Raw genomic sequence first — 72089 nt, 5'->3', positions numbered from 1 at the left:
GCCGGGGATTTTATGACCCTGGCTATCTTATTTTTAATTACGATGTAGAGCAAGCTTCTCTATGGTGATTTGTAGTTTAACTTTCAAGTGTCTTCTTTAATATTCTGTATTAAGTAAGAGTTCAAATTAATTCATTTTAGTGAGTTATGTGGTACAACTGTGGTTACTAAGTGATTACTTTGCATTATTATGTTAAGGTTGTGTGATATATTCATAAGTGCATTAATTTGTGTATTACCTCATTTGCTGGATATCCACTCTGTGCACCTACTTTTTTTTTGTCTTGTAGGATACAAAGATGAGTTACTTTAAATGGTGTATGTGCTTAGGCTGCGTAGGATGATTGTTGGATGTATATGCTGGTGGCAAATGGTATATTTATTTGTATGATGCATTTATATATTATATGAGTAGGGTGTTTCTGAGTTAAAAGAATGGAGAGTGCAATTCTTATTTCGCTTACCAGTTTCTAGATTCTTGGCTTTGTACTCCAGTAGGTAAATGTTGGCACTCCAGATGTAAATGGACTACATCTCCTCTGATGCTTTGCCAACAATATGGCATCTGGAGTGCCATAGGTACTTACGCCTGCCTTAGTGTGTAGACCCCCAAATGCTGTAGAACTATAACTCCCATGACGCTTTGCATGCCTTTAGAATGAGAAAGCATTATGGTCGCTGTAGTTCTACAGCATCTTGGGAATCTATAACTGTCTACACCAGGGGTGCCCAAAAGGTAAAGTGACATGTCTTTAACGAAAGCCTTTGGTTTTATTTGCATAGATCAAAGCTGCACAGCCACCCATGACAACTAATCACAAAACACTTAATCAATCCAGGAGACCAGGTTTTTTGCTAAAGACATGGAACAAACTTAAGGGACCCTACTGTGTTTCACTGTAAGAAAATAGACCAAAATAATCGACCTACAACCAAGTGAGTCTTTCTTCATACCAAAATGATTTCTGATCATCCACATGAAAGGCATTTAATAAGCACAGCCCAAAGCTTTTCTCTAAGATGAGCTTGCTTAGGTTTAAGCAAACTTCATGGATAGTTTGTCTTCTACAGACTCATTGAACAGAGAGCTAATTAAAATTGTTGTGTTAATTTTGATCAACACACTTTTGTCCAGTATTTGCTTATAAGGATCATTGGTTTGACCATAGCATCAGGCTAGTATATTCATATTTTAGTACAGTTTGAAAATGATTGGTTTCACAAAAGTAATTATTTTCTTAATTGGTTTGGCCACAACATTCAGGGAACGGATGGGTTCCGTTCGATTGCTGCGCATAAAATCACATTGGAGAAAAGAGGGGGGCCTGTTTATCTTTGCGAATGCACAAACAAAACATCCTCTTATAGCAGTAGATGGAAAGAATTGTCAAACAACAATTATGTGTGTAGGATAAATGTCCTCTGAATAATAAATCAGTGCAGAATGCATAGGTAAAATTCAGTAAACGCCACTTTGATGACAAACACCATTATGGCAGATTGGGAAAATTGTAATTTAACTTGTAGTTAGTATGCAGCATGCTGTTTGGATCTTATTGCTCCAGCTTTGTTCACCACAGGCTTTGTTTTAGGAAAGAATCAATATGTGAATACCTGTACTGAACAGTAACATCTGGTAAAGGTGAAAGAGAGTGTCAGGGCTTATCCATACTCTACTGGAGGTGTACCTAGTTACTTGGCACCTGGGACGGATGTATATGTTGATATACCCCTGCAAATTCTACATTTATCTGTGTTGCTCCATACCCCGTAATCCCTTTGCACCTTGTGTGTATGTTAACACTCTTCACATTCCACCCCCCCATGGACATAGTCACACGCAATCATACATGGCATCACATACATAGATACACAATTACACAGATACACAATTACACACATATACTGACATGCATAGACAAATACACAGTCACATGAATACAGACACACACAGTCATTAAATCTCCCTCCTGCTCTGCATCAAACACACTGACTCATATACAGAGACACACACTGACATAAACAGATATAGAGAATCACACAAACACACTGACTCAAATACATAATAGAATAGGTGATCATCTGCTAAATACAGATAAAATGGAAAAACATAGCGTTTAACTGTGTGGGAGTAAATGAAGGTGTGTGATTTACAATTGGCCACTCACAAATTTTCAGATGTTAAACAGCCTTGAATGGAATCTTTTTCTTAAATATCTTCACACTCCCATCAGTCAATCAGAATATTTGCTCAAAGAGAAAATATATGGAGAAAATAAAGTGCAATTCCAGAGTAAAGTAGAAAAAGAATTTAATAACTTACATATAAGTTAAAAACAATGAGCATATCACCACTGGACGCCCAGTGGTGATATGCTCATTGTTTTTAACTTATATGTAAGTTATTAAATTCTTTTTCTACTTTACTCTGGAATTGCACTTTATTTTCTCCATATATTTTCTCTTTGAGCAAATATTCTGATTGACTGATGGGAGTGTGAAGATATTGAAGAAAAAGATTCCATTCAAGGCTGTTTAACATCTGAAAATTTGTGAGTGGCCAATTGTAAATCACACACCTTCATTTACTCCCACACAGTTAAACGCTATGTTTTTCCATTTTATCTGTATTTAGCAGATGATCCCCTATTCTATTATGCATTTGTATTGAAGACAAGAGGAAGTCTTTGGGGACCTTTTACCCTACACAGGGAAGTTCCGTTTTGGTTTACAAATTATCACTATTTCTCACTGGGGTTGTGTTCACATATTTTGTTTGTTTGTATATATTTCTGATATAGTTCCTCATTTGTGACACAACCATAATGACAACTCATTCATTTGCTAACATTCAAAGAGGTAGAAATGTCAGATTTGAAAAAATGTTCCATCACAATACAGAGAATATCCCTTTAAGGGATTCAGATAAATTTTATTTTACCAAATTAGAACGTCTAATGGTAAAAGAAACTAAAAAATAGTGGGAAGTATCATATCTTGAAAGCTATCTAAAAGAGGGTTTAATCCCTAGAGGATTAAGAGTAGAAAAAATTCCAGCATGTGGTATAGATAATGAAGATTTTTTGAAAAAATGGGATTTAATTTTGGACACATGTTCACAAAATTTGATGAAATTGATAATCGAGTTTGAAAATCACAATAGAGACCAAACAGAAATAGATATAAAAACTTTAGAAACAGATGGAACTCAAAATAAAGAGTCTAATGAATACAAAGAAAAGGAGAAAACAGAAATTTTTACTTACCGTAAATTCTTTTTTTCTTAATATGGTGGCAGTAACCTCTGGGTTTTGCTCCTCCCTGTGGACAAGACCTTTAACAAGCTTTTTTAAAAGGATCCTCCCCCTTTAGGTATAAATACTGAACCCGCAAAACCTACCCCAGTACGTAACAAGTAAAGAAAACCAGAACAAGCAAACAATCCAATGCAAAAAATTCTTTAATAAAGAGGGAGGGTAATAATACTGCCACCATATTAAGAAAAAAAGAATTTACGGTAAGTAAAAATTTCTGTTTTTTCTGTCATATGGTGGCAGTAACCTCTGGGATATAGCAAGAATCCCTCTGGGCGGGACCTATGACACGACGGCTTGTAACACCTTACGCCCAAAAGCAGCTTCAGAGGCAGAGAATATGTCTAGCCGGTAGTGCTTGATAAAGGTGTTGAAGGACGACCAGCATGCCGCCTTGCAAATGACTTCTGGAGATGCAAGTGCTCTTTCTGCCCATGAGGTAGCCATTGCTCGAGTAGAATGGGCCTTGATTGTAGCAGGAGACTGCAGACCTGAGGAAGAATATGCCAAATCGATAGCCTGAATAAGCCAACGAGATAAGGTCCCACGGGAAGCCACCTTGCCCTTTTGGTGACCCTGAAAATTAACAAACAGGTGATCCGAAACTCTGAACTCCTTTGTTCTGTTTAAATATATACATAACGCTCTTCTGACGTCCAACTTTTGCCATCTGTGCTCTTGAAGAGATGAGGGCGCACTAAAAAAGGAAGGCAAAACAATAGGCTGATTAACATTTTTTGAAGATAAAACCTTTGGAAGAAAAGATGGTCTTGGGTAAAGAACCACTTTGTCCTCATGAAAAATGGTGAATTCATCTGAGGAGGATAGGGCGTGAAGTTCTCCCACTCTTTTGGCAGACGTGATGGCTACCAAAAACAATACCTTAAGGGACAAAATTTTCAAAGGAACTTCCTCCAAGGGTTCAAACGGGTTAGTACTAAGGGCCTGAAGGACTAGGGACAAGTCCCACGTCGGAAAGACCGATCGTTTAGGAGGTCTCTTGAGGCTGATGGACCTAAAAAATCGCCTGACGAAAACATTGGCTGCCAAATCCTTAATAAGAAAAAAATTCAAAGCTGAGATTTGAACCTTGAGCGTGGAGACTCCCAGGCCTGCGTCAAAACCGTCTTGCAAAAACTGAAGAATGTTATCTATAGACGGTTGTAATATCGAGACCCGGTGATCCCTACCCCAGTGAAGAAATTTGGACCAAATTCTGAAGTATATCCTAGAAGTTGATCTTCTAGTTGCGTGTAGTAAGACTGTTATTCTCTCATCTTGCAAGCCCTTGTTCCGAAGGATCAGCCTTGCAGTAGCCAAGCCGTCAACCTGAACATTTCCAGTACTTTCAAGGGTAGGTTCCTGTTCACAATGAGATGAACTGAAATGGGAAGCTCCCAATAGTCGATAGTCATCTTCTTTAGGGTCGCAAACCAGACTCTGTTTGGCCAATAAGGGATTACCGCCAATATCCTCGCCTTGTCCGTACGTGTCTTGAGGAGGACCTTTGGGATCAGGGGCAGAGGAGGGAAGATGTAAGCCAGCTGAAAATCCCACTTTATCGATAGAGCGTCTATCCAATTGGGTTGATCCGTTCTGAAAAGGGAGGTGAAGTGGGAAACCTTTTTGTTTGATTCTCTTGCCATCAAATCTACTTCTGGGACTCCGAATTTTCCAGTCAAGATTCTGAATACGTCTGGGTGTAGAGACCATTCCTTTTGGTCCCACTTCCCTCTGCTCAAATCGTCGGCTATTACATTTTCGCTGCCTCTTATGTAAACCGCTGCGATGTCTTCTAGATTTCTCTGCGCCCATTCCATAACTTCTGTACAAAGACTGTAAAGCCTTCTTGCTCTGGTTCCTCCCTGTCGATTGATATAAGAGACTACCGTGCGATTGTCTGACTGTATCTTGACCGCTCTTTGCAGTAGCCAAGGTCTGAGGTGATGAAGAGCATACAGAACCGCCAATAATTCTTTGAAATTTGTCGACTCCTTTGCTTCCTTGGAAGACCATTTTCCTTGGAACATGGTGGAGCCTAAGTGGGCTCCCCAACCTGAGTTTGAAGCGTCTGTGGTGACTATTAGCCAGACCTTTGGTAGAAAGGATAAACCTTTTAAAAGGCACTCTGAGGTTTTCCACCAATCTAATTGCGTCTTCACCTGAGGGGACAGCAGGAATATTGTGTCCAGATCTTCCACCTTCTTTGACCAGGAAGTCAGGATGTTCCATTGTAAGGGCCTGACCTTTGATCTTGCCCATTTGACCGCCGGGAAGGTGGCCGTAAGAAGGCCTAACACACTCATGGCCTCTCTGAAGGAACAAGTTTTCATCCTTTGGAGGTTGGAAATCGTTCTTCGGATCTGTTTCCTCTTTCGTTTGGGAAGGAAAATTGACATGGAGTCTGAATTGATCTCGAAACCGAGAAACTCTATAACCCTGGTTGGAATGCAAACTGATTTCTTTAGATTCAAGATCCAGCCATGGTCCTGAAGAAACCTTATAGTGACCTGCAGATCCTTGTGTAGTTGATCCTCGGTATGAGCCACTAGAAGCCAGTCGTCTAAATATGGGATAATTGAAATACCCCTTTCCCTCAAATGAGCAGTTAGAGGAGACAGGATCTTTGTAAAGCTTCTTGGAGCGGACGACAGACCAAAAGGCAGGGCCCTGAATTGGAAATGAAGAATGTGACCTCTTCTTCTTCTTATTGCAAATCTTAAATATTTCCTTGAAGCGGTGGCTATCGGAACATGAAGATATGCATCCTTTAAGTCTATCTTTACCATCACGTCGCCTTTTTGTAATAGAGGAAAAATCGATGCGATTGATTCCATGCGGAATCTGTGATAGGGGATAAACTGATTTATTTTCTTCAAATCCAGAATGGGCCGAAACGAGTTGTCCGGTTTTGGAACTAGAAATAGTCTCGAATAGACTCCCCGAAATTCCTGTTTTTTTGGAACTCTTTCTATAACCTCTTTGTGTAGAAGCAGCCTGGACTGATAATCTAGGGCTCGAGATTTTTTTGCAGACTGGTAAGTCGAAAGTAGGAACCTTGATCTTGGTTTTTCCAGAAAAAAAATCTTGTGTCCCTTTCGGATAATCTTTAGAACCCATGGATCCTCCGTGGTCTGTTCCCACACCGGAAAAAAATATTGGAGCCGTCCTCCCACACCTCTGGCGTCAAAAACGTCTCCCCTTGTCTCTGAAGGATCTTTTGACCTCATTACTTTCAAATTTCCGGTTTTTTTCCTTTCTTTGAAAAAAATGTGGTCTCTCTTGAAAGGATCTCCTACCCCTAGATTGGTAATTTCTGTACCCCGGTCTCCAGGAGGACTTCCTATCTTGAGGAAGTGCCTTCTTGGTTTCAGACATCTGTCTTATGATTTCCTCTAAGGGGGCGCCGAATAATTTAGACTTCTCCAAAGGAAGTTCACAAAGGACTGCTTTTGACGCTGTATCCGCAGACCAAGACCTCAACCATAGGGCACGTCTTGCTACAGAAGACAAACCCATAATCCTGGAGGCCAATTTAAGCACCTCAGTCGACATATCCAAAAGGAATTCATTCGCCAAATGCATGTTCTGAAACATGTGACTTAGATCCTCAATATGACCAGACGATAAATTTTCCTGCCCAAATTTTAGCCACACTTCATTAGCTCTGGCTACTGCAGCTCCTGCCAGTAAGGCTTTGCATTGGAAACCAGCTGTCTGATAAGCCCGCCTACACGAGGTTTCGGCTCTTTTATCCATAGGATTCTTTAACGCTGCAGTTTCTCCTATAGGGATAGTGGTTCTCTTGGCAATCTGTGCCACCTGAACATCAACCTTTGGGAGATCTTCCCACATAACGTCGCTAGCCAGCCTGAAGACATCCTTGAAGTGTCTGGAAATAAAGGCACGTTTTTCCGGGTTTTTCCATTCCCTAAATACAAATTCCACTAGGCTCTGTTGGACAGAAAAGCCCTTCTTTGGATTTTCCGATCCCTGAGGTAGGATTGTCAGATTTACCTCTTTAATAAATTTGCGGATTGCCTCAGGGGGAAACCCCACTGGTTCGCTTGACGAGGAACCTGAATCCACTGATTCGCCAGAAGAAGAACATTCTCCCGAAGATGATTCAGATGAAGAAATTCTCTTTCTTTTATTAATCTTTTGATGAATGGGGGCTTCTACCCTTTTAGATTCTTTAATCGAGTCCAAGGTATGGGACAAGTTCTCCTGGAACCAGGATAGGAAAGATTGCATATCCTTTTGCTTTTCTCTTTCCAAAGAGTTTGCAGTACACTGACTGCATATTTTCTTCCTAGACCCGTCTGGGAGAGGAGTTGCACATTCGCTGCAAACAATATGTTTGGACTTCACCGTAGCCTTTCTAGGCGTGGGGGTTAGCTTTTCCATATCCATCTCAGGTGGACTAGACATATCTGGAAAAAATTAAATGGAGGCACTTAGAATCCAAACTCTTCTTCAGAAAGTATTTCAAAGTAAAGATTACTTTATCAATCTTACCTCAAAATACCTCTGAGCCGTGTGGGGGGGCAGGTGACACGGCGTACCACTTCTGACCTGCATCCATGCTGTCAGTGGGTACCAGCACAGCTTTTACATTCAAATTTCGCGGGTTTTTTTTTTTTTTTGTGTGTGTATATCTTTAAGCTTCCGTTTGCGCATGCGTCATTGCGCACCCGGAAGCTTAGGTGGAACGCAATCACCACCAGGGCGTGCGTTCCACCGCTGTGCGCTTGCTCAGAGCGAGCTCCGCCTCCCGGAAGCATTCTGCCGGCAACCTTCTCGGCATAAATCCAACAGCCTCTTTCACTCCGTAACGGCAAGACAACGGAGCATGGGCCACTCAGCCTACCACCCGGGCAGCTCTCGGACCGGATCCCCCAGACAACAGCCCGTGTGCCTCACCATCAACGAAAGTCCTGTCCATCCCTATCGGGACAAGAAAGAAGACTGGGGTAGGTTTTGCGGGTTCAGTATTTATACCTAAAGGGGGAGGATCCTTTTAAAAAAGCTTGTTAAAGGTCTTGTCCACAGGGAGGAGCAAAACCCAGAGGTTACTGCCACCATATGACAGAAAAAGAAATCTGCAACATAATCAATAATTTAGAGGAAAAAATTGCAGAAACCAAAAACAATAAAATGAAGAGAGATAGAAGGGATAAAACCTTTAACACGTTTTCCACTAGTAATAAAATAAAAAAGACACAAACGTAATTACAATAGAGATATTAGAAATTTTGAAAATACACGAGGGAACACATTTAATAGGAGAGAGAGCCCATTTAAAAGGAATATCTCACCTCTTGGAAATAGAAACACTTTAAGGACTTATGTTTCTAATTCACCTATAAAAGACACATTAAAATATCCCACATATAGTCCACCAACCACTAGACGAAAAACTTTCACTCCAAAAAGATTTCAAAATAGTTCACGTATACAACACGACCAATTTAAACAAAGAGAAAGAAAGGAATTTATTCCCCCAAACTATCATAACCCTTCTCCCAAAAAATCGTATGCACAGGCGGCAAGTACAAGCCCAGAACATCTAAATGAAAGGGAGAACCTTTTTTTAGAAAGGGAATCCCGTCATCAAGACGGAAGGATTACCCATTTTTTTCAAACCTCGCCACAATCGCCAAGAAACATCGCCAGACATGCACTTAACCCCCCCCCCCCCCAAGAGAAAAAGAACAGAGGAGAATCCTCGGAGAGAGGATTTCTTGAGAAAAAAGCATTAGAAAAACAATATGGAGTCTACAATTTAACAGACTTAGAACTTAGTGATACAGATTTAAAGGCCCTAAATAAAGGTCTAAAGTTTGCCCCTAATCGAAAAATGAATTTTTTCAATACATATATTGATGTACAAAAATACATACGAAAAATGACACTTAAAAGATTTTTCCTAAAAAAAGAGAGAGAGGAAAATATGTACTTAAAAAGCCCAAGTGAACCATTAGACACAGAATTTAATAAGTTTAAAAGAAAGTCCCATTTTTATCCAGTGGGAGATAGAGGTCCCTTTTTGGAGACCTTTAATAACATGGTGTGCCATGACTTGGAAAAACTAGAAAAAGAGGAAAAAAACCAAGGGGAAAATAAATATAATATGAGTAAAGAGGAATCGATGAGTATCACTAAGCTCCAAAAAATGGACAACATAATTGTCAAAGAAGCAGATAAAGGGGGGGCCATAGTCATAATGACAAAGGAATATTATATGTATGAGGCCCATAGAATTTTGGGTGACACAGACACTTATATAAAACTCACAGGAGACCCCACCAAAAAATTCAACACCATTTTAGGAATTCTATTGGATCAGGCGTATAGGGAAGGTATAATTTCTAAAAACAACAAAGAATATCTTTTTAACAAATTTCCAATTATTCCCATTTTTTATTTCCTTCCTAAACTACACAAACACCCCACAATACCGCCAGGTAGGCCCATTATTAGCGGCATAAATTCTATCTCTGCCCATTTATCTGAGTTCGTTGACCATCATCTCCAAAAATATGCCCAGGAAGCACCTTCATATTTAAAAGATACAGCTCATATCTTGAGAATTATGGAAAATGTAACCTGGAAACCAGACTTTATCTGGGTAACCACTGATGTTGCTTCATTGTATACTGTAATCAGGCACAATAAAGGCCTGATTGCAGTAGAACAAGTTATGGATAAGGATGAAAATATGGCACCTGATTTCCGTAAGTTTATTCTAAAGAGTATCCATTATATTCTGAAACATAACTTTTTCTTTTTTGATGATTCTTTTTATCTTCAAACAACTGGCACGGCCATGGGGACCAGGTTCGCCCCCAGCTATGCAAACATATATATGCGGGATTGGGAATCCAACCACATATGGAGTGGGCATGGCTGGGCAGCGAACCTGGTCCTATGGAAACGATTCATTGATGACATCATAATGATTTGGCAGGGCCCAGGAGAAGAGTTACTACTCTTCCTGGACTATATTCATCAGAATGAGTATGGTTTAAAATTCACATATGAGATGAACACTATCACAATTAATTTTTTGGACGTATGCTTTTTTGTGGAGAACAATAAGATTGAGTCAAAATGTTTTTTCAAAAAAACTGAGGGTAACAGTTACATACACAGAAAGAGTTGCCACCAGGAGAGATGGCTAGAAACAATCCCAAAGAGCCAATTAATACGAGTGAGGAGAAATTGCACAAAAAAAATCAGACTACAGAGAGCAAACTAGACATTTAAAAAATAAATTTATAGCAAAAAAATATGAACCTACCATGTTGGATAAAGAAATCGAGGAAATAGAAAAAAAGAATAGAAAAGACCTAATGACACCTAAACCTAAGAAAATCCCCCAAAGGGACTATAATTTCTCTTTCATTACGCAATATAATACACGACATTGGAAAATTAAAAAGATCTTTAATAAACATTGGAACATCCTATGTAGAGACCCTATACTAGGTAAAGTGTTACCCAAAAAAACGCCTATGATCTTTAGAAGAACAAGAAATTTGAAAAACATTCTTGCACCCAGTTATGCACTCAAAATCCAACGAAAGGGCAGACCACTTAACATCAATGGTTTTAACCCTTGCAATAACTGTAAAAATCAAAAATTCACACAAAAGAAACAATTCACGAGCTCCACAACCGGAGAGAAATTCAAAATAAAATCCAACATAAATTGCAATACTAAAAATGTAGTCTACATGCTTCAATGCCCATGCGGGAAACAATATGTGGGAAGAACTTGTAGAAAACTTAAAGAAAGAATATTGGAACATCAAAATAATATTAGAAAAAAATCAATTAAACACATAGTACCTCTACATTGCAACTCTTGCAACCAATTTGGTTGGCAAAATAATCTTTCTTTCGTGGGCATTGAACATGTGGATCCTTATTGAAGGGGAGGAGATCTAACCAAAAAACTCTCACAAAGAGAAACATTTTGGATAAATAAACTAAAGACACTCCAACCCTGGGGTTTAAATCTAGATATTGACTTGTGGAGTTTTTTTGAGGATTAATTTTGGTTGTTTATATGAATGTTGCACTTCCTTCTCTTCACTCCATTTTTATGTATACTTTTTAACATCCACATAAGAGCGTTACCAATATGTGTATGTAACTGTTACCCTTTTTTATAAGGGTGTTACTATTCCTTTTAAAAAATCTTAAAAAATCTTGAAGGAATATATACAATTGATGTAGTCCATCAGTGGCATCAGCAATAATGGGCCAAATAATGGGCCATATAAATAATATCCATACTAGTATTAAATGGGGGGCTTTTTGAAAACCCATAGAGGTAAAAAATTGTTTAAAGTACTATGAAATAGGAGATGAAGGGGAGGAGTGCGAAAATATATATATAGAAATGGGTTCCACTTTATGCACTTAATCACCAATATGTTACAAGGAAAAGTAAAGTGATGATATTTGGCTGTGTGTTCATTCATCTGTTTGTTTTGTACACATTCTCCGAATGGGGAATGTAAGAATTAATACATATGGAAGATGTAAATATATGGAGTTGTATTTCAGATGCTGAATGTAACTTAGATGTATATATTTGTTTTTAGTGCATTTTTATTTTTATCCATCTTTACTTTTATTTTTATTTTTATCCATTATTTTTATATTTTTTTATTTTTTTATTTTCATCTGTATTTCATCATATTGTCTATGTATAACTCGGTTTATACAAAGTATATATACATTTTTTATCTTTTACTTTTTACTACATTTTTCTGTAGTTTCTAACATTATGATAATAGGACATGTTTGTCCATATACATTGTGCTATCCAGAGTCTTTTTAACTTGTTTTGCCCCTCATATGCCTCTATTCCGCCCATACATCGCCGGGAGAACTGAAGATTTACGACCGTCATACACTTCCGGGTATTTGGAACGCACGTGTGGAACGCAAAGGGCGTGCGTGCGTGATGACGACATCGCGTCCAAGCAGGAAGTGCCGCCCGAATGGAGAAGAAGCACCGGCCGGGAATAATTGAATAATGAACTCCTATTTATATAAATTATACAAAGACCTCAGACAGTGATAGAGCCGCTTTAATATCGATTATCTGTTATTTTTCTATTGTTTTCTATTGTTTAATATTTGGATATTATTCAATAGCTAACTGGTGTAACTCTACACTTGTATCCATGAGTTTATTATATGTTTGCTCCACTAGTAATGATCAGTGTAATCCCAATATTAACAATCCTGTTTTTTTTTTTATACATTTATTTATTAGTAAACCACTCTTTAGTCTTTGGATTCAATATAATATTTTATATTAATACTTTATTCACCACATCTTCATTTGTTTTAAATTAGCGCGATTACAATCTTAGTATTTAAAAATGTTCCCAAAATTATTCTCTCATAGATAACGTAGGTCACAAGAAATTCACTGTTAAAATTTTTTGCAATTTAGCTTTCTTTTTAAAGCACAAATGGCACATCTTCGTCTGCCCACCAAAAAAAAGGCATTGTAAAGTTTAAGAAGTAAATTACCTCAGAGATCTTGTACTATTGAAAAAAAAACACACACACAGAAGCTCAGGAGACAAACATGTTTTCAAATAAATCTTCATATAATCAATCTCTGCTACTGTTATTGGCAAATATTTTGTATGATCCCTATGCAGGCCAGGAGATGTATTAAAGGAACAGAAATCTACATTTTCACTCTGAGCTTTAGAACCTATTTGGGGACTATTCCACATCAAAGACATGGAAGCCCTACATCAAAATTAAGTTATGGTAGCAGGAGTTCCTGTGATATACAGCTTTGTGAATGCGGAGCTATTTAGCTGCTGAGAGCATTAACCGATTCTCTCAGCGGCACACACTCAGAGACTTCCTCATTGAAGCCTCAGCCCATCACCGGAAATAGAAGGGCAGAGTGGATGGGTGCGATCTTCACTACAAAGGGGTTTTACCGTTAAGGTAAGACAGCACCCAATATCTCCTGTCACCAAAGCAACTTCATTGAGGTAAAGATTATACGTTATCCATAGTGTGCCTTTAAATAGTTTACAGTGCCATGTGACTGTGAATAACATCTAAGAACCAACACAGAGTAACACAAATCAAAATGATATATGAATGTAGGAGCTCTCCCTAAAATGTAACTTGGAATAACTTCCATTACAGAATAGGATCCTTCATTTTCTTATAAATAATACCCTAAGAGTTTTCAGGTATTTGAGATTAAAAAGCTATAAATAAGAAAGAAAATGAACAGTTAACAAACACACAAAAAATGTCAAACTTCATTTTATAATGGACACTAAAAAATTACCTGATGTAGGCTTGTTTTATTTTTAAGGCACATTGTGGATAGTGTCTACACTCCCTGTATCTGCTGTGACTGAGGTACCAATTCTAAATGGATGCCCTGTAGAGAGCAATGAGACAAACAGGGATGTAGGATAGATATCTCACTGCTACACAACAAGGCTTTCACGTTCTCAGATCAGGTCCTAGCCAGCAAAGTAAATTACATCTAAGAGAGAAAAAAAATCATAGATCAGGATAAATCTGAAAAAGCTTCTGTGCCAACCTTGCATAGAATAAGAGGATATTGTGTTTTCAATGGATACATACATATGTATAAGAATTCAAGTTAGGTGAGAACTTAAAGGAACACTCCAGACACCATAGCCATTACAGTCTGCTGCAGTGGCTATGGTGCCAGGAGTGCTGTGACGCCGTACCAGTTTACGTAGTCAAACCGGTTAAGAACGGCTTCACAACCTAATCTGGGTCTGCTGGTCCCGGTCACCTGTGGTGCTGGAAGGTCCAGCAAGGAAGTTCTATTAGCTTCACTTCACCACCTGGCAGAAGACTCGAAGGTAAGTTGTGAAATCATTCTTAAACAGTTTGCTACTTACACTGGCAGAGTACCAGGACACTCCAGGCACCATAACCACTACAGCAGGCTGTAGAGCTTATGATGCTTGGAGTGTTCCTATACAAGCCACCACCTCCAAGAAAGAAAAAAAAAAAAGTATGAACTACAGCCGATTGACATTCAGAGGACAATGGTCACCTCAAAACTATTTTTTTAATATAATAATCCTCTCATCAAGTATATACAGATATAAATTCTTATGAAATCCAAACTGCATGGTGTTCTTACTCTCTAGGGAAATAATATCAGCTATTTCTGCAAAATCCACTTCATTAGACAATTGAATAGGAGTTTTGCTTCAAGTTGTAAGTTATGCAGAAGGTGATAAATGCTGGGGAGTTCTGAAAGTGGAATGTCTGAAAAAGATCAGCTTCAAAGTACAAAAAGATATGTGGGAACATACTTACTATGCCTCTGTCTTTACTAGGAGGGGAAGACTTGCAAATGCCCGAAAAGCATAGACTGCACAGAGCAATGACTGATGATGCCCCTGTTCTGTGCAGGGATTGAAGCTGGGAAGATTACAGAGATGAACGGTCGTATTGTAAAACTGTCCCAACAAAAGTGAATACATATGGCTGAGAAAAAAAACTAAACCAAAACTCCTAACTTTAAAATGACAGTATTTTTTTTTAATTGAAGTATACGTTAAAGAATCCTATTTCCTTTCAACACTTGATGAAAAGATTAATATGTTAAAAATCATTTTGAGGTGACAGTTGTCCTTTAAAAATAAATGATGCAAATCACAGATGACTGGGATTCAGTTTCTTGATGTTTGAAAAGTGACGATTTCAGTGTTCCTACTGTTATCACGAGGCGTGCTCTTCTGTTAATGCTGCCAAAGGCCTGAGCTAGTCATTGGCATGTTAGATCTGTTCACATTGACCGGAATGTCCATACTGAGAGCAAAACATAGCACTCAGTGTCTTGTTTTTAGTTATTGGGCTTCAATCATAAAGTTGTCAAACTGGGCAAATTCAAAGGAGCTCGTTCCTATGGCAGCCCAGCCATGCATGGGTCCAATGGTGATGACGTCTTTCCACAACAAATTTCCATTCAGTAACCCGGAAGCATAGAAACCCTGCAGGGATCCGAGATAAGTATAAAAAGAAAATGTTTCAGCATAGATTTGTAGAAGTGTTAATCTAGAACAGGAAAGCTGATTAAGTGCCATTAGTAACAAATCTTACTATTCACCATAACCACATGTAATAAGTTCTAACCAATTCTAAGAAAACTGCTAAAATTCCTATTTGGAATGTTTTGTGGTATTGTGCATCTGTCAATGCTACAAATGTACATAAACATCTGAACAGTGACGGATGAGAAGCCACGATAACATGCATTGCCATCTCCTGAATCTGATATATGTTTTCTTGAATTGACAGACGATACATTCATTTCTACGGGCGAAGAATGTTAAGGGAAATTATCCCGTTACGGTGGTCTGGAAACAAAGGTAAGCCAATCTCTGCTTTGTTGTGGTGTCATTCTCTTGTTCACTTTTAAACTCATCTGTCAAAGTATCATTGTCTCCCTAATCCCTTCCCACATATCAATGGAGAGGTATTAAAGGGATACTCAACAACAAAACAACTTTTTAGTTTAACCCCTTAAGGACCAAACTTCTGGAATAAAATGGAATCATGACATGTCACACACGTCATGTGTCCTTAAGGGGTTAATGAAGCAGTTTTGGTGTATAGATGATGCCCTGCAGTCTCACTGCTCAAGTCTCTGTCATTTAGGAGTTTAATAAGTTTGGTTTCTGTCCATGCTGCCCTAGCCACACATGCCTTGCCAAAAAGTAAAGGTTGGAATTTTTACAGCGAGGGAGTCTGCTCAAGGTTCTAGCAGGTAATTAATAGAGTAAGAAATAGTTTCCAAATTAAATAGACATTGCAATAAGCACCAACCCAATCCCCACCCCCTAGGAGCTGAAGAGGAACCACCATATTTATTGTTTTTAGAGCTAGTAGCCATAATTAAGCCTTACACCCCTCTTCTGAAAACATCAAACTCAGCATAGTAACGAGATTTTACATTAAAAGAGCTCTGTGTGAACACCATAACCATTATAGTCTGCTGTACTAGTTATGGTGCGGTCATGCCATAGCAATATGTAGGGTGAAAGTCAGGGGCACTTTATGTTTGTGTCAAACTGTGGCTTGGCACACAGCTGTGGAGTCGTGCTTCATTAAGCTGAACTTGTCATGATGCCTAGTGTCTACAATCACCATAAACACTACAGTCCCTAGTTCTGTGTCAAACCAAATCTGTGGCCTGGGTTTTGCTCATTGCTATAGCAGGAGATAGAGTCAGAGGTTTACATTAGCTTGACAGCAGCAGGGGCATGGTAACACCATAACTATTACAGTGGGCTATAATGGATATGGTGTTCCCTGTGCTCTTTTAGTGTAGCAGAGTAGGGGTGTAAGATTGAGTTCTGGCTACTAGCTATACAAATATGATGTGCCTGTTGGGTAGATCATGTACTCTTAAGTCCTATACACCAAAACTACTTTTTCAGCTAAAGTTGCATGCCCTGATTGGAAGTTATTGTAGAAACATTAACAGTCCCAAAGACTTGTTTTAATTATAAATGTACTTGTGTTAAAATAGGCTGGCTGTTTTCAGCAGAATATTTTAACTCATTTTAGGGAGCAGTAAGCGAGACTCGGTTTAGACAGTTGACTATTATTGCGGTATCACATTGTTTTCAGGATTTACAGGTACCCAAACTTGAAACCAATATGATAACAGAATATCAAACATTTTTTTAGTGCAGACATCAACCTTTTTTTTTATGTTACCTGGCACAGGAATTGCTTAAAGAGACACAATATGCACCATAACTACTACAATGGACAGAAGTAATTATTGTGCCTGGAATACATAGGCACCGGGTCCTGTAGAACTGCTGAACTGTTTACTCATTGATTAGCAGAGATGCTCCGTCCATGGCAGCTTGCATCCCAGCCTCAATTAATGAAATCATGATGGCAAAGCCAAATCAGTACCCCAAAAGCGGGTATAAGTTTATATTGTGCGAGGCAGAAGTATAGCAATGCCATTTCGTCACTGCAGGCCAGGCTGCCACGAACCAAGCATCTCTGCTAATCACCGATTCAACAATGTAGGCACCGTAACTACTTCAATGTGTTGATGTGGTTATGGTGCCTGGAGTCCCACATCACTGCTTTTAAACATGCTTTTCACAGACTGATAATATATGTTTTGCAATGGCCCAATGGGAATTTCTTCCCCTAACTGTTGGACAGTCCCAGAACTTGTTTCAAGTTTTCCACACACAGAATATCAGCTCAGAGACTTTAAGTAGTGACCAGGAGGAAGTGAGTGCAGTCTCCCTCTAAAAAAGGACATTCACATTGCTAAACAGCATCATGGTGCCATAACCACTACAGACCAACCCTGTTGTAATAATAAAATGGTTTTGTTTTTTTTAAGCTGTGGGAGTTGTCTGGTTTGCAAGGAGACAATTAAGAATAAAAAAAAAAAGTATTTTAAATGTACAGTTACTGGGGGAAAAATGAGAATTAAATATGTTCAATTATAACTTGGAATAGTGACTAAGTGAACATAACAGGTTTCTAAATCACTGTGTCTGCCCACTTTGCATAGGTGCACGGTGAAAATGATCACAAGTTGTACATTTTTGGGGGCATCCACCAGTTAAAAAAAAAAATGGTTTGGGTGAGGTGAATATTTGACATAGAAACCCTCTCTCCAATGGGTTTGAAATTAATTATATGTAATATTTATAATTATTTAATAATCTATATTAGTCCAAGGGTCTTGTTTAAAATACATAGAGGACAACTATTCATGTTCGGTGTAGTTTTTTTGTTATTCATAGGTACTTGGAGTTGTCTCCCACTGAGGTCTAATTGGGAGCAAGTAGGGGTCCTTGTTCCGTATGGACCTTTTTTTAAGTTGGTGAATATTGCCCTCACTGGACATTAAATACGACGTTACATCTACTCCCTGAGGGATTTGATGGAAGAGAAGATGATGTAAGGACACAGGGACGTTGACACAATGAGACAGAAGTATTAAACAGACGTATACGTGGAGGATAATCGAAGGGACTATAAATATAGGTGAACCTTTACGTTTGGTGTCTGCGAGCACCTATGATAATATGTACATGTATTTTAATGTGAGATATTTTATTCTTTTGAAATAAACTTTATTTAGTGATTCTGTTCATCTCCCTTTCTTTAGTAGACATTGTTCCACATATTCTGGAGTATCCTCTTATCACAACCTTACTATCAAAAAACTGACTTGAGTTATAAACTCACAAACTAGAGCCAATATAATTATTGGGGATTTTTACACTCCATACATAATACTGCACAGCGTTATGGTTTGTGTTTTTCCCCAAAAAAGATCTGTTATGGTAACTTTGACTGGGCCATTCACAAAAGTTAAAGGAAAGGTCCACAAATACAAAGACCTCAGACCAACAGCAGAAGGAGCTAGGCAAAGCCAGGTTACACCATTACGTTAATGCTTAACCCCTTATGGTAAGATGATGCCCAGGATCTCCTGGCATCATAACAACTTCAGTCACCTTAACAACATCTCAATGAAGTGGCCCTTTAAACTTGCGGTTCAGGACTTAGCTTGTTACCCTGCACTGCAGGGCTTAGCTCAGAAGAGTCAATGGAAGCTCTAAAACATGACCTTCCGTTGACTCTTCTGAACTAAACCCTGCAGTGCAGGGCTAGCTTAAAGTTGTAGGAGGAGGTAGTGGCATATGGTAAGAAGTCTGTTTGCCAATAGGGGCACCAGGGCACTCCTGGCACCATGACCACTACAGAGTGCTTATTGTGCTTGCGGTGTTCCTTCAATTATGACATAATTCAGCAATGTAAGAGTACCAATAGTGAAATAATTGCAGAAGAAATGGAATAAGAAGGAAAAGATATAGGGACACTAACACAACTGACTCGTCCTCTTTAAAATCGTAGATGGCCTGAATATATAGGTCTCAAAATTCCTACTAACTGCAATCATTTTCAAAAGAGGACTCTATTCAATGGTGCAAGTGTCCCGTTGTCTACTTCCCCTAATTCCATCCACTTTCTCTGAAATTAGACTTTTATACCTCAAACTAAACTTAATCTTTAACAATAAGCAACGGTTACATATTTAAAATAAAATATATGAATTTAGAATCTCTTACTTACATCAACTTTCAGTGTAAGCGTGTGCCATCTCCTTGCACGAACTCCTGACAGACCCTTACGTAGCACGATTTGCCCACCTGTGGAAGATATTCACCATTATTGTAACTCAATGGGTTAGCAACACCTGCAAGGCAATGTCCAACAGATGGAAGGCAGTGTGTTTCCGGTATAAATATGAAGAAGGTATAGGGGTGAAAACCTAAATTCTACTTACAGTACAAGCAGCAGTCCTCACAAATAGCTAGTTGCACTTTCCTCACTCAACCAGATAGCATTGAAAAGGTTACAAAAACAAAATGATGTCCCCTCCACTACTACTAGAATTATCAAAGTATCATTAAATACTCCGATACATCAAAATAGAAGGCTGTAATTTGCAATGTTAGCAAGTTTGCATTTCATACTAGACATAAATACACAACCTGATATGCATAGGTATATAGCCTAATATATACAGGCTAGGCCAAAGACTTGCTCCCATTTGATCACTTCTCAAACCTAAGAAACAGAGGAAACCTCTCCCCACCCCCAAATGGATAGATATGAACAAATCCTATATTAAAAAACAACAACTATAAATTAATAACAAAGCTTAGACAGATTTTGAAATCTTAAGGGTTCACAGGTTGCTGTTTGAACACTCAGAGGCTTACTTGCTTTCATCTGAGTTTTATCTAAAATATCTATCAGGAATGTTAATATAAGTTTGAGCCCAAAAAAATAGATTTTTCGCATGAAAGAAAAGTAACAAACCTTACAGCGCTTATCTTAAAGCTACATTTCAGCTGTGTGTTATACACTCAAGGTTTAAAACAAGTCTTTACAACCACTTCCTGAACAGACAGCAGGGGGTGTGTCACAACCGAGGTTAGAATAAAATGTTACCAGCAATCCAGTTTGACTGCATACAGAGGTTAACCACACGTGTTTATGGTGAAACTGTATAGGCTTTTCCGCTTTCCCCAGAATATCCTGAACTTTGAAATCACAGAGATTGTTTCCACATACAACCAGTATGTATTTATCTTACACGACTCACTGTTGCTTTAAACTGGAATACTGCACATTCTATCTTAAAAAAAAGAGTCTACAACCGAAAACAAGTGTATCAAACTGCACATTAAATATCTTACTGTGTGCTTAAGGCAAGGAAGAGGAACATACAGAGGCTGCAGTGGTGTGAGCACTGCGGTCACACATGCAGTTGGCTGTACATAGCTGAAGATACTGACTAAATAGGAGAATTAGAATTTTACACAAAAACAGAAATTAAATCCCTTGGCACAAAGAACACATTGCTTTTGAAGGCAAATGAGAAGAACCACAACATGTGTGTACATTGGCTTCCACCGCCTCTTTAGAGAGTCCAGCTTTTCTGCAATGCTCAGAGCAGCATATACAGAGTGCAGCTTATTCCTCAATGCATGGGCTCGGCCTTAGAAATAGCCCAACACTTATTGCAACATTTTGCATTAACAGGCCTCGTCACAGGAGCTGAACTGGAACAGATAGAAGAGCTATACATAAGCTCTAGTGATTGACCAGAACTTTCAGTGACCTTAACATATAGACATGATTATCTATATAAAAATGCTCAAGAACAGTTCAAAGAGGCTGTAATGTGGGAATTGGTGTGCCAACAACCCTGCTTCACTTGCCTAGATTTAATAATTTTAGCATAAACCAATGCTTTTTTTTAATTGAAATGGAAACTAAACAAATCATAACCTGTGTGTATGGGCGCATGTTTTCCATTAGCTATTTGGAAACACACAGCATTGTCACTCGGGCTGGAGTAAAAGCTTTACTGGAGAAGTAGCCCAACATATAAAACGGGGCTTTCCCACACCAGACTACAATCTGATAGTCCACCTAAAACAAAAATAGAAAGGTAATGCCAACTGACCTGTCTGTCCTGAGGACAGACAGAACCTGGAGAGCTCATGGTGGTGGTGACCTTTATAAGGCTACAAGGAGAGGAGACTGAATTTTGGTTTTTAAACTTTGCTACCTGTCTTGTGAGCGAGGACAACTACCCATTTCTGAGGGTTGCTGCTTGGACGTTTGGAAAAATCAAAACCAAAGGAGGGACTTGGCAACCAATGGAGAGAAATTAGAATGTGGAGAGTAAAACAGAGACACAGAGAATTCAGATTGACAAATTTGCCACGTCAAGAAAGATCACAGCAGCTAACCAGACATATGGCAGAAACATCACTTACACAAATCTCCTGTGACTTTATACGTTCCATCTGCAAACACCCAGAAAAAGATCCCCTTGGCAAGACGGGTGGGCGAACCTCCTTGATCGACTCTCGCTGCAACAAACACACCTCCAGTCTCTGGTGTCTCTATGTAGATGTCGCAGGTTACTGTAACATTGGACCTGAACCAGAATCATATAATATAAATAATTAGACATGAGAAAAACTATAAGACTAAAAAATACATTAAAAGTTGCATTACATTTGTAATATAGGACAACACAACTATATATGGAGGTGAATGGAGTAACCTTCTCACAGAGTTACTTAAATAGGTAAATACTAAGCCATAGAATAGGTGATGGGTCACTAAAACAAGGAATCTGCTCCTGCTCATGGTTTTATCTGGAGAGAGATTATAATAAATAATAATAAAAAAAAAGATATAATAAACAAGAAGCCAATCATAAAAAAATTCCTCCAGGTTGATGCAAAAAAATGCTCCACCTGGACGTTTCCACTATTGTCTCATGAAACGATAACACAGAATAGAAAGAAATAGCAATAATACAATTTGATCTACAGCAGCGATTGTTATCTCTGGTGTTGCTGGTGGCCGAATATGCCTGAGCAGCATGGGAAATGTGCAAACCCAGTCAAGTGCCAAGATTAGATATGAATTGTCAGTTGGGATTTTAGATTTCACTATGGAAAAATGTATGAGCAACATCTGTTTTGAGGCCCCTGTCTGAATAGTATGAAACAGTGCTGGCCAAATTATAGCCTGTGGGGGATATTCATTTTTTTTTTTTTATCTCCAGTATTAAATTCTTAAAAAACTAGGTTTCTGATCTAATTTTATGAACAAATTCTTGGGTAAATGCATGAATGTAGCACTCCCTGGTGACACCAGCCCCCATAATGTCATGTCAATTAAGTCATTATGAAGCTGGAGTAACTGGGCCACTTGCCCTTAAGGGGTAAATCTGTTTTCGTACAGTTAAAGACAATACATGGTTCCACCAGAAGCAAGTCATCCCTGCTTCTTTCACCGCACAGAACAGGAAGGTTTGCCTGGGTAGCTTGGACGCTTTTAGCCTATCCTAGATCGCCCATTGCAAGCAATCGTAACTGGCACTCTCAACCTATTACTAGCCGCCAAGGAAAGCATTCTTGTACTGTGCAGCAAAGGGGATTAAGTTACTCACTACATACCAGTGCCGGGAGACCAACTTCAGGGTTAAACTGTTTTAAAATTACTTACTCCAGAAATGTTTTCAAAGGAAAGGTTGTATGACAAACCTAGAAAGGACAAACCTGAGTGGTCTTCAAACTTGCACTCTAAATTTACTTGATTATTCAAAAGTGATAACAGTTAATATCTACTTGTCTTGTCTTGAACGCAACTGTTTCTATGGCAAACCATCAACAAATGTGTTGACAGGGATTCCGGACCAGTAGCTGGTCTGATAATTAGATCACTTACCACATGAAGTCTCCAATCACGCTGATTGATTGGTCAGCGTCTGTTACCCACGTGATTGGACGCTGAGTAAGCACCTGTCGAAAAGTGAACACATGATCTCCGGGGTCTGAAGTGTTTGTGAAATATTCAAAGACACCAGACTGGTCAGCAAAGTAAGGTGCCTCACTGAATGGTGGATTACCTGGGTAAAGACACAGTATGTCAGCTCACAGGTAAACATGTGCAAGAAAGCTAGCTCATTGAAGAATAACAGATTATTCTATCCTCCTACGAGTTCTCATCCTCTTCTTCAATATTAAAGGACACTATAGTCAACAAAACAACTTTAGCTTCATGAAGCAGTTTTAGTGTATAGATCATTCCTCTGTAGTGTCACTGCCATTTAGGAGTTAAATCACTTTGTTTCTGTTTATGCAGCTTTAGTCAAAGCCATGCAGGCTTTGACTGACACAGCCTGCATGAAAAGGAACAACTGATTTCACTTTCAATCACTTACATTACAAAATGTTATCTCCTGCTCAGTAAATTGAGCTTTCATTACATACAAGAAGCTCATGTAAGGTCTAGCAAGCTATTAACAGACTGGGAGTTAAAAAAAAATCTAAATTAAACTGAATTGCAATAAAGGAAGTCTAAACGATAGATGACTGTTTACAGGAAGGCTGTGCAAGTCACATGCAGGAAAGAGTGACTAGGGTCCATAAACAAAGTTATTTAACTCCTAAGTGGCAGAGAATTAAGCAGTGAGGCTGCAGGGGCATGATCTATACACCAAGACTGTTTCATTAAGTTAAGGTTGTTTTAGTAACTATAGTGTCCCTTTAAGGTTTTAGTAAATGCTAGCAGCAGATATCATGAGTCCTCCTTAATAACGCAGAGCTCTAGATGCCAATATATTCTGTCAGAGCATCCTGCTCCATGTATGAGCCAGATTTCATGCGACCCTGTGTGAGCTAGGGACAGTTATGCCAAGGTTGCCCCCCCCGAAAGTTAAAAGAAAGTTGCTGAAATTTACTTACGGACATTGAAGTCATCCTTGTATTTTAGCGGGAAAGGTTGGGACTTAGGGGGCTGTGGGTATGTTCCTTTTTGTCCAGTTAAGAGGGTTGTTACAGTGTAAACTTCATTAATACCAAGTTCCAGAGTGAAGGCACCATTAGAAACCTGAGGTAAAACAAACAGAAAGCAGGCAGGTTCAGGTAAGTAAATAAGACACCACTGAAAAGAACACAGAGTACACGAGCGAAACAACAAAATGACTTTGAACAAACAGTACAGATTAAACACAGGGGCCCAAAGGAAACCTTTAGACCTCAATGGAGGAGTCATCTGTTAACCTAAAATCTTAGTGACTTGCAACCACACCGCTTCCCTTTTTAAGAATCTACGAATAAAATAAATAAAACAAAGAAAAGAAGAAAGACATAAGGGGAAATCAGTAAGAAGGGAAGAGCTAGCAGTATGGAGACATAGCATCTAGCAGAGTTGAGGTAAACCACAGCAACAGGCACATAGGGCTATGCTCTTCTACAGAGTGAAGTATCGTGTTGGCTTGTTTTATTTTTTTCATTACTAATGCAACCTAGGAAGTCGTAGAAAATATTCCTTCAAAAGATAATCGTCAAAGTGTTACATTTATATACTTTTTATTTTAATAGCTTTCAGTCCTATAATAAGATGCTGAGAGTCTATATTATCGTTATACATGACCAAGGTTGTATCCAAAGAGTATTTTGGATCGGATTTCTAAAAGTAAAGCAATCAGTAATAACACTATTTGTTTCCAGTTTGCTACCCTTGTTTTTTTTTTTTTATTGCCTACTTTACTTCCTGTAATGTCTGTGACGCTTCCTCCTCGAGAAGTGGCCAGGAAATCATGGCTGCAACAAGATGTGTACTGGCACAAGCGATTTTAAATACTTGTCTCTCAAAACAGAGAGAGGTTTCCAAATATAGTTGTGCTATTAGGTTATATTATTTGAATTTTTATATTATTTAATTTTTATAATATTTTATAAGGGAAACTAAACACATAGAATCCTTGTTTTCTAAGTCACCAAATGTACAGTGCTATGTAATACCTTGAGACTTTAAAAGTTAGAACAAAAATGTTATTTTGAAACAGATTACCTTTAAAGGAGAAAGCTGTTTAAATAAAACTGGCTTGGTTGCATTCACTTCTAACTTGGAATACCAGACCTGTAGCGTTTTCAGGTTGTGCTGCAATAAAGCGTTTAAAAAAAAAAAGCATTAATGTTAAGTGCTGACAGATAAATACTTTGCAGCCAAGTGTTACCTGGAAGACACCAGAAAAATTATAGAATATAGTAACAATATTTCCCAGCATACCCAGATTTTAAAAACAGCAAGTTTATGGAGTTTAGTTTTTTTTAATTTAGGGTACTGTCCATAATAAGAGACCAAGGTTGGGTTTAACAAATCCAAAATGCTGTCCAATCTGCAGCCAGTTCGAGGGTTGGATTATCGCCCACTTGTTTTCAAAAACATACAATGAAATAGGTGTCAGCATTCATCGATTTTTTTTTTGACAACCAATCGATTCGACTGTCATAAAACACCTTTCAATTTGTTGATAAACTGATTGATCCATTTAAAACAAAATCGAAAAGACATTCTATGCCGGACCAATTGATTTGTTCTCAAACCATTCGACAAATGCACATGCCTACAAAGATGTGTCACTTACAAATGATCCTTCGAGGTAGAATGTTGCATTCTGTGGAGAGACATTAAATGGCGGCAGCGGGGGGCGGATACAGATAGAGTTGTTATGAGCCTGAAAAAAAACAGTGAACATACAATTTTACTGTTGTGTGAACACAGGGTGTGATTGAATGTACAGTCATTTAAAATAAACGTCCCCAGTGCCCATGTAATACCATAAAACATTTAGTAAAGATCCTCGCTGTTGCATTTGGTACCCTACAAGGTACTTACGTTGGAGTGAAAGGTCTTCTGGCTGTTACGGTTTAGAACATTTGGCACCATGTTATTAATAAAAAATAGGTTAGTTAGATACTATTATTATTATATTAGTTAGATATACCGAGTAGCATTAATTAGTCTAACATACCGGAATATCACCCCTGACCTGTGGATTATCAGACTGTCATGTAAGAAGGCACTTAAGCACTCTTAAGTTACTCTCACTAATATCACAATACTAAAATAGTTAGTATGTCCCTCTAGGAGGTATTTCCACATAAAGTTTTTTGGTTTGTTGGTTTTACATTATTTGTGGTTATTTTCTAGCAATCCTGCCAGCACTCAGTAACGGTTATTGCTATGTAAAATTAAATACACATCATGATTAGACTTCATAAGAGTCCGATACCAAGCCAGCATACTTTTATTATAAAAATTGTACGAAATATACACAACCCAAATAAAAAGAGAGAAGGCTCCCCACCTCCCCCCAAAGGAAATTGGGATTGATGTACTTGCATAGTTTATGGTCTCAGAATGAAGTCCTGAAAAGGAGCCCGACGATAACACCTTGCTGTAAGGTATTTGCAGAGTTTGAATGTTTTTTTTATTGTTTAAAGGATCACTATAGGGTCAGGAACACAGACATGCATTCCTGACCCTATAGTGAAAACCCACCACAGTCTCCCTACACACTTCTTGTAAGAGAGATATAATGTCTAAACTTACTTTATTGCAGAGTCTGTTTAATTTACAATGCCTTATCTCTTGCCCTGTTAATAGCTGACTAGAGCATGCAGGAGCCTCATCTAAGTTTTTCAATTTCAAATAACAGAGCTAGAGATAACTTCTAAAGTAAACACACTGTGCTGATTGAAAATGAAACATGAGACATGAGAAACAAATGAAAATGGAAGGTGTGAGTCACAGCTGGGGAGTTGTGTCTAGGGATGCATAAATAGAAACCAAAATGATCTAAATAGCAAATATTCCTAAATAGCAGGGAATTAAGCAGTGAGACTACATGAAACACGATTTATACTCCAAACTGCTTCATTAAGTTAAAGCGGTTTTGGTGCTTAGAGTATCCCTTTAAAGGCTGGGCATGTTACATCAATAACACACTGTGAAAGTGTGCCTTTTGAGACCTATTTAACCATGCAGAATACATTTACCGTATATCAGAATTTTTTGTTTCACTGCCAGGGAGGTGCCTAAGTGGTTTTGGTCTGACAAGTGTAACAGTCAGACAGCAGCAAGTTGCCGCCAAGCCCTGCATTAGTGATGTAGTCGTAAATGCAGAAGCCATAAAGAAATCCAAGTCACAGCTATGATCATACATTAGGAAAATTCTAATTGCTTCCGACAGACCTCCTTTAGGTTTTGAAAAGAGCCGACCCTCAACAAGCTAATGAGCACCGCTGCCCTTTACACCACATGTTGTTTATATGCGTTCTGTCCTCACCATAGTCTCAATGATAAGCGTGAGGTTTCCTCGTCTGTCGGTCAGCGCCACATAGCTTCCACCTTTGCCTAAATGCCCAACTGTCTGCAGGTAGTACCAGCCTGGTTGCGTGAATTGGGTAGTGTGAGCTGGAATGGAATAGACAACATAAAGAGTAAGCAACGATTAATGTTCCTGCACTTCTCTCAGTAGTCAACGTGTGATTTAGGTCTTAAAAATAAAAAAAGCGACTTATAATGCAAACTTTACTAAAATGTATTACACTAGTGTTATTAGTTTAGACAGCAGCCATAGTTGTCTTCTGTGGTTTTGTATTTTTGTAATACTGTATCCTTTTGTAACAATGCAATGTTTTGTGGACCCAGGACATACTTGAAAATGAGAGAAATCTCAATGTATCCATCCCGGTAAAATATTTTATAAATAAATAAATAGTTGTTTTCATTTCCATAACGGAGTCTTAGTCACAAGAATTGTCATTGCAAATTGTTACAGTGCAAAAATGTACACTTATTATCAACACTGCAAAGTCTATGCTTTATCAACACATATTTTATTGCATGGATAAGATATGATCTACAATCCACCGTCAGTACAAGGCTGAGAACCCATACAAATTACCTGCAGTAATGTGGGGGTTCTGTAAAAAAGAGCAGCTTTTTTTTGCTAGGGTTCTTAAAGTGGACAATTGAAACCAACTGATTTCTCCACTTTTTAACTGGCTCATTATTTTTAACAAACTTGCAACAGTAGCTTAAGAGCAAATAACAGGTTCTCTTTTTTTTTTTTTTTTTTTTTTTTTTGTTCTTTTAAGACAAAAGGGGTCACTCACTAAAGTGATAATTGTCAAGAATTCAGTAAATGAAATTATACATTTTAGGCCAAACCTAACTAAAAATAGTTAATTTCTAAAATTGGCTATTTTCGGCCTAAGATTTAAAATTCCCTTTAAGTCCCTGACAATTTACACATTAGAGAAAAACAATGGGGTACTTTGATTAAATATTTCTATGAACATAATATGTGACCAAAATAAATGAAAATGTTCCATGTTAAGAAAAGATTGCATCATTACCAGTGACCCAGATGGGAGGGGACACAATGTAGTTTCCAGTCCAAGGTTCCTTCGCCGTCATTAAACCTTCCAGGCCAAAGGGTAACTGTTCATAGTAACTGGCAATAAGATTCCATGAGATGGTCCTGGGTATGAAAGTGGATATATGAGACTTGCACACTTACAGGACAGAACAGGAATTTAAAGTGAAATTCAATCTTGGGCCAAAAGCAGCCGAACTGGAGGTGTAGCGGATTTAGAGAACTTTCCAGTTTGGCTATTTTGAATTTAAAGGAACACTATAGGGTCAGGAACACAAATATGTATTCCTGACCCTATAGTGTTAAAATCACCCCTCCACCAGGCACCCTCTTGACCCCCTTAAATATAGCAAAATCTTAATTTTATTCCAGTCTGCTGCTGCTGACTGCTCCCGATATGCCTGCTTGGCAAAAATGTTGATCAAAGCCATAGGAAAGCATTGGATCGGCTGAGCTTGTTAAAGAGGCAGATCAGGGGCAGAGTCAGCACAAGCAGAACACAGCCCTGGCCTATCAGCAGCTCCTTAAAGAGATATATTTAATCAATGGATCTCTATGAGGAAAGCTCAGTTTCTCCATGCAGAGGGTGGAGATACTGAATTTCAGTACTACACAGTGTGTAGCACTGCCCCAGAAGGCACCTCTAGTAGCCATCTGAGGAGTGGTCAGGGGAGGAATCCCTAGGCTGTAATGTAAACACTGCATTTTCTCTGATAAGACCGTGTTTACTGCAAAAAGCCTGCAGGGAATGATTCTGCTCACCAGAACAAATAGAGTAAGCTGTAGTTGTTCTATAGTGTCTCTTTAAATTTGAAATTCACTTTGAATTCCCAACAATTCTCCCTTTAGTACCATATTTATACCATATTAGCATACTAATCCTAGTAAAAACAGCTTGCACAATAATGGGTCACACAGGGCTCAATTTTACAGGACATATTTGAAGCAAGGTATCTTCTTTCCTTCTTGTTGATAATAACTGACTGGTGCAAGTCACTAAATACAAATCGGAAAAAGTACTGTATAAAAGTATCCATTATTTCAGTACAATAGAAATGTGAAAAGAATGGATAGAGGAAAAAAAAGGTTAATATATTCCAGGTCACAACAACATAAAGGGTCAGCGAGCAATCACAGATCTTCATTAAAAAAAAAAAAAAAAAAGGTTCTTCTTATGTTTTATTTCACATCATTCTACAAATGGATGTACACTGATATGGAATAAACCGTAAGAAGAAACGTTTTAATTAAGATCGGTGTGTGCTGCCATCTTTACTTGATACAGGGCTCGAAATTTCCACTTGAAACTAGCAAGTAAAAATTCATACTGTGCAGCACTGCCCTAGGAAGCACCTCCAGTGGCCATCTGAGGAGTGGCCAGAGGACGTGTCACTTAGGGGCAATGTAAACACTGCCTTTTCTCTGAAAAGGCAATGTTTGCATGAAAATGCTGTAGTTGTTGTAGTGACTATAGTGTCCCTTTAAGTAAGTGGATTAATCTTATAAGAGCTGTAACCTGCTACAAATGGGGTACATTGGCGATGTGGTAGGATTATGCAAGGTTTTATCATATACTGTAACTAAACCCTCATTATTAAAAAAAAAAAAAAAAAACTATTAAATTGCGAGAGAGAGAGAGAGAGAGAGAGAGAGAGCGCAAACGATTTTTTTTTATTTTATTACTATTCTCCTCACTAAAAGACCTGCACTCTAGGAAACCAAAAGGTATTGCCTAGTGCGGATCAAGCCCATAATATAAAAATACAAAAAAGATAGCATTCTCACACCAAGCTCATTCTTCAGAACAAGAAAATAAAACTTGTATTTACATTGTTGTTTAAAACATCAACCTTGCAGTTTTTGCTCAAACCCTTCATCATATACACTATGTATATATACAGCACAAATCCATTCATATATATTTTTAAAAGTTTTCCTACTTACGATGTCATGTTGCCATTAACGTAATTTTGATTGAGGATCCGAGCCCAGCAGCCTCCTCCAACCTCGTCATTGTAAGTGCTGTAATCTTCAGAAGCCCAGAGTTTCTTCCCTGTGTCAATTGCAGACTTGACTGTAAGGGTTCCAGGATAGTGAGCCCTTTGTTACAGGAATAAAAAGACAGCACGGAACATTATTACATGGACGGCTCTGAGGTTAGATAGCACCCCATGAAAAAAGTTATTCCGTTATAATTTGTGTTCAGTCATTCTAACCTAGGATTAAAAACAGATTTCTAACTCTGTAGTGTTTCCCCTAGAATTATTGGGCCCTCCCTAGGACAAAAAAAAATAAAGATTTACTCACCTTTACACCCCCGATCCTAGTGCACATGCATGGCAAATTGCAGAGTTAGCATTTTCTCATAGAGATTCACAGAGTAACTGCATATCAATGGGAAGTGCTGAGTGTCTCCATGCAGAGGAGGAGTACAAGAACACAGGAAGGCCCTCTAGCAGCAATCCAAGTGACAGTCACTAGAAGTGGCATTATGCAGCAGTGTAGGGACTGCCTTTTCCCAGAAAGGGTAGCGTTTACACTGCCGAGCTGGTGGGACGGTCTCTACTTCCCAGAACCACTGCATTATATTGTAGTTGTTCTGGTGGCTGTAGTGTCCCTTTAAAGTAGTACTAACCTTTCAGACATGGGGAAGACAAACTACTACATCTCTGCTGATGTTTTGCCAGCATTATGTTGCCTATGCCTGCTTTAGGAAGAAGCAAAAGTCATTTATGCAATGTCAATGACTGCAGAGAAACAGATATTTAGAAGGACCTATGCAGTTTTATCTGAAAGTGACAGGACAATATGAATGCATGATAAGACAGCATGGCCGACAACTGTATTTACATGTGATTGCTAGAGTATACTTCAGGTTATATTCTTTTAAATGAGATAAGCTTATCACTAGTAACTGAAAAGTATTTGTCTCAAAGCAGTCAATAAGAGAAAGTTCATATCAGGGCTTGACAAATTTTTTGGAATCTAGGAGCCAGCTAAAAAAGGTTAGGAACCAGTCTTTTTAAACTAACAAAGTTTAATTTTCAACGAGAAAAATGCAATTCATAAAGGGACACTAAAGTCATCAGAACCACTTCAGCTTAATGTAGTTGTTCTGGCTTTATATATCATGTCCCTGTAGGCTTTTCAATGTAAACATTGCCTTTTCAGAGAAAAGGCAATGCTTGAGTGACTGCTACTAGAGGTGTTATTAGGCAGCAATGTAGATGGTCACTAGATGGTCCTGAATCAGGGCTGCACAGGGTGTAGCACTTATGTTCAGCGTCTCCACGCTCTGCATGCAGGCGCTGAATATTCCCCATAGAGAGGCATTCATTTAATTAATCTCAATAAAATGCTGATCGGTGCAGTGCAGTGTTTATCATAAAGATTGATAATCTTAGCTGGCACGGCATGGGAAAAAAGGTAAGTAAACACCTTTCTTGTGCGATCGGAGGGGGAAGGTACCTAAACAGACACACACACACACACACTCTGATGGAACTGCAGGAAGCTTACTGCTATCTCGCACGCCACCTCCTTGCTGTCTCAGCCGGTTCTAATGCTCCCTGGGCGGAAGCCTCCACTCTCCCCCGGGCCGGCTTTGCTAAAGGGCAGAATAATCCCAGTCGCCAGGACAACATTTTTAGTCGCCATATCGACCTGGCGCCTGGGATTTGTCTTTGAATTTGAGTCCTTATGCAGGGTCCCCTCAAACGATTACAATTAAAAACAATACTTTTATTTTTCGAAGATTTAAAGTGTTGGTCACCAAAAATAAACTTTATCTAGACTGCTTCTGTATAGTTTCCTGTGCCTGAGTGTCTTTTTATGTTTTGCTAGGTTTTATAAAGGAAAAGTGTGGTACCTTATGTACAGCAGTCAAGTTCGACAAAACTTGACAAAAGGCGGAGTTTAAGCAAGGTCCTTTTTCAGGTGCCAATCAAATTTACCCACAATCCATCAGTAAAACAAAAGTCTGCCTCCTTGGCTGAAATAATCAGAATTGACAATCTTAGCCAATCCGATGCTTTCCTATGGGAAAGCATTATGATTGGCTGAGATCATCACTTTTGAACACTATAGCGTTAGAAATAAGTTTGTGTTCCTGACTGTTATAGCGTTCCTTTAATTTAAATTGTTGGGGTTGTAAAATCTGTATGTAAAACACTTCACACACATACATTTTTAACACATTGCTGTACATCCATCTCCTGCAGTAGCAATTAAGGATCGTAAGTCAGCTCAGAAGAAAATCTCTGGTCTGGTTGATCTCAATTCTCTGCATTTTGGCCTACTATAATTAGTATACATAGCATGCTGGCAACAGAGCCTCCCCCTCTTCTGCACCACAAAGTCTTCCATTATGCACTTTATACTGCAGCAGTTTTATAGAAACACTTATTTCAGACTAGTACACTTTAAATATAGGTCCAATTCATTAGTAGAATACAAATTATGGGTGTAGGCCACAGGAATTAAAACAAAAGTGCATAACAGAACAGGCCAAAATATTAGGAAGTTGTTAAAAATGATTGATGGAAAATATAAGAAGATGCTGATGTTTTTAATACTGAAATAGTTTTTGTTATACACACAGCTCTAAAACAGAAGAAAGAAGCAAATCAGAAGCCCCTACCCTATGACATCGACCACTCTGAGAAGCTCAGAGTCATGCAGCATCCAATAAGAGATGGGCTCCCAGAGGTTATCACTGGCAATGATCCCCACGCCTTCCAAACCGTATTTGTCCAACGTGTAGCGTAATAGCTTGGAGGGGATTGAGGGTCAAGCAAAGAAGAGAAGAAAGAGTGAAGAATAATAAACGTTTCTAGCTTCCCTTTGGCATTATGTTTTAAAGTAACATTTAAAGTGGAATTTGACACTATTATATATGTATTACACAGAAAGTGCTTAAGAAAAATAATACCATGAACAGGAAAGAAAAATAAAATAACATGATGAACATATTAGTATTTAAAAGAAGACTGTACTACTGTGACTGATGCTCCTTTACTTCATGCTTGCTGCGCTTATTCTATGTGCTTTATGGGCACAGCTAAAATGGCGACAGAAAAACTGAAATCATGTACAGCAACAACTTTGGAGAAAAAAAACCTAAACAGGTTTTAAACTTTAGATGACTGTTTACAGGAAGTGTTTAGGAAGGCTGTGAAAGTCACATGTAGGGTGGTGTAACTAGGGTTCATAAACAAAGTGATTTAACTCCTAAATGGCAGAGAATTGAGCAGTGAGACTGCAGGGGCATGTTCTATACACCAAAACTGCTTCATTAAGCTAAAGTTGTTTTGGTGACAATAGTGTCCCTTTAATCTACACCAGATATATCACACCTGTTTGCTATGCATGGATCGAATTTATGAGAGAAATGTTTTACAAAATTTATTTAGACCTATAGATATATACACTGCATTCATAAAGTATTCAAACCCTTTCAATCCTTATGCTACAAACATAAAAAAAAAAAAAAAATTTAAAAAAATATATAAAATAAACTAAAAACACTACCCAGCATAGTCAGACAGATACAAATTACATCGAACATGTAGTGGGTGCATTCTGTACTTGTATGGCTTAGAGTCTGACAGGCAAAATCACGTCTGTTAGTCACAAAAGGCAGTAATGTTTTAATAAAGCCTTAACCCCTTTCTAGAACAAAACCAGCAACAATAAGTTTTATTATAAAAAGTGAATGTATATATTGTTTTCGCCACTTGCTTTCAGCTGATCAGATAGATTTAAGCGGACATATTTAAAGTTCCTTATTTGGCTTTTCCCTCACCCAGGAGATGCTATCCTGCCATCTTGGCATGGTTACAAGGTAGTTAGCATATGCTAGCAGAAAAAGAAAACATGTTTATTGGATCAGTGGAAAGCAATCAATGGGAGAATGACTATAAATGTTATAAATGTTCACAAATGCACGTAAAAGGTTTCTTAGTCTTGAGCATATTTCAAACTTACTAAATGCACTTCTTGACTACCATCAATTCATACAGCTGCCCTCTGCTAACAAGAAGCAAAAGTAAGCATGTGAATAGGAGAGATCCTTCCCCAGTTAGGTGGAAACAAGTACATTCAGAATATGAATTTCCACAATGGATGAAAACTACTAAGTTGTTTGTTTTTTTTAGCTTAAAAATATATATTGGGTTTCTCCAGCGGCCCCAGAGGCTCAGAGAAAGGTTAAGGAGGCTATGGAGATGGACGAACTGTCCGCACTAGTACATGAGAACACCAGATCTTTTCATAAGATCTGGGACCCCTGGTTGGCATTGTAGGAGAACTCGTGCGGCGGGGGAGGGGAGGTGGGATGAACTACCCCCCTCTCTTCCACATTCCACCCATTTCCCACACCCACCCACACCGCACATCCAAACACCACTACTAACAGAAACCACCCACATAAACTTGCAAACATAACAACTACAAACAACCACTTGACCTGACTCAAGAGAACTCCACGAGCTCAACCAAACACCACAAAATGACATAACGACACAAGAACAATCTCCAAGTTCTAAACCCCCGACCCCAGAGGACCGAGACAACACAACGCAAAAGACAGAGTAAGACCACGACACCTCACAAAGCCCACGAACAAGGCGTTGAACACGATTGAGCCCACCAAAACAATAACATAATCTTACGCCCACGACACATTAACTAAACACAGGGAAAATGGTGGTCACGCCAACCGGAGGAGATACCCCCACCCATCTTACCCACCCGGTTCTTCCAGACCCCGAGCAACAACAGTAACCTGTTAGACAACTGAAATAATGAATGTAAACAGCAAAATGTTAACACCTAAAAATTTAACCACTTTGCTTGTAACATGTTGCAACCCTTTTTCCTTTCTGTACCCCACAAAGTTGAAAAATTCTTGAAATCTCAAAAATAAAGAATTTATTAAAAAAATATATATTTGGGTTTCTAAAGCTGGTTAATGCTCCTTCCTAATGGGAACTGCTGCATTCCCAAAGTATTCTTTGTAGTCAGGCAGTCATTCTGGGGCATAGATAGCGGCCTGATAAACACGGTTTAAAAGGATAGCACAGATCACCTGTGTTTCCTTAGTGATGTCATCGAAAGAGGCTGAAAGAGGCAATTGAAACGCAATACATTTGATGAAAAAGGTATGGGCGAGTACAACTTTGCAGAGTAGCATAGACTAACACAAATACATATTTCTACATGTATCTATAAAGATCTAGATATACATCTATATAAATCAAATCCCACTTTGTATATGAATATATATTTTATGTATATAATATAAAGGAGACTGGGCACAGCATGCATATTAGTTGGAATATAGGTAATTACAGGGCAGAGTGATTTACATGTGCAATATAATCTGCTTTGCCCATCACAGCAGAAGTAAGAGTTGTATTTACATAAAAGGATAAAATATGCAGTTGCAAAAACAGGGAAAATACTAATTATTAATAACAAAAAAACACCACTGACCCAAAGAGCTTACAATTCAGTAGAATAAAGTGCTAGCTTATCAAATTTAAAAAGTCTATGTGTAAAAAAAAAATAATCAAATTAGTATTCTATCTCTGTTTAGAAAACTGGGTAGCTCTTTAAAAAAAAAATATATATATATATATATAAAAACTGGAAGGAGGGAGAAAATATCACAAAAAAGATTAAAAGATCACTCCACAGCTTGCTGAAGTGCTTTATGGTTAAAGAGTATCATTCTTTTTTTAATGGAACTTTATAGAAGAATAAACAAAGAAATGCGTAGGTTCTCTTCCTCTTTAGTCAGCTCCACTGAGCCAACAGACGTGAGCCTATGCGCATGTCCACATGGCACATATGACCTCCAGGCTTTCCTGGCATCCTCCTCTGCTTTCGTGGCTCCTGTGTCATCCTTACATCCCTTCCCCTTGCCTGAGAATCAGAGGCTTTTCAATGAAAAGCCCCAGACTGGTCATTTCAACTGCAGACTGATAGTCTGGGCTGGGGAAGGGTAGGACTTGCAACGGCTGCGTTTGCATGCAAACGACAGGTTTGCATGCAGTTTTTAGATATGCCTCCAATGAAAACATGCATAATGAAATGCATGCATGTTTTGGTCTGGGGTATATTTATTTATATTTTTACATTTGTGTGGAGTGTTCCTTTAAATTGCAGTTGTCATGCAAATGGTGACAATTTATACAGCACAAATTTGACCTTAATGTCACGCAGTCGGTTTTGCTCACAAAGGCATCAATCCCATATTTACCTAAAACCACAGCGGCTTTAACCTCAAAATGCTTTGGTGCAATTATATTAACTACGAAAATGGTGGCTGAAGTCACAACTTATGCCCTATCCTAAGACAGACGGTGACAGCAGTGTGCTTGGCATTGTAAAAGCAAATAAGCAAGCAACGCATTTCACAACAGAAACCCAGACCCAAACATCAAGCAAATGCATGAGTGGAACTTGTCAACCACACATTTGAATTTAAAGTCCATATTAACAAGTCTGTAACATGCTAGGCACATCATGAGCCAGTCTGTAAATAGCGTATAAGGGGGGTCACATGAAACACATGGTCATTAGAGGTTCAGGCTTTACTGAAAGTCCAATAGGTCATACACCAAGAGGAAGTGTTGAAATATTTAGGTGCTTTGACTATGTTGGATTTGAAGCTCAGATTATGCACATATGCAAGAAAACTAAAAGCAAAGCCACAGTGGAGATGGCACCTAAAGGCCCAGGCAGAGAGTCGTGTGCAGGTAGGGTGTAGACATGCTAGGTATAAACAGCCATGCAAAACCACCAGGATTACAACCAACTTGCTACCAGTGCTGCCATAAAGTAGTTTAAATAGATCTTGTGTATGGATTTGAAAAAAAAAGGAGAATTTTAAAGAATAGATGAGTGTGTTTGCACCAGCACCAAGATGATGGAAGGGAATAGACTTTGAAGTTAATATGCATGGATGCCGACTTACCCTATGACCTGCACGGCCTCATTAAGATATGGATCAACTACCATGTATTTGGCAATTTCCCACTGTCCATCTGCTGCGATGATACCAACGTTTTCTAAACCCAGTCTGTCCAAAGTGTGGCGGAGTACCTTGGCGACAGAGGTCAGAGAAAGGCTGTTACTGCGGCATTATTAAAAGCGCAGTTTAGAAAAGCATACTTATCTGAACCGCAGAGACGTTACCAATTACCAAAGCAAACAGGTCCAGCAAAGAAGTGTTTAACAAAGTTACACTGTAGCCAGGACATTCAAAACAAATTGCTACAGATTTTCCTCACATGTATAAGTGCTAAATAATTTCCACCTTAAAAGTTTGTTCTTGTTATGTTTAGGTATAGTCTGGAAAGTTAAAACAATGTAAAGAATATAAACATGTGAGCAAATCTTACAAACCCATAAAAACTGTTCTTAGGGTCTGTTCAGAGGGTAAATACTCCGAGCAATACATTTTAGGAATAAATAAAGTTTACAAAGTAATGTCTTTCCTGATGTGTGCGTTTACAAAGTAGTCCAACTCTAAGCTCTGCCATTTAGGAGTTAAATGACTCTACTCTGATCTCCAAAGTTCTGCAGAGTAAAAATGGTAGTATTTTAGGCAGTTAAGAATGGAGTTGTGAAAAACCAAGTGCATTTTAACATTATAGTTCATATGCATTAAACAGTATGCATCAGGGTAGCTAGATATTCCCTTTAAGGTTTCAGTTGATCCCAAGATCACGCAAGTATATAGGAGTTATACTAATGTTCTAATAAGCCTAACATTAGCTTTTGGTGAGTGATTTTTTTTAAAGTTAAGCAGTCCTTTCACTCCAACCAAAATAAAATATTGCTTACCGACCTGCTTCTCCAGCCCTGGTGGGAACATAGGTTTTTTCCCCCTTGGAAGTGGGGGTAGGGGGTCGCAGGATAACCCCATCACCATCCTTCCCTCTCCTTTCCCCTGGTGGGAACGTAGGTTTTTTTCCCCCTGGAAGTGGGGGTAGGGGGTCGCAGGACAACCCCTTCACCATCCCTCCCTCTCCTTCCCCCCCCCCCGTTTCTTCTTCCTCATTTTCCTTTCTCTCTACCTATCCTCCTTACATGTTCATCAAACAGATTTCTCGATCTTGTATTAGGGACGGAAACACCCGCTCAGCACTAATTTGTACACGGCTTTAGCTGGGCGACAGGTGTAAAAGGCATAAATGGTCTAGTGACTGATATGATTGTAAGAAGGTAATAGATGCCTCACTTGTGTTTAAGTTTGTTTGCCTATTATGTATTGTATCTTGTGCTGTTCGTCACAATATGGGTTGCATGTCTATTATATCTCATACAAGAATATGATTAATGGAATTCCTTTTAGCTGTACTGACTTCTCTCTTTATCTGTCTGTTCGAAATACAAAACTGAAAATAAAGATTGTCTAAAATAATGTATACAATATAAGTGCAAAAGACTGAATTGTAAGCTCTTCAGGACAATGCAGTTTCTAAGATAACAAAAGCAGACACTCCAATAGAAAGAAGGGGAATAAGACAGGACATTAAGCAAAAGAAAAAAACAATGTGACTAATATACTTCAACATATTGTGTATTTACAGTTCCTACCTTTATATATTTGGTGTCAAACGCTCGCTCGTTCCAGATCTGACACAGAAAAAAACAATTTAAATACCCAATTAATTAGGCGCAGTGAATGCGAAAAATACAGAATGAACAGATCGCACTCAGCATTATAAACACTCTGTTACTGGCATATCAGTTGTCAATACAGAGACCTTAATCAATCCTGGATGTATTACATGCAAAGAAATACATTGAATTCTGTAACGCAAGACAAAAAGAGTACTAATGGGGGTACTTGAAAGGCACGCCGCAACTGATGTCCTCTGAGATGGCTATTACAGCAACCATCTCAGAAGTGGAAAAATGTATAATTTAATCTACACCAGATATCACACTTGTTTGCTATGGATGGATAGAATTTAAGAGAGAAATGTTTTATAAAATGTATTTAGACCTGTAGATATATACACTGCATTCATAAAGTATTAAAACCTCTTCAATCCTTATGCTACAATTGTTTTAAGTATTTTTCATATCAATCTAAATTCAATGCCCCATAATAACAACAAAGCAAAAATAAAATTAAATCATTAAATCATTTTGAAATTTAGCTCAGATGCATCCCTTTTCTCTGGACCATAATTTGAAATGTTTCTACACTTTGATTGGAGTCCATCAGTGGCAAATTCAAATGATGGAACATGATTTGTAAAGACACACACCTGGCTATATATAAAACTGTAAATTTATATCTGAGCAAAAACCAAGCCATGAGGTCAAAGGAACTGCCTTCAGAGCTCAGAGACAAGATTGTCTCAGGGCACAGATCTGGGGAAGGCTACATTTCAGCTGATATGAAGGTGCCCAGGAGCACAACTACCACCATAGTTCCTAAATAGTTGGAACAACCAGGACTCTTCCTAGAATTGATCATCTGGCCAAGCTGAGAAATTTAGATAGAAGGATCTCGGTAAGAAAGGTGATCGTGAACCTGATGGTCACTCTGGGTGAGTTCCAAAGATCACATGTGTAGATTGGATAAACATGAGGTGGAACAGGTATCCAAGCAACACTAGACTAAGCTGGCCTTCATGGCAGACTGATTACATGGAAGCCTTTCCTCACTAAAACACATAAAAGACACATGAAAGTCTGCATGTAACTTGCAAAAAAGAAAAAGATTATGTTGCCTGATGAAGAAAAGATTGAACTGTTTGGCCTCAATTCAAAGTGTCATGTCTGGAGAAAGCCAGGTACCATTCACCTGCGTAATACCATACCAATGGTGAAGCATGGTGGTGAAGTATGGTAGCATCATGCTTTGGGGGTGTTTTCCAGAAGCAGGGACTGGGATACTGGCCAAGGTTGAGGGAAAGCTGAACTCAGCAAACTACAGATATATGTTTAATGAAAACCTGGTCCAGAACAAGACACGCTTGTTGCCTCATACCCAAAAAGACTTGTACCTGTAATCATGGACAAAGGAGCTTTAACTAAGTTCTGGTTTAAAGGTCTGAATACTTATGTCGAGGTATGAACTGATCCAAAACATTTTAGCGTATCAAGAGTCGCAGGATTCTACCGCTCAAATGTGGGACGTACGCATTTCACACTTTCCTGCCCATAGATGGGATGACTTAAGTTGACCTTTAACTTAACATTCCAATCAAAAACCCTTCCAGGTTTAAAAAGGAATGCAATTACCAATTTAAAATATCTTTTATGAAGTGCTTTATGTGCCTAGAGCTCCTCACATTTGCGACTGTATATAGTAGAAATCGGCACTTCAATATTTGAGGGCAGAAACACCTCCCTGGCTGCCAGACAGCCTGTTAACGTGGAGCTTATGGAAGAGACATGTCCGCTAAGCTAGTGCGCACCTGCCTCCCCCCCCTTCTAAATAAGCTGCATTACAGATCTTTGAGAAGCATTGGAAAGCCGCACTCGCATGCCCATGCTAATGGGTGCATGTGTGCTTGTGGCTCCAGCAGAGAGAATTTTTTATAAGAAGTCTCTGATTAAAGTGTTTCCTGGCACAGACTGAAAGTATCTGTTGGGGAAGAAGGGGGTTGCTTAAAAAGGCTGCAGACAAGAGATTTGCAGTTTTTGAAAGCTGTTTTTAGATATTTAGATATAACCTCAATACATTAAAAAAAAAATTCATGCATGTTTTTGTTGGGGTATATCTACTAAACAGTTTTTTTTTAAATTACATTTTCAATGTAGTGTTCCTTTAAATAATACCAACAGGGCAGCTCTTGGTCTATCTTCTTTGTTCCAGGACTTCAAGCATTGCTGATAAGGAATATGGCAGCAATGCCTATTCAACAGTGAACCAAGAAGGAACCAACCATTTTCTTAATTACTTTTAAGGACGGCTACAAGAAGGTATGATATAGAAAATACAGTTGGTTGTTTAAAGTAGGACTATTATATAGTGCCACAGATAATATTTTAAGTTAGCGTTTTCATTTTAGCATTTTACATTTTGTTAGCATTCAATTCATTACAAGTGATCTAGTCAGGAGTGTTGGTATGGTCCAGAAAATACAGTGCAGCTGATATTCTCTCAATGAAAGCATAGCCGGAAACATGCACATATTGCCACACAATCTTATAGAGGGATACGCAACGTTCTGTTCCCCAGCCCCTACTCCTAACATTCACAAGGTATGTCCCCTAAATAGCCTGGCGGAGCACTGAGGCTAAAGAGCCCACATGTGGGGCCTCAGCCCCCCAAAGATCCCACCCCCAGAAACTCCTATGGGTTTAGTGAATACATTCCTGTAAGTTTCACAGTTTTGGACTCACCCCAATGTAGTCAATATCCAAGTCGTGATACTGCTTTGCGCCTATGATCCAGGAAACAACGTAATAAGCGGTTACGTCAGGGTTATCATAAGGCCAGTTTTTGCCATTACCAATCCAGCCAGGATATGCCCACGGCAACCCTAAACCACGAAAAAGAGCAAAAACTTTAGAAAATACAAAAAATGCCTTCATAACAATACTACTTAAAAGTCAGATTAACCCTTTCCCCTCAACTGTCCCACAGGGTGGAACATTTTAATTTTCTTATTCCGATCGTTTGTCCCACCTGGTGGGACATATGTGTAGCATACAAGTTTGACGATCATACGGCTCACCCAGAGGGACATATCGTTATCCGATAAAGGCAACTTGAAAACAAAATGTGGCATATTTGGTGAGCAACACTGAAATTTTATACGAGTGGTTAAAGATTTCTTTCCCCATCTTTTTTAATGGTGTGAGTCCATGACAAGGGGTTAGGCAAATTTCTTTAAATAATGACCCTCCAGCTGTTGTTCTACAATGCAATTTCCCAACAGAGAATTGTGGAAATAGTACTCTACAAAGAGATGCAGAACCCAGGAGAGAATTGTAATTGGTAATATTGCTGCATTATGGTAAATCAATTAATGCTTAGAATTCAGAAAATTTAAGTTAGGGACCAGGAAGGGGCATCATCATGAGATACATTTGTTTAAAGTAACACTTTTCACTGCCCTTCCTTTACCTTTAAATGGCTGTGAAAAACTGATATAAGGTCTCTTATTTTACAATTTTCTATATAGTATAGTATATTCAATATGTGGAGATCAAAACAGAATGCAAGAGAACAGACAAAAGCTCTAGTAGCTTGCCTTTCGGTAAGTCAACATATTTAATATATGTTTTATTCTACTTCGTTCATCTATGGTTTGCACAGAGATAATTCCTGTTATAAACTTGGTCAACTCAACACTTTGTGTTATCCATTTATTATGCATTTATCTGGATTCAAACCAGATTACCAGAGTGCCTTTGCAGTTTGTCAATAAATCAGAAACCCCTTTAATTCAAACATGTTTATAATGAGTCACCTATTAGGGTAATATTTGGATTCCTCTTCTTGGCCTCCTTCATTAGCCACCACTCGTACCCTCTGAAGTAATTTTGGTCATCAGGATAGTGCATGTGAGAGGGTTCTGTACCATCTGAGGAAATAAAATAGATACATTTTTAAGGGAGAGATTCTATTAAAATCTGCACTATTATAAGCTGTAAAGACTAAAGTAGAGTCTGTAAAGAAAAAAACATATTGCCTCTTTTAAGACAATAGCACCAAATCAACAATCATATTTAGAAAAAATTGGGCACTAATTGATTCATTCAATATTTACACAAAATGTATTAAAAATTTACAATTGTATAGAATTAAAAAATAAACACAATTAGGGGCGAGGTCTGACGTCCGAGATGATCGGACATGTCTTCTACTAGCTTCAGCAAAATCTGAGCCTAACTTCGGCATATAAGGTTTCAATCCCTGATAAACTAAGGTAAGGACTTGCAGCAAATGAATACTTCACCTTGCAGTATCTCTGTAGCTCGAACCGAATCGAGCTGTCCAGGAATCACTCCATCTAGCACTGCAACCTAGAGCGACTGAAGACCCGAAGGTGAGGGGAGATGGCCAATTACCCACCTGAAAACAAAGCCCTTGGGAAACAAAGCCCCGTTACCCGACCTATGGACCGGTGGGGGAATATCTCAGTCCCCACTGTAAGCTCCTGCTCTACTGCAGTACTGACACTACTTACTTCTGACCCAAAGACCGTGGAATTTCTAAAAATGGCCATCGCACTGAAACATCAGAAGACTAAGTAAGCCAGTCATGGAGAGAAATCTTCAACGCTAAATTCAATATTCTTTGCCAGGCGTTCTGGCAACAGATACACAGCAGAACATCCATTCATTCCTTGTCTGCTGTACTGTCGACCCGTGAAGCCACTAGGGTTCATGAACCTCCATCTGGACTGGGGACCCATGTGGCCTTAGGTCCACCCAATTGGCCACTTACCCAAGTGATCCTTCAGGTGAGGAATTGTGGTAATTTATAAGCCTGCATAAAATCCAGATACATCCCCAGCATGAAGAAGGGGCAAGAAGCGGACCTGTTCCTGGCAAAGAGACTGCCTTTTTGGTTTGTCTGGAAGAACTTGCCTTAGAAGAAGAACTGTCCACAGTGGCCTCTTCTGCTCTCCTGTTACGGTTCTCACCGTGACATCCAGATATGGTCGCCAAGAGGTGTAGGTACAGACCATTTTATTGGAGTACACGTGATTTGTTTTAACCATCCAACTAGGACTTGTCAGTGTAATAATTGGGTTTGAATTCCTGGGATATACTGAAGATACTCAATTGGATCATTTAGTAGTAGCTAGGAAAGTTATTGGCGCTATTACTCATAATCTGTTTCACTGGCTGGGATTCCCTCGACATCGTACTAGCACGCAGACATCACTGGAAGCAATGCATAGCAAGGTTACCTTTCTTCCCTTGCTGAATTTACATTATTGCGGCTACATTATCTCCATTCCAGACACAGGTACAGGCGCCTTCTGGCGTACGTTCTGAATTGCGTCATGTATTTGGAACGTAAGCGGCTTATGGTATTTGTGCTGGACACTTGTCACTGTTAGTATAAGCATTAATATTGCACATTATTGCAGGTCTTTAATACCAAGGTGCATGTTACATCCGCGTTATCTTTGATAAATTGTGTTTATTTTTAATTCTATACAATTGTGAATTTTTTATACATTTTGTGAGAATATTGATTAAATCAGCAACTCTTCTTTGTATTTTAGTACTTTTACAAAATGTCACAAATATGACAGACTGCAGACACAAAAAAAAAATACTTCAGCAAGCTGAACTGCTTTGTGTGTGTAGAGTGTTCCTTTAAGCATTTATCATTTACAGCCATAGTGGGTTTTAACACGTAAGCAGTTTATGCAACTTCATAGACCACAATCATTCGTTGGGACCCATTGAGGAAGTGAAAAATAAAAGCTTTTTATAATTTGTCATTCTACGTTGCCAAAATGTTACAAAGTTCAAAAAGTTGACAAGTTTGTATTGCAATCCTTAGCATCAGTATAATGGCCATGAGTGCTATGAGCTTCCCTTGGCTTTCAACAGCTAAGTCCTTCCAAGGTAAGACGACAAACCATCAGCATACAGTTTGACTACTTACACTTAGCACTCGTGACACCATATCTACTACATAAGCTTGATGTAGTTGTTCTGGTGTCTATAGCCTGTCCCTGCAGGCGTTTCAGTGTAAACACTGCCTTTTCTGCAAAAAGGCAGAGTTTACATTGCTGCTTACTAACACCTCTAAGGACAGTCACTCAGACGGTCACTAGAGAATCCTGGGTCACTGCTGCACCACGTGCAGCACACAGGTTCAGTGTCTCCAAGCTCTGCATGGAGGCGCTGAATGTTCCTCATAGAGATTGTTTAATGTAATGTATCTCCAAGAGGAGATGCGGATTGGTACATTTGCTGCGCATGCACAAAATTCTCCCAATGCTTTCCTAAGGGAAAGCATTGCCTTAGCTGAGATCATAAAAATTGATCATCTCAGCCATGACAAAACTGTCACGGCGTGGGAAAATGGGAAGAAAGGTGAGTAAAAACACCTTCCTCATGCAATCGGAGGGGGCAGGTACCTAAAAGCGCGCACAAACACATTGACAGGCTCACACACACTGACAGGCTCTCTAACAAACAGACACTGACAGGCTCTCTAACAAACACACACAGTCTGACAGGCTCTCTCACAAACACACACACAGTCTGACAGGCTCTCTCACAAACACACACTCTTGACAGACTCACAGAGGTTTACACACACACACACACACACACACATTTTTGTTTGAATTGAAACCCACTCAGCCTCCCTGCCTTTGGGAGAGCTGAGTGAGTCTTTCCTGGGGTCCAGTGGGGCTGCTCTCTGCCTGTGTGCGAGGGAGCAGTACTCTGCCTGTAGCTCCTCTCTGCTCCCTCGCGCTCTGTAATGATGACATCATATTCCTGCTCCCTAGCGTGCTGCCCATAATGCTCCCGCAGGCGGGTGGGCGGCATCCTCCATGTACCTGCAGGCGGGCAGCATCCTTCAAGTACCCACGGGAGGGCAGCCACCTCCATGTACCCACGGGCGGCGTCAAAGCTCCCTCCCACACTAACTAGAGAGCTGGCAAATCCCAGACATCAGGGCAAAGTTTCTAGTCACCGTGGCAATCTGACGCCTGGGATTTGTCAAGCCCTGTTTTAATGGATACAAAGGGAATCTAGTATATAGTGGAAGTGTTAGCGGATAGTGTGTTAGCGAAATTGCAAACAAATGTGCAAAAGGATGAAAAGGGAAAAGGGGAAAAAATGCCCCTGACAATCAAGTCTTGGCTAACTGGATTATGCTAAAAGCTAATAGTTTAGATAGAGACAGCTACATTTTTGAAACTGCTTAAGAGGGTACTCTTAGCACCATAGCCACTACATTATTGTATAGAGGTGATGGTGCTAAATGATCAGTCCACATTATGTTTTGCTTGCGAAGTGATTTTAGAGAGATCTGACAAAAACTGGGACTCTTAACCCCCAACCGCTTTATTGATAATACCGCATTTACACTTCCACTTCACCAGAATCCATTCAATCCTATATGGCAGGGGTGGGAAATCCGCGGTCTTCCAGATGGTTTGGACTACATCTCCCTTGATGCTTTGCTAGCATTATGGCCCTAAGAGCATTATGGGAGATGTAGTCCAAAACATCTGGAGGGCCGCAGATTACCCACCCCTGCTATATGGCAGTGGTTCCCAACCCAGTCATCAAGTACCCCCTACCAGTCCAGGATTTAAGGATTACCCTGTTGTGAGTGTTTTATTTTCCTTTTTCTGAAAACACCTTAGACACAACAGGGTAATCCCTAAATCCTGGACCAGGGCTGCCATCAGGGCATGACAACTGCCCAGCAGCTCTTTGGGGCCAGACTGGCCCATCAGGAGACTGGGAAATGTCCCAGTGGGCTGCTGAAGCTGGGACTGGCTGAAGGTTGCAGCAGCTTTAAAAGTTGTATTTTTTCTTTGAAATTTTTTGGGAGCTGGGAGGCGGCATCGCATAGTTGCTCCTCGCAGTGAATAGACGTGTAGCAGGCTGCCGGGATACTGCGTGACATCATATGCCGGCAATGGAAGCAGGAGAGAGATATGGTGACAGCCCTTAGCCAGCTCCAGACTTGCAGACCTAATGATGGCCATTGGGAAGCAGCAGGTAACGGCACTGTGCAGAGTGAGAATCTTTGAGTATGTATGTGTCAGTGTGCCTGTGTTTGTTTCTGGGTCAGTGTATGTGTGTCAATGTGTCTGTGTTTATGGGTCAGTATATGTGTGTCTGTGTTTGCTTATGCGTCAGTGTGTTTGTTTATAGGTCAGTATATATGTCAGAGTGTCTGTGTTTGTTAATGGGTCAGTGTATGTGTGTCCGTGTGTCTGCTTGTTTATGGGACAGTGTGTGTGTGTCAATGTGTGTAAGGGTCATCGAATGTGTGTTTGTGTTAATGTGTGTATGGGTCTCAATGTGTGTATGGGTCCCTTCACTGTACACACACCACATCCACTTTACACATTCTACATCCACTATACACACACACCACAATCAGTACACTGCATCCCTGTGGGTGGACTTGGGGCAGCCCTGTGGGGGTACTTGAGGACTGTGTTGGAAACCACTGCTATATGGTAATGACTGGTCTAGAGATGTGAGGTGCAAGGGGGCTAGTTAGTCCACAGCCTATCCCTGCTGTCCAAGTGTAAATGCAGCAAAAGAAGGGGTGCACTATGGTTAACATTATTGTAAAAGCATTCCATAAACAGTTTGGCAAACCCAATGGGATTTTGTTTTGTAATACACTGGGCTATAGTGGTTATGGTGCTTAGAGTGCCTCTTTAAGACTTAAAGGACCACTCTAGTGCCAGGAAAACATACTCATTTTCCTGGCACTAGAGTGCCCTGAGGGTGCCCCCACCCTCAGGGACCCACTCCCGCCGGGCTCTGGGGGGAGGAAGGGGTTAAACTTACCTCTTTCTCCAGTGCCGGGCGGGGAGCTTTCCTCCTCCTTCCTCGCGACGTCATCGGCTGAATGCGCATGCGCGGCAGGAGCCGCGCTCGCATTCAGCCGGTCGCATAGGAAAGCATTTACAATGCTTTCCTATGGACGCTTGCGTGCTCTCACTGTGATTTTCACAGTGAGAAGCACGCAAGCGCCTCTAGCGGCTGTCAATGAGACAGCCACTAGAGATTTTGGAGGCTGGATTAACCCTCAGTATAAACATAGCAGTTTCTCTGAAAATACTATGTTTATAATAAAAAGGGTTAATCCTAGAGGGACCTGGCACTCAGACCACTTCATTAAGCTGAAGTGGTCTGGGTGCCTAGAGTGGTCCTTTAACACTTTAAATCCAGGCAGATCAAACCTAGCACCTCAATTGTGTAACCCTACAGGCATGCAGTGCTACTGATGTCTGAAAACATTCCCTGTTTAGCATCTGTGTTTATGCTTAAAATGACCATCACAGGACCAATTCATCACACCACAAGTAATTTTTTTCAAGAAAATAGGGAAATAGCCAAATGAATATTTTGAACACCGATAATCTATCATCTTGTATTGGTGTAACCAGGTCTATATGAAAAGGTTCCAACATAACTTTATCCTATTTAGCTCATTGAGGGATCATGTAGAAAAAATATAACAACTTATGATCTTAGTATCGAAATGTGTCTTAGCTGCAAATCACGTTTATACATTCTATATATTGTGAGCTCCCTTGATGGATAATTGATTGTTGCAGTTTTTGCCCAACATTGTATCCTGGTCATTTGTTTTTCCTTTTATTCATTATGCATTGGTAAATGTCCTTGTTATTTATTATACACTATTCATTGCTCATCGTTCACTATGTGTATTTTATGGTTTGCCTTAGAGACACATTTAGTGGACAAATCTCTTATTTATTTCTAGATAAGTATTCTCAGTCTGTTTTGGATTACATTTCTGGTAGAATACCCACATTTTAATAGAATTTTCCTCATGGGAATTGAGTTTTGAGAACGGGAATTGAGAACGGTTTCAGCCAGTTCTAGGTCAGAGAAGATCTCATCCATTTTAATCCATTTTGAATTAACTCAACCCTTTCTTATAGGCCATGAACTAGTTAATTAATCTCTCTCCCATTAATTGTGATGTGAGATAAGCTACTTACTTTTCTCAAACACCATCACTGAAGCATGTACCCCCAACCCCTCCTGTTTTCCGCTCTAACCCTAATTTGATTGGATCTGCTCGTGAAAACATCCCCAAAAATGGCCATTCTGCCCCCAAGACAGTCACTCTGTTCCAATATGTCAGTGTAAGAGGAGCTAGTCAGGGAGTAATCACAGCACAGGCCTTTTTAAATTAAATCTAAAAAATGTGATAGCAGAACTGCTATCAGTTTTAAAACAGGTCCCTCAGGTTCAAACAAGTCAGTATTCAGAATAAGAGTCTATGCAGAAACTATGAATTAATAGAAAGGTTTGGGGGGAGGGGGAAGCATTTTAAGATAAGATTTTTTTTTAATCTACACATATGCTAGCAATTTTAATTTACTTAAAAAAAATAGGTGCAATGGGATCAGGGTTGCTTGGGATCCAGATCTATTCCCCTACATCGTCAAGCCCTACTCCCCCTCCTACACCACAATTATTCAGGGTAAAGTCCTGCCCTATACCTACTGGGCAGGCAGGCATCACTTCCTCGGACTGCTCCTTTTTTCATGCAGAAATCAATTACTGTGAGTGCTCCGCACATCATCTTTTAAAAGATGGTTTGGGCTTGTATTCACAAATGATGCAGTATCTCAGTATACGCAGATTCTGTCCCCATGACCAACATAACAGCCCCATGACCCCAACATACTAGAGACAATACTAATGTTCAGTGGAAAATTATTCAAGATACGTTACTGAACAAAAGCACTTGCCTCCAACAACCCAAAATTCAATTTATTGTGAAACAATGAAAGCAAGCAAATATATGCAAACTCCCTAAGCTTAACCACTCCCGTACTAAACTCCAGTACAAACACTTTATTTTCATGTATTTTGCATAATGCAATTAAGACCAAATGCATTCCTTACCCTTATTTCTACTCTAGGGATGATTACCAGCCTGAGGAAAATACAGTTTGCTGCCAGAGGTCAATGATTTAATGACTACAAGTGTTCAAATAAATGCCTGCCCACTCCATACTTTCAAACAATACAGGAAGTTTCAATGTGTCAAATCATTCCTACAGGCAAGGAGGGGGAGGGGTGGATTAGCATTATTTTTACATTCTGTTACCATTTTTAGTAAGTTGTAATGCTACCATGCTAATAAAGCTAGTAATTCATCCTTGCACATACCCAAATTAAAGGTGTTTGACCATTTTTAATTTATCTATTTTAGTCACACCTGCTGTATGTGAGAAAAAACATAAATTTTACTTACCGAAAATTTCTTTTTCCTGAAGATTAGAGGCAGTGCTTACACCATAGGGATATCCAATCTGGAGGGAAAAACAGGCAGGCAAATCTCCAAACATTTTAACCTCTCCCCTAATTACCTCCTTTCCAATAAGTAGCAGCTCCTCCTGATCATCCCCAGACAATACATAAGCCAAATAGCTGCAACATTACTTAGTTTATTAGAAAAAGGGGCGGGAATTGTAGCACTGCCTCTAATCTTCAGGAAAAAGAAATTTTCGGTAAGTAAAATTTATGTTTTTCCTTTCAGATTAGAGGCAGTGCTTACACCATAGGGATATAATAAAGCAGATCCTGAGGGCGGGTTTCAGTTCACTACTGCTTGAAGCACCCTGCGCCCAAAAGCTGCATACTCCGAGGCCAGCATGTCCCACTTGTAGTGTCTTGAGAACGTATGGAGAGAGGACCGATTAGCAGCTGAACAATTCGAGACGGAGAAGTAGCTGCACGCAGAGCCCCTGATGGCGAAACAGCTCTAGAAGAATGAGCCTTTATAGGGTCTGCAAATTCCGTGCCACTCTTAGAAAAAGATAACAGAATACAATCCTTCAGTCATCTAGCCAGAGAACTCTTCGAAACCAACATACCTGTACTTTGTGCCTATGAACAAGACAAACATACCGATAACCTAACGGAAGGATTCCGTAGCTTTTAGATAATGCCAAAGACATATCGTTACGTCTAAGCAGTGAAAATTACTTACCAAGGCATTAGACGGATTCCGACACAAGGTCGGCAAAACCACTTCTCGGTTGACATTGGCAACAGAAAAAACTTTAGTGATACCTGAAGGATCGAGCTTCAGAACCTCCTTGTCCTGATGAAAACCAAAAAAGGGAAAATACCCCCGAAGCGCTCGGAGCTCACATACTCTTTTAGCTGACGAATAGCCACCAAAAGAAAACGGTATCCAAAGAAAACATCTTCAGGGAACTTCTTCCAATGGTTCAACAGGCGGTACTCAAAGCGCGTAAAGGACCAAATTCAGATCCCAGGGAGGACAGGTTTCCCTAACAAAGGGCACCAAACGTGTCAGCGCTCTGAAGAACCTTGAAATCAGAAAATTCGAGGTGAAACATCTGAGGGAGAAGAAACCGATAGCAGAAACATGTAATCTAAATGAAGCAGGTTTAAGACCTTTGCAAATCTCATCTGAAGGAAGCATAGAATCTTCTGGATGGACGCGGAAACAGGGTTGACTTCAAACCTACAACACCGCTGAAAAAACTTCCAAATCCTAACGTAGAACCTTGAAGTAGATGCCAACAAAAATTTTTTATAACTTCCGGATCCAGACCTTTACTCTCTAAATCTGGAGTTAAGAAACCAGGCCGACAATCGGAATCTCCGAAGGGCCGGAAGAGGCACCATGGCGTCCTCTAGAATTACTCCTGAAAAAGGAAGCTTCCAAAAAGTGGCCCCCGGAAAGTTCAGGAGAACCGAGAACCAACTTCTTCTTGGCCACCCTGGAAGGATTAGGATAATACTCACATATTCAGCCTTACTTTTTGAAGTATACTGGGAATAAGCACTACTGGCGGGAAGATATATGCCAGGTTGAACTTCCATGGTACTGACAGGGCATCTATGAAATCCGGCCTGTCTGCTGGATTTAGGGATGCAAACGTCTTGTCTTCCTGTTCACTCTGGGTGCCATCAGGTCTATCTCTGGAACACCGAAGCGGACTGTGCTGAACTTGAAAGTTCTGCATGACAGGGACCAATCTGCTAGTTTCAAATGATGCCTGCTCAGGGCATCTGCCACCACATTGAACTTTCCTAAAATGTGAACTGCAGAGATTGACATAAGGTGCACTTCTGCCCACAGCATGATTATTGAACAAAGGCTTACTAATCTTGTTGATCTCGTACCTCCCTGTTTGTTCAAAAATGCCACTGTCGTTCGATTGACTGAACGAAATTGAATATGTTGAACTTAGATGAGAAACTGAAACGCCAAGAGTGCCATTAATTCCCTGAAGTTCGAGGAACTTCTCATATCCTTCTCTTGCCAGGAACCCTGCTTCTTTATGTCTTCCAGATGGGCCCCCCAGCCCAGCGCAGAGGCGTCTGTTGTTATGATAGAGAAGGACTTCATCCGCTTGATCTTTAGTTTCTTTTCTTCTGGCAGAAAAAACTTCATTGCGATAGAATCCAAAATTAGACCCAAGAACTGGATCCTTGGAACTGGCACTAGTTCCGATTTGTTGAAATTTATTAGCCAGCCATGCTTTTCCAGCGATTTGATGGCTGTTCCCAGATCTAACTGTAGTTGAACCTGGGACTCTGCAATCAACAGCCAGTCGTCCAAATATGGAATGACAGCGATGCCCATACCTCTTAGAAAAGCTGAAACGACTACTAGAAGCTTGTGAATACTCTGGGCGCTGATGATAGGCCGAAAGGCAGTGCTCTGAATTGGTAATGTTTGGTTACCGATTGGCAGCACACCGCAAACCGTAGAAAACTTTTGCTGGATCCCGCTATGGGTACATGAAGATAGGCATCTTTCAAATCCAGGGACGCAAACCAACTCTTTGGGTGAATAAGCAGAGCCGCTGATTATACTGATTCCATGAGGAATTTCTTTTTGATAATCCGCTTGTTTACGGCTTTTAGATCTAGAATAGGTCTGAACGAACCATCCGGTTTTGGCACCAAGAAAAGTCTTGAATAGGTGCCTAGATGTCTTTCCTTTATAGGAACTTCTTCCACCACTCTTTTTAGTAACAGAGTCGACACTTCTCGCATCAGAGAGAGTTCCATAGTTAGAGACTGAACCCTGGAACATAGAAACATGTTTATAGGGGCTTGTGATAATTCTAGAGCGTATCCGTGCTCTATCACTGTAAGGACCCAGCCATCTGATGTTGTCTCTTTCCAGTGCTCTAGGAAGTGACTCAACCTTCCACCCACCGGCCTGGCGCCATAATTTTTTATTTCTCTTGGCAGTAAACCTTTCCTTCTTCCTATAATCAAAGGCTCTTTGCTGTTGACCCCTGAAATAGTTTCTACGAAAGGAACTTCTGAATGAAGGACGTGTCTCTGCGTGACGGCTTCTAGACTGCTTCCTATATGATACTGGTAAAGCTTTCCTTCCTTCATCTGTTTCAACAGCTCATCCAGCTTAGAACCGAAAAGTCTTCCTGGTTCAAAAGGTAGTTCACACAGAGAATTTTTAGATGCCGCATCTGCAGACCAATTTCTAAGCAAAAGCGCTCTCCTGGCGACTGTTGATATACCTATATTCTTGGCCGACAATTTCAGGCTTTCTGCAGAAGCATCCACTAAAAAATCAGGCGCCATCTTAATATTTTTTTTTTTTTTTTTTTTTTTACAGCTTTAACGGGTCTTCCTTAGCTTCTCCCGTATAAACTTTTTCTAGCTCTTCCAACCAAAGTTTTTTGGGCCTTGGCAACTGATGACCCCGTAATCAAGGCTTTAGCTTGGGCTGCAGAAGAGATGAACAACTTCTTTAAAGAGGAGTCCATGCGTTTATCCATGACATCCTTGAGCCCGCTTGAATCTCCAATTGGTAAAGAAGTCTTTTTACCTATTTGAGCAATAGGGACATCCACTACAGTGACCGTATCCAGCTTGCAGTCTTGCTCTGATTCTATGGAAAAAAGAGTTTTTTAAAATGCTTAGACATAAACGGCTTGTGACTAGGGAACTTCCATTCTTTCAAATCAATTCCTTAGTCTGTGGGTGAAAAGGAAACACTTTGGACTTTTTCCCCGTTTCCCCAAAATAAAACATGCACTGCACTTCTTTAATCAATTTCCCAATGGCTACATCTGGGAAGGCAAATTCCTCATCTGAGGAATCACTGCCTGAATTATCTTCATACTCAGAACCACTAGTTCCCGAACTAGTATCAGAAGTTTCCCAAGATCTCAGTCTTTTCTTAGCATGCTTTACCATCTGAGAATCCTGGGCAACAGAAGCCTGGACTGAATGTAATGCAGCTGACTGCATATCCACAAATGTTTGCTGCATACTTTGCTGCAACCAGCTGAGAAAAGTGGACATTTCTGTTCACTTTGCTTCCTCTGAAGCTTCTTTGAACACACTGAGCAAAGTTTCTTTTTACAACCATCAGGCATAGGTTGGCCACACACAGAGCACATTAAATGCTTGGTTTTAAATGCACATTTCCACTTCTCAGCTTTATCCATACTTTCCGGATTAGACATACAGGGAAAACAAGAAAACAAGAAAGGGGAAAATAATCAAACTTTTCTCCTTACGGATTCAGGCTAAGAACCATTTAAAATGAAAACTTAACAGTCTTACCTTAAATGGCCTGAGAGTGTGTTGGAGGGCAGGTGAGAAACACACTTCACAACCGTTCTGAGAGCTCCTGGCAAACAGAGGTTGCTGCTGGTACATGCTCATATAAGTCCTGTAACCAAACGAAAACGTCCAGTTCGAATTTGGCGCCTGAATCCAGGTTCGCATTGCGCATGTGCATAGCGCTCTGCGACTCCCTGGTGGAACGCAACGCAACCTGTGTGTGCGTTCCACCGACAGGACCTCCCAGCAGACGCACGCCTGCGTCCTTCGTCATACCGGCACCTGGCACGGCAAAAGACGGCAACATAAATTTTGAGTGACCACGCCGGCCGGCGTGTTGAACGCTACTTACCAGACATCAAGGAAGCAGAGCCTCCAGAGCCTCAGCCCTTCTCACCTGCTTCCTGGAGAACCTTCCTGCATAACCTCCCCTGCCGAAGGCAGGCAAAGAACTGGGGATGATCAGGAGGAGCTGCTACTTATTGGAAAGGAGGTAATTAGGGGAGGGGTTAAAATGTTTGGAGATTTGCCTGCCTGTTTTTCCCTCCAGATTGGATATCCCTATGGTGTAAGCACTGCCTCTAATCTGAAAGGAAAAAATAGATTTTTGTTTTTATACCAACTTTTCAGCCCTTGTGTGGAATATTGCAAGAGTGAGCATAACGTATGCAGTCTAAAGCTTTTCATTTCCCAAATATTTTGATGAAGGCCGAAAGCAATCTATATACAAAATTGCTACTTTATCATATACACGTTACGCCAATATTTTCTCAATCAAAAAGCACTCATTAGTAAATGGGTTAGGCATTCTTACAACAATGGAAATAAAGAATGAGCCAATAAACAAAACACTTTAAACATAGTCTCATTTCGAACCGACACATTGAACTCTATTTCTCATAATGCTTAGACTGAGCGTTATAGGAAATATAGTTTAAACCTATGTACTGCCATAGTTGATCCATTGACCCCCACAGCAATCTCGCAACTGCACTTTGTCAAACTTTCCATTACAATAAAAAGCTGTGGTGTTGGAAGAAAGGGCTTGGTCTCTTACGAAATCCACTTCCTCTCCAGTCTAGTGTGCTCGGTCTGTGGTTTGTATAATGGCAGACAATGCACATTTCCTTTCACCTGACCTACTGTGCTTAAAAAATGGCATATATTATATATATATAAGCAAAAACATAGAAAAATTATAATTATTAACTTACAAAGTAGCATTTAAAACCTACCAGATCTAAATTATTCAAGTATATAGAAGCTTTAGAACACCATACCTGTTGTTTGTGCATCGCCTCCAATTTCTACTTTAAATATGTGCAAAGAAGCACCAAAATTTGGCTGAGGAAAGAAAAAAAAAAAAGAAAAGGTAGAACGAGAAATCATATTAATAAATCAAATTACCATGGAAATCACTATTACAATTACACTCTCAGGGTTATTCACTAAAGTGAGAATTCACTTAGAATTTCATATTTAGGGCAAAACTGGAAAAAGTCGGCTTTGCAACCAGTTCAGCTATTTTGGCCTTAATTTACAAATTCACTGTAGTGAATATGGTCCAAACTAGGCGATAACATACACAATGTAGCTGTATCTGACTGTAGATTTTCTGGATTTTAAAATCTCCCTCATAAAGCACAGGGCATGTTATGGGGTACAGGGAATAAATAAACCCTAAACAGTTAGGGAAATTGCTAAATCTCTGGAGTAAATGATTTACCTGCGGCTAGATTTAGTTCACATACAGAGCTCCTGTAGGCTCTGGCAAGCTATTAACAGTACATGAGATAAGAAATGCTAAATTAAAAATGTGGGGCAATAAAGGAAGTTAATGTTTAGATCTCTCTTTACAAGACATGTGTAGGTCACAGGGGAGGTGTGACTATGGTTTTATAAACAAAGCGGTTTAACTTCTAAATGGCAGAGAATTGAGAACTACAGATAGCATGATCTAAAATAGTGGTTCTCAACCGTTTACACACACATTACAAGCAGAGGCTATGCCAAAAGCTGTCCAGCCGTTCACCTTAAGGCCCCCTAAGAGGTGGCCGGCTCTGCGCTAAGGCAGATAAGGCATCTGCTTACTCGGACTGCAGGTGCCTACTCTGCCCAAAAGTGTGGTGTCCAGAGGGGGGAATAAAGGCAGGAGACGAAGAAGCGCCAATGTCTATGCTCTTCCAACACTGCTCCCTTGCGACCTGCAGTAATGCCGAGAGCCGGGTTATTACATCAACCAACATTACTAGACAGCACACGAGAGAGCAGTGCTGGAAGAGCACGAAGATTACACAAGGCTTACACTGGACCCCAGTGAAAGGATCTCCACTGGACCCCTCTAGGAAGTCCTACGAGTGCCCTTTTTACAAGTTGCCGTATTTTGTCACCGAGTTTAGCGCATTTCAATATCGGAGATGGCAAGTGCAAAGTCCAAGTTCTGTGTGTATACATGTATATGTAGGAAAGCTAAGAAAAGAGAGTGTACATATAAAAAGAAAAGAGCACTCACCGGATTTATTTTGCAAACAATTAAGTGTATTTAGGCAAACTTTAACATTTCCACCCTGCTGGCTGGTTCTTTATTATATAAATATACACACCATATTCACACACAATGCTGACATGTAAGCACACTCCATTTTTAAGACCAAATAAACCTACTTTAGAACGAAACATGAGAAGATCTCAAATTTTAAAATAAAGTGAATGTAATGGCTTACCTTAAATAAATAGTCTAGTATTTGGGATCTATACGGTTCAGGGTAATTTACAAGAAGACGAGAGGTGGCCTGTTAAGAAAGAAAAAAAAAATATTAATCATAAATCATAAAATTGCAGAAAAGTGACAATTGACAATGAATAGCTGGACTGAAATGAAAATATAAAATTCAAAAATAGGAACCAAACGCCTCATTTAAAAAAAAAAAAAAAAAAAAAAAAATTAATTAAGGTCAAAATAGCCAAACTGGAAAAAAAAAAGTATCTACCTTGTTTCCCCGAAAATATACACCCTACCCCGAAAATAAGCCCTAGCTGGATTATTGGGTGGGCTGCAATATAAGCCCTACCCCGAAAATAAGACCGAGGCAATCTACCGGTACGTGGAAAACTTGTTTGCACCCACCGCTGCCCCGCCGGAGGTCCTCTTCTCTCCTCCCGACTTATGTCTGCTGCTGCTTCCTCCTGTGCGCGCGTCAGCCAGGGATCTTGGCTCTTCTTTTTCCTCCTCTCCTCCCACGGACATCTGCACCCCCCTCCCTCTTTAGTGCACGGAGCGGGCTGACGTCATCACAGCCGAACTTCTTCTTCTACCGGTACGGTAATCATCAAAAAAGAATAAAGCTGTTTGTTTTATGCAGTCTTAGTGTTGTCTTCCAATTTCCTAATTTATTTGTTTATTTTTTTCTCTCTTCTTCTTTATTTATTTCATCTTCCATGTTATCTCTACTCTATATTCTTTTATCTATTTATTTTTACTTATCTACCGTATTATTATTATTCCCTTTTTTCTTCCCATTCATCCTTACCTATTGCATTAAATCAATGCATCTCCATGAGGAAAATTCAGCGTCTCAATGCAGAGCGTGGGGACACTGAACAGGAGTGCTGCTTACTGTGCCATCTAAGGAGTGGCCACTTGAAGGTGTCCCTAGGGGCAATGTTAACACTGCCTTTTCTCTGAAAATGCAGTGTTTACATGAAAATGCCCGAAGGGAGCTATTATACTCACCAGAACAACTACTTTAAGCTGTAGTTATGCTGGTGACTATAGTGTCCCTTTAAATGTCAAACATATATGAGGTTACAAAGAGGTGTACCCGATTTATATCTGGTCCATGTGTTTTGGTAATGCCCCAACACCCAGGTGTTCTAGAGAGATGTTCTTAACATCATCTAGCAGTCAACTAAGATTAGGTTTCCAGCATCTCCAGAAGCCACCTTACTGGATATGATTCCATTAGAGGTGCCTGGGCACAAAAAAAAACCAAAAAAAAAACCAACCTGACATTGGAAAATCATAACGCCTTCTCTCATCCACCTCACATGTAGGAGTCGAGGTTCTTTACTGGAATTCTAGAAGACCTGGTATGGATGGTCATGGGAACAGGCCAGGCTCTCCGCTCATTCCTAGTCTCACTCTCACTCTACATCCCATTTCTTTATAAATACAAAAATTTATGTTGTCAATGCCCACTGAAAGTATTCCGTCACTATCAACTCTTGTGTGTATGTCAGGCTTTTGAATGAGAAAGTTGTCTCAAAGTGATGCACGTCCCTTTAACCCCTTAAGGACACATTACATGTATGACATGTCATGATTCCATTTTATTCCAGAAGTTTGGTCCTTAAGGGGTTAAAGTCAGTTAAACATCAAGATGAAACATGGCTCAAGTCAGAGAGATAAAGGGCAGAGGATAAAATGAGAAGCAGAAGTTTAGAGCAGATCTAGGCTACAATAAAAGGGATACACACGCAAAGATCTGATATCTACAATGCTATGAAATATGTTTTACAATAATTTACTTGAGTAACAGTAGTATGCCATTAAGTTTCTAACCAAACAGGACTTGCAGTGACTGCCTTGGAGGTAGGGGATAGTCCTGGCACATCCCAGAGCAATTAAGTTGTTTGACCTGTGATTGCACCATCATAGCTGGTTTGGCTATGCTTTCATGGCTTTAACACTCAGAGGCACGTGAGCCATTATTTGCCACTCATGTGATCACAAAAACAATGAAATACATGCACATAAAATTTCACATCACACACCTAAGGCAAACACACACAGCTTATGCCTTTGCCGTATGCCGTTCCTTAGGAATTATGAAAAAGAGAGAGACATAGTGAGATCTATTCAGTAAGCTCTGAAGATGTTCATTCATGCACAGTCACCGTTTTAACAGAAAGTTTGCTATTTGACACCAATGTGGCTATTAAAAGGCAAATAACATTCTTTCAGACAGATGCACTGCCACTTTGAAAGCCATGAACAAAGAAAATGAAATATCTGTTTTACCTTTGCTAGATATTGACTACTCCTAAACAACTGAAATGCAGTCAAATAACAACAGATTCCCCATAAAAGGCCCATTCAAAACTCCATAACTACTACAGCTCACTGTGACCTGGCAACCCCTTTTGTAAGTAGTTAAACCATTTTTTGAATGGTTTGACTTCTTGCTGGTTATCTGCTGTCACCACCCCTTGCCTCGACTACCATCTTCAGTGAGCTACAAATTCCTGAAAAGGAACTTTGCTGGCTCTCCCGAGCTAGGCCTGCAGTGCAGGGCTTAACCCATTGACAGAGAAATCAGCTGAGGAACATCCTGCTCAGGAAGTTCTGACTCACTGGATTTAGTAATGGAGACCGTGAGTGATATCCATCAGAACCAAGGTAAGAAGTTAAATCTTCCTAAAAACTACTTACAGTGGTGGGAAGTGAAGACACTCCTGGAACCATATATACAACAGCAAGCTGTAGTGGTTATGTTATTTGGAGTATTCCTGTAATTTTATCTAATTACAGGAACAAGAGAATTGCACCACAAACTCTAAGCCCCGCCAACCATCAGTCAGAACATTACTGCCAACCCCCAAATACCCATTACAGAGTAAGTTCAGAGTAAGTACAGTGTCAAGAACACCTGGCGAATCCAACACTTACAATTCACTTGGCTGCTTTCAGTAAAAAGGATCCAATGAGAGGGAAAGGGGTATTCAGATGAACATCTTCACAGTTATTAACCTTTAAAGGAACACTCCGGGCAACATAATTAATCTCAATTAAGTTGTTATGGTGTCAGGGGTGTCACTCTCTCCTTCACAGGTTACACCATCTACAAACAGTATGCCATTTACAAAACTGTTTAACCCCAAAGTTTAGAACACAGCACCTGTCCACCCCATTCACTGGCTTCCATCGATGTCCAAGGCTTTTAAGTAGAAGTCTTGGAGAAGCCAAGAAGTGGGTGTCACTGATAGGTCAGCTGATGCTCAGCCTATCACTAGTTTGCCATTCACAAAACTGTGTGTGAAAGGTACATACCAAATAGGGTTTAGTGATTTAGTGATTTCCAGAAGACCTGGAGGACTGCAGAAACACAAGGGACCAAAGAAAAGGTAATATAGTTTGAAAACGGTTTGACTCCTGATAACCACTGTAGTTGGGTTTAGTGACCATCATGATTAGACTGCTCCTTTTATAAGAAGGAGCTACAACTTCTCAAACCACAAGTAGGTTGAGCTTACAGCAATAACAGACCTCCAAACTAGGGTGCCACAAGATATTTTCCAGGTGCTATGATCATATGAACTCACTATTCCCTACTGGCTATACAGGACAGGAGGGGAGATCAGAGATCTCCCTCATTGGCCCTCTAGCTCTGCAATGCTGGCAGCCGGCAGGGGAGGGAGAAAGAGAGAAAGGACCCGGGGAAGCTCTAACCTGCAGCTCCTCTGGGTTCTCCTGTTGCGAGCTCGGAGCGTTGCCGAGGTTACCGTGGCAATGTTCCAAAACTCACGAGAGTGAACTCTAGCTAGAGCTCACTCTCACCACTAGGACCTCCAGGGCTTCCCCACCAGACCATCAGGGATTGCAAGAAATATCTACCATCCCAGGCAAAAGTAAGCAGGGAGGGGGGATATGAAAAGAATTATAAAGTTATATATAATTGAATTTGCCCTCCTACCCCCACAGAGACACAATAACTCCCCCCTACACACACACACACACTGTACCCCTCACACAACCTGCATCCACACACACACTGCCCCCAAACAAAACACTGTACCCCTCAGACAAAAACTTCCTCACATACATACATACACACACACACTACATCCTTCACAAACACAATGAACCCCACACACACACACTACTGCCCCTATCCCCTGCTACTGCCCCTAACCTGGCAGATCCCAGGTAAGTTGTCAAACTGTTCTTAAACAGTTTAACTACTTACTCTGGGAGGGCATTACAGCACTACTGGCACCATAAACACTACAAAGTGCTGTAGTGGTTATTGTACCTGGATTGTTTCTTTAAATAATCTACCAGTGCCCCTCCCAAGATTAGGTTCTGGATCTGCACTTGAACGGCAAGCATTTCTGATGAACAGAGGTCAAGTATATGCCGCTGCACTGTACATATATGCAACCTAGAAAATGTGTTGACTTGGGGCGCCTTGGAAAAATATTAAAGGCACCTTGAACCTAAAAGGTTTGGGAACCATTGGGCTAAAATATAGAATATTAATACTGACTTTTATACCAGACAAGAGGAACCCATAACAGGAACCCATAACTAGGACACTGGGTCACTGATGATGTATGCAGTTTCTAATGAGCAGCAACAAAAAATAAATTTCATGATTCAAAATTAACTTCAGACACATGGTGAATTATCAAGTATTTTGTAGAGATTCGAAAAGAAAGATTTTCAAAAAGCTTTCCATTTAAAAATGCAACAGCAGTTTTCGAGACATTCAGCGCTAACAAACAATGTGCCGATAGCTCACCTACAAGTTTTTTGTTTTTATTTGTATATTTTTCATTTTTAGCCATTGTTTCCTCATTTTTGTGATATTTACTTGTTAAACTGTGCAGTTGATCCAATAAAGTACGTCTGCTTGAGGAAATCACCTATGCAACTTTACAGTGACTGTTGGAACCAATATGCGTACATTCCTGACTTTTAGAAATAACAATGCTGTCGTTCGAGGACAAGAGCCATTTTGATAGGGCCGGTGATTTAACGCCAGTTCCTATTAATGTTTTCGTTTTTTTGGAGCTCTGCATAAAGAACAATTCCAGGGGAAATTTAAGAGTGAAGCAGTCACCATTAAAACCACTTTTAAAACCTTTTAACATTATGCCTCAGATATTCGGTTCACATGTGACCTTCCAATGTACTGTATCTCAGCTATAAAAATGTTCAGAGGAGTTCATATTGCCAGAACAAATTAAAACGTCACCAAAGACAATATCCAAGTGGATGATCATGGCCCATGAGTGAGTCTATGAAGGATTTTTTTAGTCGCGTACAGCTACAGTGAATGGCAAGGTCCTGGGTTAGTAAGTAAATATGCTTTATAAAGACATATAGGGACAAACTCTTTTTTTACCCACCCATCAGCTTCAAAAGAGACAAAGATGTTTTCTAGTTCTGATTACATGCGTTGAAATGACATTCTGAAAGACTTGCTTCACTACAAGACAAACAGCTTAAAAAAATAATAAATAAATATATATATATATATATATATATATATATATATATATATATATATATATATATATATATATATATATATATATATATATATATATATATATATATATATATATATATATATATAAAGAAAAAGAGGAAAAGTTCTTGCACTCACGCTATTATCCACCTTATGTGCCGGGTGCTAAGCCAGGGCTTGGTTATCCAAATATCCAACGAGGTAGCAGCACTCACGGATTATAAAAACTCTAATCTTTATTAATTCATGTTAAAAATGAGATCAACGTTTCAGCCCACCAAACTGGACTTTCTTCAGGATCAAACATTTGATCCTGAAGAAAGTCCAGTTTGGTGGGCTGAAACGTTAATCTCATTTTTAACAAAAATTAATAAAGATTAGAGTTTTTATAATCTGTGAGTGCTGCTACCTCGTTGGATATTTATATATATATATATATATATATATATATATATTTTTTTTTTTTTTTTTTTAATTACATCAATCTAAAAAGAACGTAACATTCAAAGCCACATGCTGCCTTTTACAATGATTACCATATTGTCATGTATATATTTCTTTCTTAACAGCAAAATCATTTCCAGTATCACTGATATTCTTCTCAAAGTGTATCTCCAGCCTCTGTTGTATCCAAATATACAATACACTTGTTCTCCCAGCATTCACCTGATACAAAATCATCATGACACTCCCACTAAACCATCCCTGACCTGTAACCACCAATTTCCTATAGACCCAGCAACCCCTAGTTTTCCTGCCCACCACGTAGGCCCTAGAAACTCCACATTTCCCCGTAGTCTCCGTGCCAGCCTTCTCCAGCAACCCCTCATTTTCCCAGCATCCAGAAGCTCATATTTTCTCCCAGATCAGCCTGCAGGAGACCCTCTTTTTCCCCAATGCTCCCCATGCCAGCCCCCTCAAGCCCCTTTTGTCCCCGGGACTTCCTATGCCAGCTTCCTGAATCCCCTCGTTTTCCCAGTGCTTCCCATGCCGGTTTCCTAAAGCCCCTTATTTCTTGAGTGTCCCCCAATGGTGGTCTCCAGCAGCTCTCGTTTCCTCAGTGAACCTCAATCCAGCCTCCTGAAGCCAATCATTTCCCATGCCCCCAATGCTAGCCTCCCACAGCACCTCATTGCGTACCTATTTCAGCCTTCAGCACTCAATTAATTTCCTGAGCTCCCCAAGTGAGCCTTCTCCATTATATCATCTCCCTGTGCCCCTCACATGCCAGCCTCTTCCAACAGCCAATCATTTCCCCATCCTTCTCTTGTCAGCTTCGTCTAGAAGTCCCGCCAGCCTCCATTAGCCCCCATTTAGACATACCCTCTTGCCATCATTCTACAGCAGCCCAACATTTCCTCACAGTTCCCATGGCAGCCTTCTCCACCACATCCTCTTCCCATGCCAACCTCCTCCACCACATGCTCCTCTCAGCCCTCCCATGCCAGCCTCCTCCACCACATCCTCTTCCCAGCACTCCCTATGCCAGCCTCCTTCACCACATCCTCTACCCAGCACTCCCAATGCCAGCCTCCTCCACCACATCCTCTACCCAGCACTCCCAATGCCAGCCTCCTCCACCACATCCTCTACCCAGCACTCCCATGCCAGCCTCCTCCACCACATCCTCTACCCAGCACTCCCATGCCAGCCTCCTCCACCACATCCTCTACCCAGCACTCCCATGCCAGCCTCCTCCACCACATCCTCTACCCAGCACTCCCATGCCAGCCTCCACCACCACATCCTCTACCCAGCACTCCCATGCCAGCCTCCTCCACCACATCCTCTACCCAGCACTCTCATGCCAGCCTCCTCCACCACATCCTCTACCCAGCACTCCCATGCCAGCCTCCTCCACCACATCCTTTTCTTAGCACTCCCCATGCCAGCCTCCTCCACCACATCCTTTTTTTAGCACTCCCCATGCCAGCCTCCTTTACCCTCTTCATAGCACTTCCCTTGCCAACCTCCTCCCCCACATCCTCTTCCCAGCACTCCCCATGCCAGCCTCCTCTACCACATCCTCTACCCAGCACTCCCATGCCAGCCTCCTCTACCACATCCTCTACCCAGCACTCCCATGCCAGCCTCCTCTACCACATCCTCTACTCAGCACTCCCATGCCAGCCTCCTCTACCACATCCTCTACCCAGCACTCCCATGCCAGCCTCCTCTACCACATCCTCTACCCAGCACTCCCATGCCAGCCTCCTCTACCACATCCTCTACCCAGCACTCCCATGCCAGCCTCCTCTACCACATCCTCTACCCAGCACTCCCATGCCAGCCTCCTCTACCACATCCTCTACCCAGCACTCCCATGCCAGCCTCCTCCACCACATCCTCTACCCAGCACTCCCATGCCAGCCTCCTCCACCACATCCTCTACCCAGCACTCTCATGCCAGCCTCCTCCACCACATCCTCTACCCAGCACTCTCATGCCAGCCTCCTCCACCACATCCTCTACCCAGCACTCTCATGCCAGCCTCCTCCACCACATCCTCTACCCAGCACTCTCATGCCAGCCTCCTCCACCACATCCTCTACCCAGCACTCTCATGCCAGCCTCCTCCACCACATCCTCTACCCAGCACTCTCATGCCAGCCTCCTCCACCACATCCTCTACCCAGCACTCTCATGCCAGCCTCCTCCACCACATCCTCTACCCAGCACTCTCATGCCAGCCTCCTCCACCACATCCTCTACCCAGCACTCTCATGCCAGCCTCCTCCACCACATCCTCTACCCAGCACTCTCATGCCAGCCTCCTCCACCACATCCTCTACCCAGCACTCTCATGCCAGCCTCCTCCACCACATCCTCTACCCAGCACTCTCATGCCAGCCTCCTCCACCACATCCTCTACCCAGCACTCCCATGCCAGCCTCCTCCACCACATCCTCTACCCAGCACTCTCATGCCAGCCTCCTCCACCACATCCTCTACCCAGCACTCTCATGCCAGCCTCCTCCACCACATCCTCTACCCAGCACTCTCATGCCAGCCTCCTCCACCACATCCTCTACCCAGCACTCTCATGCCAGCCTCCTCCACCACATCCTCTACCCAGCACTCTCATGCCAGCCTCCTCCACCACATCCTCTACCCAGCACTCTCATGCCAGCCTCCTCCACCACATCCTCTACCCAGCACTCTCATGCCAGCCTCCTCCACCACATCCTCTACCCAGCACTCTCATGCCAGCCTCCTCCACCACATCCTCTACCCAGCACTCTCATGCCAGCCTCCTCCACCACATCCTCTACCCAGCACTCTCATGCCAGCCTCCTCCACCACATCCTCTACCCAGCACTCTCATGCCAGCCTCCTCCACCACATCCTCTACCCAGCACTCTCATGCCAGCCTCCTCCACCACATCCTCTACCCAGCACTCTCATGCCAGCCTCCTCCACCACATCCTCTACCCAGCACTCTCATGCCAGCCTCCTCCACCACATCCTCTACCCAGCACTCTCATGCCAGCCTCCTCCACCACATCCTCTACCCAGCACTCTCATGCCAGCCTCCTCCACCACATCCTCTACCCAGCACTCTCATGCCAGCCTCCTCCACCACATCCTCTACCCAGCACTCTCATGCCAGCCTCCTCCACCACATCCTCTACCCAGCACTCCCATGCCAGCCTCCTCCACCACATCCTCTACCCAGCACTCTCATGCCAGCCTCCTCCACCACATCCTCTACCCAGCACTCCCATGCCAGCCTCCTCCACCACATCCTCTACCCAGCACTCTCATGCCAGCCTCCTCCACCACATCCTCTACCCAGCACTCCCATGCCAGCCTCCTCCACCACATCCTTTTCTTAGCACTCCCCATGCCAGCTTCCTCCACCACATCCTTTTTTTTAGCACTCCCCATGCCAGCCTCCTTTACCCTCTTCATAGCACTTCCCTTGCCAACCTCCTCCCCCACATCCTCTTCCCAGCACTCCCCATGCCAGCCTCCTCTACCACATCCTCTACCCAGCACTCCCATGTCAGCCTCCTCTACCACATCCTCTACCCAGCACTCCCATGCCAGCCTCCTCTACCACATCCTCTACCCAGCACTCCCATGCCAGCCTTCTCTACCACATCCTCTACCCAGCACTCCCATGCCAGCCTCCTCTACCACATCCTCTACCCAGCACTCCCATGCCAGTGCCCTGCAATTCCACTCTATTACTCACTCCGCCTCCGCTCACAGCTCCGATTCCATCAAACTCCCTGCCGAGTCCGCCCTCATCACTGAGATTATACTGAGCCTGGATCCCCGGGACACCAAGCACAGCCAGGATCAGTAGTAACGCCGCCATCCCTGGAGAACCGCACCTGTCATGTGACAACCAGGAAGGGAACTTGTTTGCGTTTCAGACCTCACTTCCGTGATTCTGCTGGAACGCAGACCAGCTGAGAGAGGAGTGTCAGACCGGAGGAGAGCACCTTGTACTAAATGAAGTATAAAGTATACAGTACTAAATAAAATATACACAAAGTATACTAGAGTATATATAAAGTATACTAAATAAAATATACACAAAGTATACTAAAGTATATATAAAGTATACTAAATGAAGAATACAGTGATCTTACCCAGTACCTAGCCCACTATTAAATATTCAACAAACCTCCAATCTAAACTGAAATGCTTATTGTATACCTAGAATTAATCATTAGAAAAACACAAACGTGTTCATTTAATAAATAATGAACTAAAAACAAAATGGAAAATGTAGTAAAAAAATACACCTCAGCCACTGCTTTCAATTTAGGCCATAATATCTGCTTTAGAAATATACTTTCTTAGCTTTTTTGCCACAGATTGTTAGTCCATTACTTTTTAATAAGCTGTAATGCTTAATTTTTTACTTCAGAAAATATTTAACAAACAGAAATAGAACTTTGTAATAAGGATCGCTGCATAAATCTTAATAAAAGTTAAAGTGGAACTATCACTAGTAATATTTATGCACTAAACATTTGCTATTGGTTGGGCCATCTATTTAAAAAAAAAAAAAATCTAACTAATTTTAGTTTTTTACTTATATGCCCTTTCTAGCTGTCTGGGCATACAATACGTGCAGCACTAAGGAAGGAATGGCCAAGCACACATGCATTCTTTGTAGATCCTTGAGATAGTATAATAAATATAGAAGTGCAGCAAATGTGGTTTCCCCTTTCCTGCATTATTTATCTTGGCTAGGGGAAATATCAAATGCTACTGAAGTGAAAAAGGGAACTATCACACCCAGAGAATCAACAGTTCTCCTCTAACAATTTGACAATAATATTCTTAGAAACAGAATTAAGAAATAGAAAAACATTGACAAAAGATTTACAATAGGTACAATACATTTCCCCAGGAGATATCTCACAGATTCCCCCCCCCCCCCCCAAAAAAAAAACCAAAACATTTTGAACCAGTAAAACCACAAGGATATACATACATAAATACACACTACTAATTCAATAAGTATGAATCTATTAAATGGGTTGCATCTCCTATATCAGTAAAATATAGGATAGGATAAGGAATCTCGAATTTGCCAGGACAGTTCAACATTTTGGGGTGCTGTTCCTGCAAAAAATATTTAATCGGGACCTGTCACCCCATTTTGAAATCTGCCGGGCGTTTAGCTCAATGAAGAACATTTTCAGTGAGAATAGTAGGTGTGGAACGACTCCAGGTAAGAAGCCAAATCGTTACTAAATGGCACACTGTAGTGGTAATGGGTATGTTCTTTTAATGACACACCCCCAAGGGAACAATAATGAAAAGTGCTTAGCTTAACCCCTTAAGGACCAACCTTCTGGAATAAAAGGGAATCATGACATGTCACACGTCATGTGTCCTTAAGGGGTTAAACTGTATCACAAGCCAAGTTCAGGAATCAAGAGGTGTAAACAATCTTAAGATGGGACAAGTAAACAGAAATTAACAGTGAAAGACAAAATCAAGGTCAAAAACATAGGGAAATATGAAAGTATAAGTACAGGCTACTGTGAACTACAAAAGGACTCATGAAAACAGAGTTTTATAAAGGAAAGTAACCCCAACATTAAACACTACGGCCTAGATGACCGCCTCAAATAATTAAAGGAACACTATAGTCACCTAAATTACTGTAGCTAAATAAAGCAGTTTTAGTGTATAGATCATTCCCCTGCAATTTCACTGCTCAATTCACTGTCATTTAGGAGTTAAATCACTTTGTTTCTGTTTATGCAGCCCTATCCACACCTCCCCTGGCTATGATTGACAGAGCCTGCATGAAAAAAAAACTGGTTTCACTTTCAAACAGATGTAATTTACCTTAAATAATTGTATCTCAGTCTCTAAATTGAACTTCAATCACATACAGGAGGCTCTTGCAGGGTCTAGCAAGCTATTAACATAGCAGGGGATAAGAAAATCTTAATAAACAGAACTTGCAATAAAGAAAGCCTAAATAGGGCTCTCTTTACAGGAAGTGTTTATGGAAGGCTGTGCAAGTCACATGCAGGAAGGTGTGACTAGGGTTCATAAACAAAGGGATTTAACTCCTAACTGGCAGAGGATTGAGCAGTGAGGCTGCAGGGGCATGTTCTATACACCAAAACTGCTTCATTAAGCTAAAGTTGTTCAGGTGACTATAGTGTCCCTTTAAAACATTTTTAAATGGTTTGATATTTTGCAATATTGATATCTTTTTTATAAAATATATATTTTTTGATATTTTAATATGTTAAATGTTTAGCCAAAAATATTAAAACATTTGAAAAGCTGAATAAACAATAATACATTGAAACCTGAAGCTTGAGTGCATTATAGAACACCAAAACCTCTGAATATGAAACTTTTAAAATATCTCGCTGTAAATGTGTTACATTCTGAACAAAAAGCAGGGGAAAAGAACAAAAGTATTTAAATGTCTATAAACACATTAATTGAACATGGGCATGCTCACTGTAAGTATTGATGTAGAAACATACAATTTGAATGAAACGACTGTAAATTCTTATATGAAAAAAAATGCATCTGTATGTCTTGAAAGCATTCATCCTGAATTTGTCTCTCTACCTCTTATCTGATAATCTGACATGTGGGGGTTTTGTTGTTGGTAGTTTGCAATCAACTGAAAGTATTATGTATATAATAAATCGTGTCTTTATTGCCAAAATAAATGAAAAGACAGATAAGGAGTGCAAGAGAAGGTGCAGCAAATGTCCTTTGTGTTATCAAAGTGGATCAGTCGTCAAAAATGTGACTTAACTCAGTAAGTACTTAAAGTGGAAGTGTCACCTGGGAGATAATTGCACAACCTGATAGCTAATTAAAAGCTAACTACGGGTTCAGGTATGAGGTCTAAGTTTTTTGTGTGTGTGTGTGTGTGTTTAAGTCGCATTGGTTTCTAGTTTTTTAATTCACATCGCATGCCCGGCTTTCTTGCAATCCTTTGCACATAGGTGCATTTGGCACAGTTGAAGGAATGATATGCCCAATGCAGTACAGCAATTTTATTTAGATGCAGAAATTACAATAAATTACTTTAGGTGGCTGTCTTGGGCCCCAGGATTATGAATTTACTTGGCCCCATTTACCATCCCTAAAAAAAAAAAATGGAGGGTCTCATATCGGTAACCTGCCTATGGTTGGTTGCATCTAAATCCTTCTCTGACTCAAATACATGTGCTGTCCTGAACACAGAATTACTGAGGTGGAAAGTGCAATCTTTTAGTTACATTGAACACTTCAATAGCTTTAAAAACAAGTATGACGCAACAGCTCCCCAGCTTTGAATATATTGTTCTAAACACACTTGTCATTCCCTTAAAAATACTCTGTAAATGTCCACCTAAACCTCGCTGACAAGGCTTAACAATGCTGAAATGATTGTGCAGAGTTGCTGTATCTGTCATGCAGAGGCAGCCGGCCTACATTTCGGATCTTGACTGCCATTTTGGGTGGGATCACTTTTATATGCAAATAGTTTAGATTATTACCGTAATGCACAAGATGAGGAAGCAGAGATTAGGTGCATGCTGGGAATGGGATATATTATGTACTAAGCAAAAACATACAGGTAATGGGAATTTAAAATATGTTAGCAGTTGAATTTTTTAGTCCAGCGGTGATCCCATTTTTCCACCATGTGTGTTACCTTTTTTTATCCTCAGTCAGTGAGCAGTAGTTAGTGGACCTAAGATCTATAAGATGATTGGAACTGCAGCAGGATAGTGAAATACTTATCTTAGAAAATGGGCAATGGTTTATGGCAGGTATAGGCAACCTTCGGCACTCCAGATGTTGTGGACTACATCCCCCATAATGCTCTTACACCAATAATGCTTGCATGGCATCATGGGAGGTGTAGTCCAAAACTCATGGGGTGCTGAAGGTTGCCAATGCCTGGTTTATGGGATAAGGTCAGTTCCCAAAGACCAGAATGAGATGCTCCTGATTGTATTGTGTATCATCATAGCACACCAGAAGTCTACTTGCAATTGAAGACATACACTTAACAGAGCACAGAGAGACACCTTGCAGGTTTTTGAATGGTTTTATTCTTACTTCGGGTCTGCTTGTCTCTGCTCTGTACCTCCACTGCCACCACCAGAGATCAGAATATCCTAAGTAAATAAATGTTCTTGGACCTCTGCTAACATTATTGTACGCTGTTAGTCTGACAGCTGTATTATGTGTTAATTCTACTTACTATGAATACAATGAAACACATTTTGAGTCAGTTTTTACCTAGACTAAGCCTTAATATGTTAAATTACATGTTTTTATTACATGTCTCTTTTTTGGCTACGTGTCCTAAGATTCAAAATATTACATTGTGTATTTCCTTTCCCTTGCAGAATTGATAATATCA

At 40.3% G+C, this 72089-nt stretch overlaps 1 protein-coding gene across 2 annotated transcripts; it reads right to left on the bottom strand.

The window, feature by feature from the left end:
- Positions 1-12932: 12932 nt before the first annotated feature.
- On the bottom strand, positions 12933-67576 carry GALC (galactosylceramidase). 2 transcript variants are annotated; one of them, XM_063439928.1, is made up of 18 exons: positions 67422-67576; positions 57695-57763; positions 56252-56315; positions 43139-43252; positions 42066-42205; positions 39297-39335; positions 37669-37796; positions 30633-30788; positions 28669-28793; positions 27594-27721; positions 25890-25979; positions 25313-25402; positions 24202-24346; positions 23183-23363; positions 21715-21878; positions 19493-19569; positions 13711-15357; positions 12933-13630 (listed from the first exon to the last, which is right to left on the bottom strand). In XM_063439928.1, the coding sequence occupies exons 1-17, from the start codon at positions 67545-67547 to the stop codon at positions 15214-15216; spliced, it is 1980 nt and encodes a 659-aa protein (XP_063295998.1). In that variant the 5' UTR covers positions 67548-67576; the 3' UTR covers positions 12933-13630; positions 13711-15213. The 2 variants fall into 2 exon arrangements, with proteins under 2 accessions (XP_063295998.1, XP_063295997.1); XM_063439927.1 differs by lacking the exon at positions 37669-37796 and adding an exon at positions 33328-33458.
- Between the last annotated feature and the right edge of the window lie 4513 nt (positions 67577-72089).

The sequence above is a fragment of the Pelobates fuscus genome, chromosome 13, assembly GCF_036172605.1.
Source record: "Pelobates fuscus isolate aPelFus1 chromosome 13, aPelFus1.pri, whole genome shotgun sequence".
NCBI lineage: Eukaryota > Metazoa > Chordata > Amphibia > Anura > Pelobatidae > Pelobates > Pelobates fuscus.
The sequence above is the reverse complement of the archived record's forward strand: the minus strand, read 5'-3'. Positions and strand labels throughout refer to the sequence as shown.

Excerpts from the sequence above, each read along its gene's own strand:
- GALC (XM_063439927.1), bottom strand. The coding sequence starts at position 67,547 with ATGGCGGCGTTACTACTGATCCTGGCTGTGCTTGGTGTCCCGGGGATC. Across the intron at positions 27,722-28,668 it reads CCCTCCCATCTGGGTCACTG|CTCACACTACCCAATTCACG; the intron begins GTAATGATGCAA and ends ATTCCATTCCAG. Across the intron at positions 25,403-25,889 it reads TCTACCTCGAAGGATCATTT|CACAACCTGAAAACGCTACA; the intron begins GTAAGTGACACA and ends GCTTTATTGCAG.